Here is a 72,089-nt window from a genome sequence, read left to right on the forward strand (position 1 = left end):
GTAAGTAATACAGTTTTCGTGAAAAGAATATTTGTTCCTGTTACGAAGCTTGAAATTCTCGTATTGCATTTTATTAAACTAGTTCTTTCAAAGTGTTATCAAGCCGGTAGTGTGCAGTTTACTATTTGAACATCTTGCAGTAACATCGTCTAATTTATTATATTTTTAATTTTTTTTTTAATTTTTAAAATTTATCAGGTGAAGTGCTTGAACCTGAAGACTACTATGGGGAAGCCATATCGCATCTATTAAGAAGTCATTTACTAATTTTTGGATGTAGGGGCTGGTTATGGAAAGCCTGATACTTAATAGGAGTTGTGTTTTTATCTGAATGGTCAAGTTTTCGTGTTTGTTGGCTGTTTTACTTTGTTTGATGGTTATCGACATTGTTATGGTAGACATGATCATATCTTTTGCGTCAGCATGTCTTGAGTGGGAAATGAGTGCAAATGTACTTCTTTGCTGGTCGTAACATGTCTTGCTTCTGGTAGCCATGCATTGCATAATTGGTCCGGAAAAAGAGGGCTTTCGGTAGTAGTGTTTTAGAGCATAAAAAGTTGGGGGTTGGTAAAAGCTTCCGTTACGTATGCATAACTAAGTATTGAAGCCGCCTCCTGCATTAAACTAGCAGTAAAGACCACGAAAGGAAACACCAAAAAATAGCTGAGCTTGCATCTGTTCTGGCAGCGACCTGAATTTCTTAGCAACAGGGGAAAGAAAAACAAAGTCTCTAGAGAAGAGAATATAGCTATCCATCTGCAACTAGATTTTCAATGACAATCACTGCTTCATTCATTCAAATGGTCTAACTTGTTCCATGATGAAGAAATCAACCAGAGAAACCTGTCCAAATGTGGATAGCAAACTGTTGTCAAGTTCGATACTGAATGGTATTGGACTCTATTTATGAATTGATACAGACAAACAAATTTGGTAAGAGTGATCAGTACCAGGATTTGAATAACACATTTTGATGCTTGAAACCGATAGTTAAAAGAGATATTTAGTTATATACCAATTCTTAGCACTAGTGATATAAATAAACTATATACCATTTAATTTCTATAAACAAACAATGAAAAACCCAAAAAATGACAGCTAGTCATATTGAATTTAACTTTGATGATTAAATTACTTTGATGCTCTATTGAGTGTATTTGGTTTTTTTTAATGAGGTTTTGGAGTTGGGCTTGTTTTAAGAAATCAATGGCAGTTTTGTAATTTATGGAAGTTGGAAGTCTTTTTGTTATGTTATAAATGAGCTTTGGGTGTGTTTCTAAAATTCATTTTATATAGGGTTTTTTTTATAATAATTTAGTCCCATATGTTGGGTATAATAGTGAATCTCTCAAATTAAAAACCTCTAAATGCATGTAAGTCGACTAAAATGCAAGGATGTAAGAAATTAAACCTAAACAGAACACGTGGTCGAAAACAAAATCATCAAATTGGTAAAACACATTTCAAATCTTGACGTATGCCAAAATGTTCAACAAATATTCTTTTGCAAATGTGTTCAACAAATTAGTGTGAATTAACAAGTTCATTATGCTGTTGCATATGAATAAACAGATGCATTAAGAAGTTATCTATCACAATATTATGATGAGAACATGCGAGTCATTTAGGGTTGGTTTTTGGACGGATGAGATTGAAATCAAAGGATTCCAATTCCAATCTAAAAAATTTCAGAATTTCAACATCCATTCTAATTCGGAAAACTTGGAAATTTTGAAATTTTTTTTTTAAAGTTAAATATTTTGGATTTTTGTGTGAAAAATTTGGGGAAATAGTTGAAAATTTTGTGTACATCTATTTAAAATATTTAATTGGCTCAAAATTGAAAAATCATACGAAAAGCTCGAAAAACTATTATATGTTGTTATCCTTTTTGAAATTACTCGTCTATATCTATTTGGTCATTTAGTCAATTTTAAGCCAACATGAAATTAGTAATTTTGTGTAGTATAAGCTTCAGACCCCAATATATTTCAGAATTAGGAAGTTTTCATAATCTTGAGATACATTCTAATTTCATTTTTTTCTTCAAAATTTTTAGATTTCGAAACTTTCAGATATTGGAATTGATTTGGACTCACAAAAATCGGAATTTTTTTTCTTGCACCTTCAGTCATTTGCAACAAATATCATCATGGATAGTAAAATCCTTTTATGATAGTTTATGAAAGTCCCAATAAACATAAATCCATAAATAAACAAAGATACTAACAAGTGAAGTGGTAGACATTCTGAATGTTTGAAGCAGAAGTATAGTCTTCCTCACTATTCAATATGTATGACTACAATGGAGATGGCATAAAACAATGCTGCTGCTAGTGAGGGGACCTTACTTATATACTATGTCAATTAGGTTTCCCACCCATCATGAAAAAATCTAATCCCAACACAAGTAGGAATAGTCCAAGCCCAATAATAAGAACTCATCATGTATAATTGATATTGAGTCCACCTATTATATAATTACCAACCCAAATCATCTTTCCCATTAATAATCATGTACCAATGGGCAGCACACAACAATCCTAAATACTAATGATGTAGCCTAAAAGCTCTTACAATTTATAAAGATTTTACCTCTTTTGGAATAGCTCAAAGATACTAAACAATCACCATGAATCATATACTAAAGAAAAGGGAGGCATGAATCTATTGAGAGGAGATAATCTTTAGATTCATTGCTCTTTCTGGCACGATTCTACGAGCAAAGAAAAACTATTAATTGCTAAACTAGAGATAGAAACAAGGAGCCTTTCATTTGGCAATCAATAGAGCTCAGGGCATGCCTGAATCATTAAGTCCTTAAGAGAGGTAAGGTGTCTAAAGCACTTGTTATCCATGGTCTTAAGATTCAAAATATTGTGCATGTAGAGAGTAGTGTCCAACATCCCCTCCTCCGGAAAAGAATCTGTCTTCACATCATTTGAAGCTGACACTCAACTGTATTAGGGAGGTGAGTGCTCGTAGACCCTACTGCATAGGATATGCACCTAGTGTTTTTGCAGTTAAAGAACTCTAGTGATTGTAATTTTGACGAAAAAAATCTATACGAAACTACTGAGGGATATGAGCTTAAGGCATCCAGATTATTGTGAAAGAGTAAAGGATTCTAGATTAGTATCTCACAATTCAACCAGTTCAAGATTTAAAAAATAGTCTAATGGTAATGTTCCAGTTAACTTTGGGACACTACTCCAGACTAAGCCCACAAAGATCAAGAAAAGCTCTACCTTATTCTTAATCAGACCACTCTTGCCACTCCTTCATGTTGAAGAATTCCAAAACTTGTAGAGATCTAAATGGTTTCATTCATGTACCATAAAACTCATGACCAATCAACACCAATTGATTTAACCTTTTAATTTCAAGCTCTACAAGGTTAGCTGCCCTCGGTTGGCAAAGACAAATAATAATCGCAACACTCAAGTCAAAGAAAAATTTTCAGAACTAACATGGAAATGTTGTACCATAGTAAGATTTAAAAATGAGTTTCTATATGTTTATATGTTGGTGGAGGTTGTTAAGGACTTGGCTATCATTTTGTGAATCTTCAATATCACTTCCCCAATTCAAAGTAAGCTCCTTAAGATACATATTGTTCCTCATATTGGCATTGAAAGCATCATCTGGATAGAAAACAATATGTTCTATCTAGTGTGTTTGTCCCGTATTAGTTAACTTTGTGATTTAAGTGCAAGACATACCCATGTACTGCAAACTTAAAAGGACATTTTAAAATATTTCATCGACTATAGACATTCCATAGATCATAAAATAATGTCAATCATAATCGTTACTCCAAAAATCATCAAGGACAAAGAAATTTATTTCCTATTAAAGCTTTATTGAGTTCAACATGAAGATTTCTTAATTTTGAGTGGTTACAGATATCTTTCACCAACCACAATAAAACAAATTCTGATTTTATGAATTCTTATACTTTCTGAAATAGTGATCGGCAAAACAACACTTCACATTTAGAGGTAGGTAATAGTACATCGATTGTAGATCCGGCATAATGTGGCTGATCACGTTGTCTCACAAGTCTCATGTATTATTCCCAATATCTTTGTCCATCCATCAAAAGTTGATTTAGAACATAATGGAAAACATAGGGATTTTGCAACTAAATGGTGACCTTTAAACTTCCTAACAAGTGGTGTTTTGATTTCTTTAAGATCTCGATGTGCACTACAACTTATATTATTAAAGGCATGCTTTACAAATAAAAATCAACAATCTTCATAAGATATTTATGTTATACGATGAGTTTGAAGAGTAACCGTCATAAATACAACACTTTCATTATGTGTAGTGATAATGATCTTACTTCCATGTACTGCAAATTGAAAGGGACGTATTAAGACATTTCATCAATCATAGACATTCTTAGATCATAGAAATGCTGTAGATCATAATCGTTGCTCCAAAAATCATCAAGGTCAAAAAAGGAAATTATTTCCCATAAAAGCTTTATTGAGTTATACTTCAAGATTTCTTAATTTTGGATGGTAACAAATATCTTTCGCCAACCACAATAAAATAAATTTTAATTTTACGAATTCATAACCTTTTAGAAATAATAATAGGCAAAACAATGCTACATCTTTGGAGGTAGGTAATAGTGCATTGAATGTAGATCCGACATATTGTGGCTGATCACATTGTCTCACAAGTCCCATGTATTATTCTCCAATATCCTTGTGCATCCCTCCAGATTTTATTTAGAACGTAATAGACTGCATAGGGATTTTGTAGCTAAATAATGACCTTTAAAATTCCTAACAAGGTGTGCTTCGATTTCTTCAAGATCTACATGTGTACTACAACTTATATGATTGAAGGCATGCTTTACAAATAAAAGCCAAAAATCTTCATAAGACATTTATGTTATATGATGAGTTTGAAGAATATCGATCATAAATGCAACACTTTCATTATGTGTAGTGATGATGATCTTACTTCCATTTACTACAAGCTGAAAGGGAGGTATTAAGGCATTTCATTGATCATAAACATTACATAGATCATAGAAATCCCGCCAATCATAATCGTTGCTCCAAAAATCATCAAGGACAAAGAGAAATGTATTTCCTATCAAAGCTTTATTTAGTTCAACAAGAAGATTTCTTAATTTTGGGTGGTAACATATATCTTTCGCCAACCATAATAAAACAAATTCTGATTTTGCAAATTCATAACCTGTTGGAAATAGCGAGGAATAGGCAAAACAACACTTCAGGTTTGGAGGTAGGTAGTACCTCGACCATAGATCCGATATAATATGGCTAATCACATTGTATCCAACACCCCATGTATTATTCTTCAATATCTTTGGACATCCTTCTAGAGTTGATTTAGAATGTAATAGACTGTGTATGGATTTGTTAGCTAAAGGATTCATTTCTTCAAGATCTAGATATGCACTACGACTTCTATTATTAAAGATAAACTTTGCAAATAAAAAATCAACAATCTTCATCAGACATTTTTATTATATGATGAGTTTGAAGAGTACCCATCAGAAATGCAACACATTCATTATGTGTAGTGATGATGATCTTACTTCCATTTACTGCAAACTGAAAGGGATGTATTAAGACATTTATGTGATTATAGACATTACATAGATCATAGAAATCCTGCCAATCATAATCGCTGCTCCAAAAATCATCAAGGACAAAGAGAAATTTATTTCCCATCAAAACTTTATTTAGTTCAACATGAAGATTTCTTAATTTTGGGTGGTAACATATATATTTCGCTAACCACAATAGAACAAATTTTGATTTTACAAATTCATAACCTGTTAGAAATAGCGAGGAATGAGTAAAACAACACTTTAGGTTAGGAGGTAAGTAATAGTACCTCGACCATAGATCCGACATAATATGGCTAATCACATTGTATCCAACACCCTATTTATTATTCTTCAATATCCTTGGACATCCTTCTAGAGTTGATTTAGAACGTAATAGACCATGTAGGGATTTTTTAGCTAAAGGATTCGATTTCTTCAAGATCTAGATGTGCACTTCAACATGAAGATTTCTTATTTTTGGGTGGTAATAAATATCTTTCGCCAGTAAGAATAAAACAAAATTGATTTTATGAGTTCATTACCTTTTAGAAATTGCGAGAAAAAGGAAAAACAACGCTTTTGATTTGGTGATACGTAATAGTACCTCAACCATAGATCCGGCATAATGTGGTTGATTACATTGTCTCACGAGTCTTATGTATTATTCTCCAATATCCTTTTCGATCCCTCCAGAGTTGATTGAGAATGTAATAGACTGCTAAGTGATACTTTCACCTTTATAGATCATTGAAATCCCGTTGATCATAATCGTTGCTAAAAAAAATCATCAACTAACTTAGGATCATGTAGGAACTTGCAGATCGAGAATTGGAGGCCCGAATCCTTTGAATCAATGATTCTAAGGTTAGGTGAACTGATGGCCATCCGATCGTGCGATCGACTTTTGTTCGACTGCTTGATCGAGACCAAACCTTCGGGACTTGTTTAGTAGACTTTTTTTTAGACCTATAGGAACTTTGGATTGGGGTTGATGTGATACATGTTTTTTGTTGTGAGGCAGTTTTTTGACAGTATCGAGGTTGATAAAAGGAAATATGCAATGAATACATTAAAGGGTAATTGAGATTCTCTCTTTGCAAATGAAGCCAACTTTGAAGTGAAGTGGCATACTAAATTCACAACTTACAATCTTATTACTTGTAAAAAAGATAATCCGGTTAATAATAAAAAGTTATGCATGAGGTTAATTTCATTGTATTTAGGTGGATGGTTAATGATGAATGGATATCCCAACCACTATATCGTATGAGCAAGAAATTGTGCAGAGCACGGCACCAATTTGGTGGATAATGCATGGTTTGACTTAATATTGAGTGACATCTGGCCAAATCATTTATCAATGTTGAGCTACTTCATATCCATATTTTACCATCTCGCATCATTCAAATCATTCATAGCCTTTCCTTTGAAATAGAGTTCTTTTTTTCTTATGTCAATTATGTTATTCCCCGTACATCTAGGATTGTGTAGGAACATGCGGATTGAGAAGTGGAGAATCGAATCCTCCGAAATCAGAGATTATATGGTTAAGCGAACCGATCGCTGTCCGATCGTGCGATCGACTTTTGTTTGACCGCTTGATTGAGAACAGACCTTTGGGACTTGTTTAGTAGACTTTCTTGGACCTATAGGAACTTTCGGATCAGGGTTGATGAGATATAAGTTTTTTGGTTGTGAGACAGTTTTTTGACAGTATCGAGGTTGATGAAAGGAAAGATGCAATGAATATTTAAGGGTTATTGAGATTCTTTCTTCGCAAATGAAGTGGCATGCTAAATTGACAGCTTATAATCCTATTACTAGTTAAAAAGATAATCATGTTACTAATAAAAAGTTATGCATGAAGTTACTTTCATTGTATCTAGGTGGATGGTGGATGGATATCACATCGACTAACTCGTTTGTGCAAGGAATTGTGAGGCGTATGGCACCCATTTGGTGGATAAAGCATGATTTGACTTAATATTGAGTGACATCTGGCCTAATCATTTATCCATGTTGAGCTATTTCATATCGATATTTTACCATCTCACATCATTCAAATCATTCACAGCCTTTCATTTGAAAGGATTTTTTTTTTCTTCTTTCAATTATGTTATTCCCTGCACCTATAGGATCGTGTAGGAACTTGCAGATTGAGAATTGGAGGCCAGAATCCTCTGAATCAATGATTATATGGTTAGGTAAATTGATCGCCGTCCGATTGTGCGATCGAATTTGATTCGACTGCTCGATCAAGACTAAACCTTCGAGACTTGTTTAGTAGACTTTTTTAGACCTATAGGAACATTTGGATCGGGGTTGATGAGATATAGAGAAGATGAGATACAAGTTTTTAGTTGTGAGACAGTTTTTTGACAGTATCGAGGTTGATGAAAAGAAAGATGCAACGAATATATTGAAGTGTTATTGGGATTCTCTATTTGCAAATAAAGCCGACTTTGAAGTGAAGTGGGATGCTAAATTTACAGTTTATAATCCTATTACTAGTAAAAAAAATAATCATGTTACTAATAAAAAGTTACACATGAGGTTAATTTTATTGTGCCTGGGTAGATGGTGGATGGATATCACATCGACTAACTCGCCTGTGCAAGGAATTATGCTGAGCATGGCACCCATTTGGTGGATAAAGCATGGTTTAACTTAATATTGAGTGACATCTGGCCCAATGATTTATTATTGTTGAGCTACTTCATATCCATATTTTTCTCTCTCGCATCATTCAAATAATTTATAACCTTTACTTTGAAAGAGAGTTTTTTTTTTTTCTTTTTCTTATGTCAGTTATGTTATTCCTCGTACCTTTAGGATTGTGTAGGAACTTGCGGATCGAGAATTGGAGCCCCGAATCCTCCGAATCAATGATTCTATGGTTAGGTAAATTAATCGTCGTCCGATTGTGCGATCGACTTTGGTTCGACTACTCGATCAAGACTAAACCTTTGAGACTTGTTTAGTAGACTTCTTTGGACCTATAGGAATATTTGGATCAGGATTGATGAGATATAGAGAAGATGAGATACAAGTTTTTGGTTGTGGGACAGTTTTTTGACAATATCGAGGTTGATGAAAAGAAAGATGCAATGAATACATTTAAGGGTTATTAGGATTCTCTCTTTGCTAATGAAGCCGACTTTGAAGTGAAGTGGCATGCCAAATTCATAGCTTATAATCTTATTACTTGTAAAAAAGATAATCATGTTACTAATAAAAAGTTACGCATGAGGTTAATTTCATTGTATATAGGTGGGTGATGGATATCTCATCTGTGCAAGTAATTATGCGGATCATACCACCTATTTGGTGGATAAAGTATGGTTTGACTTAATATTGAGTGACATCTGGCCTAATCAATTATCCATGTTGAGCTAATACATATCCATATTTTACCCTATCGCATCATTCAAATAATTCATAGCCTTTACTTTGAGAGGAAATTTTTTTTCTTCTGTCAATTATGTTATTCTCCGTACCTTTAGCATCGTGTAGGAATTTGTGGATCAAGAATTGGAGGCCCGAATCCCCCAAATCAATGATTCTGTGGTTAGGTAAACTGGTCACCGTCCTATTGTGCGATCGACTTTGGTTCGACTGCTCGATCAAGACCAAATCTTTGAGACTTGTTTAGTACACTTTTTTGGACCTATATGAACATTTGGATCGGGGTTGATGAGATATAGAGAAGATGAGATACAAGTTTTTGGTTGTGAGACAGGTTTTTGACAGTATCGAGGGTGATGAAAAGAAAGATGCAATGAATACATTTAAGGGTTATTGAGATTCTCTCTTTGCTAATGAAGTCGACTTTGTAGTGAACTGATATGCTAAATTCACGGCTTAGAATCCTATTACTAGTGAAAAAGATAATCATGTTACTAATACAAAGTTACGCATGAGGTTAATTTCACTATATCTAGGTGGATGGTGGATGGATATCCCATCCACTATCTCATCTATGCAAGGAACTGTGCGGAGCATGGCACCCATTTGGTGGATAAAGAATGGTTTCTTTTCATATTGAGTGAAATCTGGCCTAATCATTTATCCATGTTGAGCTACTTCATATACATATTTTACCCTATCGCATCATTCAAATCATTCACAGCCTTTCCTTTAAAGGAATTTTTTTTCTTCTTCTGTCAATTATGATATTCCTCGTACCTCTAGTATCATGTTGGAACTTGCGGATCGAGAATTGAAGGCCCGAATCCTTCGAATCAATGATCGAGGGTTAGACGAACTGATGGCCATCCGATCGTGCGATTGACTTTTGTTCGACTGCTTGATCGAGAACAAACCTTCGGGACTTGTTTAGTAGACTTTCTTGGACCTATAAGAACTTTGGGATTAGGGTTGATGAGATATAGGTTTTTGGTTGTGAGACAGTTTTTTGACAGTATCGAGGTTGATGAATGGAAAGATGCAATGAATATATTTAAGGGTTATTGGGATTCTCTCTTTACAAATAAAGCCGACTTTGAAGTGAAGTGGCATGCTAAATTCACAGCTTACAATCTTATTACTTCTAAAAAAGATAATCATGTTTACTCATGAGGTTAATTTCATTGTATCTAGGTGGATGACGGATGGATATCCCATCCGCTATCTCGTTTGTGTAAGTAATCATGTGGAGCATGCCACCCATTTGGTGGATAAAGCATTGTTTGACTTAATATTGAGTGACATCTGGCCTAATCATTTATCCATGTTGAGCTACTGCATATCTATATGTTACCCTCTCGCATCATTCAAATAATTCAAAGCCTTCTCCTTTGAAATGAATTTCTTCTTCTTTTATCGGTTATGTTATTCCCCGTACCTCTAGGATTGTGTAAGAACTTGAGCATCAAGAATTGGGGCCCGAATCCTCCGAATCAATGACTTGAGGGTTATGCGAACCGATGGTCATCCGATTGTGCGATTGACTTGGGTTCGACTGCTTGATCGAGAACAAACCTTCGGGACTCATTCAGTAGACTTTCTTGGACTTATAGGAACTTTCGGATTAGGGTTGATGAGATATATAGAAGATAATATTTATGTTTTTGGTTGTGAGACATTTTTTTGACAGTATTGAGGTTGATGAAAGGAAAGATGCAATGAATATATTTAAGTGTTATTGGGATTCACTTTTTGTAAATGAAGCCGACTTTGAAGTGAAGTGGCATGCTAAATTCACATCTTATAACCCTATTACTCGTAAAAAAATATAATCATGTTACTAATAAAAAGTTACCCATAAGGTTAATTTCATTGTATCTGGGTGGATAGTGGATGGACATTCCATCGACTATCTCGTCTGTGCAAGGGGTTGTGTGGGGCATGACACCCATTTGGTGTATAAAACATGGTTTAACTTAATATTGAGTGACATCTAGCCTAATCATTTATCAATGTGGAGCTACTTCATATCCATATTTTACCATCTCGCAGCATTCAAATCATTGATAACCTTTCCTTTAAAAGGAAGTTAATTTTTTTTTCTTCTGTCAATTATGTTACTCCCCGTACCTTTAGGATCATTTAGGAACTTGTAGATCTAGAATTGGAGGCCCGAATCCTCCAAATTAGTGATTCTAAGGTTAGGCGAACCGATGACCGTCTGATCGACTTTGGTTCGACTGCTTGATTGAGAATAAACCTTCGAGGACTTGTTTAGTATACTTTCTTGGACCTATAAGAACTTTAGGTTTAGGGTTGATGAGATATAGAAAAGATGAGATATAGGTTTTTGGTTGTGAGACAGTTTTTTGACAGTATCGAGGTTGATAAAAAGAAAGATGCAATGAATATATATATAAGGGTTATTGAGATTCTCTCTTTGCAAATGAAGTCGACTTTGAAGTGTAGTGGCATGCTAAATTCATAGCTTATTGAAAACATTAAAGAGAATGAGAAGAATCTGAGAGAATTGAAGAAAAATATTTTGTTTTCTATTTCTGCTTCTTGCTGAAGTAATCAATTAACAACTTACACGATTATTATGTATGTACACCATTGATCATTTGGATCCCCAGCCCAGTCAGCATCAGTGAAAGCAGTCATGTCTAAAGAACCTTTCTTACACTGCAAACCATGAGACATAGTACCCTTTAGATAATGAAGAATACGTTTAACAGTTAAGGAATGAGTGTCCAAAGAAGTATGCATAAACTGACAAACTTGATGCACGGCATAGGCAGAGCAGAGATATCTGCAGTCATATGGTTGGTAGCCCCAGAATCTGCAATCCAAACTTCTTGAGAAGGAGATGCCTGAGCAGACATGGCACTCATCTGAGAGGAAGGAGAAGTATAACTATCTCGGAAGCGACAAGTGAGGGCAGTGTGATACCTTTTCCAACAAATTTGACAAGGTTCAATATCAGCAGATTGAGATGAGGTAGATCGATAATTGCAAGTTGCTGCAATATGTTCTCTTTTGTTGCAAATTTGACAAGTAGGCACATAATATGAACCAGAGAATGGAGGAACATGTTGAGGCCGAACAAGAATCCCACTTGAGTTATTGTAATTACCATTCCTTCCAGGAAATCTTTGAAAAGTATTATAGGATAAACAACCTTTACTACGATCTCGAAAAGATGAACCATGAAATCCAGAAGATGAATTGGGAGAATATGACACAGACTGAGTTGGCACAGAAGAGTAAGAGACAGATGGCATAACAGAAGAAGGCACAGAACTTGCAGCATTTGGCTTGACAGCCATTGTAGAGAGCAAAGGAATTTGTTGAGCAGTTTCTTCAAGAGTAAATTCCTCAGCCTTAAGTTAAGTTCTTTCATTGATAAAACACTCTCCCTACCACGAATCACGGCCTTAACATTATTGTACTCAGCAGGTAAACCTTTAAGAGTAAGAATCATGATATCTTCATCAGAGATCGACACCAACAACAGAAACCTTTGAGAGTAAGAATCCTTAATCTTCTGAAGATATTGGTCAATAGACTCATGACCCTTCTTAATATTCTGAAGATTGGTTTTCATCTGGAAAATACTTGTCCAAGATATGCTTGCAAATCATTCCTTGAGATTGAGCCACAGTTCACGAGCGCTCTGACTACCAATTACATAGGAAATTGCAGAGGAGGACAATGTAGCAGTTTTTAAGATCATCAAGGCATTACCATGGATTTTCCAAACCTGATAGGCATCAGAGACAGTGCGATTTTCAGCAGCACTAGTGAATTGAGCAGGACATGGCATAGAACCATCAACAAACCCTAGAACACCATGACTGCGAAGCAAAAGCTCCATTTGGAAATTCCAAGTAACATAGTTAGTATCATCGAGTTTTACAGTCATTGTATTACCAACAGTAGGAATTAAAGAAGAAATCGGAGATTGAGCAAGAACTAACTGAGAAGCAGTCAACATTGTAATCAAGAATTTATGAGAAATTAAAGAAATTGCAAGAAATTTGGGACAAAGCGAACAGGTGGAGAGAAGATAGAGCATGAATGGAGAGATAAGACGACAGCGGAATCAAGATAGAAGAAGAAGAAGCGTTAGCCTTGTGGCTCTTGATACCATGAAAACATTAAAGAGAATGAGAAGAATATGAGAGAATTGAAGAAAAAGATTTTGTTTTCTATTTCTGTTTCTTATTGAAGTAATCAATTACCAACTTACACGATTCTTATATATATATATATGTATACATTGTAATCTTCTTGACTAAGCAATCTAACTAACTTAATAAATCACGATATGACACTTGCCATCTTATAATAGGTACAAGTGCCTTTATATCCTATCACTTACAATCCTATTACTTGTTACAAAGATAATCTTGTTACTAATAAAAAGTTACACATGAGGTTAATTTCATTATATCTGGGTGGATGGTGGATGGATATCCCATCCGCTATCTCTTATGTGCAAGAAATTATGTAAAGCATGACACTCATTTAGTGAATTAAGTATGGTTTGACTTGATATTGAGTGACATCTGGCCTAATCATTTATCAACGTTGAGCTACCTCATATCCATATTTTCCTCTCTCGCATCATTCAAATCATTCTCAGCCTTTCCTTTGGATGAGAGTTTTTTTGGTCAATTATGTTATTCCCCGTACCTCTATGATTATGTAGGAACTTGCGGATCGAGAATTGAAAGTCTGAATCCTCCAAAGCAATGATTCTAGTGTTAGGTGAACCGATCGCCGTCCGATCGTGTGATTGACTTTGGTTCAATTGCTCGATCGAGACTAAACCTTAAGGACTTGTTTAGTAGACTTTGTTGGACCTATAGGAACTTTTGGATCGGAAATCGTAGGTCGTGGGCCCAATTGACCAATATGGGAAGTTTGACAGCTCGGTTAACCATGATTCTTCTGATGCCATCTCATGCTTTGAAAGTACTGGATTGGCCCTAGGAACTTCTTCAAGGTCATGCACACACTTTGAATCATGGGAACTAGAGTTCTGAGTTAAAGTTTGTTGTGTGGTACTTTTATTAATCAAATCCTTGTATTCTCTCAAAGAGGTTGAATATAACTTATGTTCAAAGCTTGATTTTTGTCCACTCACATTTTCTGTTTTGCGCCCCCTAGGCTCTTGTTACTCAAGGTCGAGACCACCAAGTCGAGGCATCGCCACAGTCTGCACCTTAGAGAATTTCTTTTAACATCATCTGCATTCTTTGTTCCCGGGTTGTGAGTTTAATCTTTCGTTGCTCTACATGCTTGTTTTTAAGTTTGGATAGAGGGCCTGAGGCCCATTTGAATAATCTTAACTTTCGTGTGTGTCTTACCTTGTGAATGCTAAAAGTTAGGATTATTTCTGTGCTTGTTTGCATGTATTGTTACATTGGGAAACTTCCAATTACATAGGAGACTCTGCCAAAATTTCGATAGCAGTCTCAGGCCTTATTCTTTTTAAGTAAGAAAAAAAGGTATTTTAGTAAAGTAGGTCCGACATCGGTAAGATGTCGGACGGGCACATGGTTCGTCAAGAATTCCGATAGGAATTCGGGGCAGGTCCTCTCAACTTTGTGGAGTGTGTGAAGACTGAATACCTATTTGAGAAATAGAAGGATTTATTTAATATAAGTACCCCACAACAAACTTTAACTCAAAACTCTAGTTCTCGAAATTCAAAGTGTGTGCACAACCTTAAGGGAAACATTCTGAGGTCGTGCCAAGTGTTCGAAGGCCAAGACGATTTCGGAAGACATCCGGTCAACCGAGTCAACGAGGCCCACTATCTAGGTTAACTGGAAATGCGGGACCCACGACACTTGATCTTTTATCCGGAAATTCCTATAGGTTCGCAATTCCACATAACAGGTCAACATGATATCAGCACGACATGATAACTCGGACTTGAATACTGAAATTTTCGTGCGAATTCGTATTGTGTTAACAAGTCGTGTACAATATTATCAAGTGTAATGATGACGTTGATATAAGGGTAAAGTTGGAATAGAACTTGTAAAATAATATGAAGCTTCTAAATAAGGATCGACCTATTATAACATGTAACCCGACTGGACAGGAACAAATTAATTCAATATGGTAGTACATTTTAGACATTTGAACTGCTGTTAGGGAGTTTTATATATATTTTTTTTTCAAAGAGAAGCTAATGATTAGACTATTGTTTGGGTTTAAAAAGTCGAAGCTTCAATAACAAAATTATTATTTTATTTATCAAAAGGATATTTTAAAATTTTATTATTAGAAAGGAAAAAATGGTTAAATTTTAAGATATATATAATAATAATATTATGCAATATTTTTTTCTCTACAAACAAATATAAAATAGTAAATGGGATAGAAATAGGTTAGCCCACTGGGTCTTGGTAAGCATGGGCTATGACGGTGGGCTCGAGATGACTGAATTACCTTGGCCCTATTCGCCCAAAAATAGAAGACGTGCCAGGTCCAACTTTAATTATGCTCTTTTTGTTCCGGGCCTGACTTAGTGAGCTAATGAGTCAGATCAAGCTCGGCCCACAGGATGCGCTTACTAGGAGATCACATAGGGCCCTTAAAAAAATTGGGTTTCCTAGACACCTCTAGTCCACTAAATATACTAGCAAAAAACATCTTTTATGTGTTGAAACTAATGTTTTTTGGGTTTTATTTTGAACTTTTTTGGGCCTTTTTCTTTATCTTTAATATAATGGGCCTTTGAAAAAAAAAAACAACTTAAACTAACCAACTTACCATCTAAGTTTGAAACCTTTTTTTATAATTTTTTTTTTCAAAATGAGGTAAGTGTTAAACAAAAAAGGTCTCATTTTTCATTTTTGCTAAGGGCCTCCAAAATTAATGGACCGACCCTCAGATTCTTACTTGTGAGCTGCATCACATTTATCCCTATTTAGTGCATTAGTCTTTATTACTTCACTCTTTGAATTTCATGTAACTTATGCACTAAATATTTGCAATTCTTGTAATTTATAAGTAGAGTAATGCTACACTTACTACATTTTTATCTCACATTTCTATACCACATGATGTGGCATGTCCATATTATATGACACATCAATTAAATCAATGACGTGTATTTTAATTAAGACAATTAGAAAAACAGATATTGGAATAAATTATAAAAGAAAAGAAAATATTAAATAATTTTAATTGATGTGGCTGTCCACCTCAACTGCCACATAAGATTGTATAAAGATGTGGTATACAAATGTGGTAAGAATAGCATTATTCTTATAAGTAGGGTTAATTACATTTTTTGTCACTCTGGGTTTTAGCTCGAAATCAAATTTGGTCACCGTGATTTCAATTTTTTCGATTTCATCACTGAATTTGCAGTGGTTAACAAATTCAGTCTAATGCCTCATTCTGTGAGTTTGCTTTGTTAAGAAATATTTAATGTTAAGTTAAAAATAATTAACTTCAATATAAATATTTAAAATAAATAAAAACAAAAAATTAAATGAAAATCAAACAACCCAGCAACCATCTACAACCCGACAACTAACCCACTCGACGGCAACCCCAACATATAATTTTTTTTTAATAGATAAATATTGAAATGTTATTATTGGGACAAAAGAGTGTGCGTGTTTCCATTTTCAGTCCCTATTGTCCACCACTGCATTAGAGAACACAAGACACATGCAAGACCCATGTTCACAACATCTTTCTTAACAACGAAAAAAGAAATAAATGTATAAATAAAGAAATAAATTCTTCTTGCAGAAAAATAAAAAACACATAATATTCTCTATTTTTAAAGTTGCCAAAATGTCCTTGTAGGTATTAAAAATAAAAAGGAAAAAGAATCAGCAATGTGGAGGGAGTGCAGCAACTCTTCCGTCCCACTCTTCCATTCCAAAACCAATTAGCAATGGGATGAGTAACCTAATTCCTTATAAATCCATACTAGGTCTCTTAACTTTTTAATGTGGGACAAACACTCTCGACACCTGTCATCAACCCTTCAATTGAACAATTCTTCAGAAGTGAGTCATCTAGCCTAAGGGTTAGTAAAATCCAATTTTTATTAGGAATAAGATTCGGGAGATTTATATCTAAAAGAAAGAGAAAAAGAAGTAGGTAATGCTCTCTCTTGGTCGTTCTCTCCCTAGTTGTATTGAATAGTCATTTTCAGTTTGCGTTACATAGAGAATTCTTGAAATAATATAATATAACAGAGAACATACCTCTCTAGGCATGATTTTTGAAGCAGAGGCTTGAAGTTGTCTATTGGCTGAGCTTATGAATTTTTCATGCACAATTCACTCTTCTCCTTAGTCCGTACAATAAATCGTATATATTTCTAAGTGAGGTGTATATATATGCGTCTAGCTTTTGATATTTTAAGTCTATTATTGGACTTCAAAATTCAGTGATCATTGGATTTGTTAAATTACTTTTCATGTCAGAATATTATTAAGGAAATTAGTTAATATAGCGCATTTTTTTTTTCGGGTCGCTAGAATGCTACAGTAAAATGTTTCTTTATTAGGGAAAAGAAGACAATAAGACACCTTCCTTAATATGTTTACCAAAACTTCAACATTTTTTAAAAAAAGTTACTGGAATGGAAGCTAAAACATATTGTAACAGTTTATAGAAAATTAGTAGAAAGTTAGATAACAATACTAACACTTAATATTGAAGAACCAAAGAGTAACAATTAACAAAGGATGATTGATAACTCATCCCTACCTAGCTCCCTTGATTATTTAATAGGAAGAAGAAAAAACAAAAAAAAGCCCCCACATAACTCTGGTAAGCAATATATAAAACCCTAATAATAATATATAATAATCAGCCCTAGCTAATTAACTGTAGATCTTTTATGCATGCATAACAAACCAAAGAAGGTCGTCAGGGTCTTTGAAGGACCATAGATACACAGTGTCTCCTTCCTCGAAATTCTCTATTTGCATCACTGATTTCCAATCTTTTAAAACATGTCCACCATCTGCACTCCTACTAAGAGTCATATCAAACACATTAAGCGAAGGTCCGATCATCCGTACGGTAAGCGACTGTCTTTTCTTCAGATTGATTGGCACGCCAGACAAAGACTCAGGTAGCACAAGCACCAAACGATTGCCAAAATCGTGCTCACAAAACGTCAAATTGCGAACGAGCGTCGGTTTCACATTGGAACCTACTAACTCTACTATTTTCATCTTCAGATCCTCAGGCAATGCAAAGTCCACCATCTTTGAAGATTTGAGGTTAAGCTAGCACACGTTAATTGTACGTAAGAGAACTGTTGTGATAAAGGGTTTGCACTATGCTCCTATATATATAGGACTTTAGAAAACTAGTTTCCCAATACTTTCGATATTTAATTAGTTTTGTAATTTGAAACTAGAAAGGTTGACTAACATACTTACTCGATTGCATGCATGAGATATGGAATAGGAGATCAACTTCAATTATCTGTTTACTTGTTTTCAGTTTCAAAAAAAAAAGGAAAAGAAGGAAGTTTCAATATGTATTTCCGTATTTATTTTATAACTTGATAAATACATTACGTATATATTTTTGTTTATTTTGGTGAAAGAGGAAACTTCCTATAACATCTTTCTTAACAAAGAAAAAGGACCCATAAATTTAAAATATTTGTGAATTAATACAAAAACTTTCCTGATTACTATTTGATCCAGCCAAACAAGAGCAATCCCTTTCCGGAGGACGGGCTGGGGAACGTGCGGCTGTGTTGGTCAAAGGAGAGGGGCTGGGTTGTTTTTTTTTTTTTTTTTCTTTCTTCAAATTTGTGATTTTCTTTTTCTTTTAACTCTTTTACAAAGAGTGGGTCCTAGTTGCCACATCAGCATTTAACGTCTCATTAGAGTCAATCTAACGGACAATGTAAATTGGTCAGATTTTGAAACATTGGGTATCAAATTGATGAAATTAAAACCTCATGGCTCATTTCGATATGGCACCTAAACCACGATGGTGTAAAATATTGTTAGTCCATTAAAATGTATATATATATATATGGTTTGGACCGTTAAAAAAAAATTTGTTAAATATATAACTTCAGTTGATGGATCCCTTAAATAACTTATTTGAGGGACACCTTTATAGGGCCCACTCCGTGTTGTATTTCACTAATACAAGCCATCTATTTTATAATTATTCATTCGAAAATCATCTCTGCAAAAAAAAAAATCACATGAATCCGATATCATTTGATCACTCAATTAGGGTCAAATGAGTCTTTACAATTGCATCCCCGTTGCAAAACTAGTCCATTCAAAGGCTCGTTCTTCATCTTATAAAGAATAGAAAATTTATTTCGAAATCCAAAATCTTTTCAGCATCAATGAAAGGAGCTTACAATTGCAGCTTTCCACAATAGATTCAGATAAGCCAAAAAGGCAACATTGACAATTTCGGATCAGGAACTTAAATTAGCTCATTAATCATTATGAGGTATTTAAACAGGTCTCATATTTTCATAAAGAAGAACAAACATCATTATGAGGATTTAAACGTTTAGAATTGAACGTTTTGAAGACACTGATAGTGAGACATCCAAAGTTTGGAGTCATTTGCAATTAGAATTTTTGAATTGCTGTTGTGATGATTAAATGCCCCCAACTTGGATAGCAATCTGTAAAAACTAAATGACTTATGACATACACATATGCTAGATTTAAAGTTTGGTAGATTTAAACTCTGTGACCAATATGCAGGGATGCATGTATTGAGCATTACCGTGCAAACCTTCATAAAACAGAAAATCAATGGCAGGAATATTATAAAAAGTAGATGGGAGAAAATTGGCTTAAGAAAATATAGAGTATCAATATGTTTCATAGTGACAAAGAAGTAAACACCACTATATTCACTACTGAAATTAAACTTAGAAGTACAGACTGCACAACTAGAAGAACCCCAGAGAGAATTGAATAATTACCATTAGGAGAACTAGAAGAACCCATGCATCAAGACATTGCAAAATCATATTTGTTTCCCGTCGATCTCTATGTTGTTGATGTGAGCAATCTTGGGCCAGTCTTCCCCTGTCTCTCGTTGGCACCGTTGCTTTAACAAAGGACATTCCGAGATTTGTAGATGAGAGAGAGAAGTCTGTAGCCCTTCATCTGGCAACCACTGCAGCTCAGGGCACATCTGAATTGTCAACTCTTGAAGAGAGGTCAGGTGTGTCAACTCGCCTCCTATGGTCCTAAGATTCAAAAGACTGGAGATCCATAGAGAAGTAAGACTGGAAGGCAGCAGCCCTTCTTCCGGAAATGAATCTACTGCTTCGCATTCTTCGAAGCTGACTGTCAAGTGTCTGAGAGAGGTGAGTCTTGGTAGACTCCACTGCACACGGTTTGCAATGAGCTTTTTGCAAGAACGGATGGAAACAGATTTTAACTTTGAAGGTAATCCACCTTCAAAAAATGAGTGCATTTCTGGGCAGTTTTCTATGGACATAGACTGGAGAGATGGGAGAAGGGCCTGCATCTGTTCTGGCAATGACCTCAATTTCTTACATTCATTGATATATATCTCTGTTAAGTCTGTCAAGATGAGCTCCTGTGAAATATTAGTGACGGATTCTAGACCGGCTCCACATAACTTGAGCATATTAAGCCTTGGGAAGTAGTCTAACGTTAATATACCGGTTAGCTTGGGACACTTCAGCAGACGAAGCTCACGAAGATTAGGAAAACCTCCACCTTCATAAGACCACTTTTCCCATTCCAACATATTTTTTATTTTCAACATTTGAAGACATTGAAATGATGGCCTAATTGCACAAGTATCATCAGCATAAAACTCATTGTCAATCGACACCACTCCATTTAACCCATCAATTTCTAGCTCTTTGAGTAAGGGTAGCTGTCCCAATGGTGGCAGGAGTAAAATATTTTCACATCGCTTGAGTCGAAGACAAACAAGATTAGAGGAACAATGTACTAGCCACCTCGAAAAGCTGGTGCTCCCATAAGAACAAATTGTGAGTTCTTTTAGGTTTGCATGGGGCTGGAGGTTGTTGAGCACCTGCCTATCTTTTTCTGAATCGTTACTATTGCATCCCCATTGCAAAATTAGTTCATTCAAATGCTCCTTCTCCCTCATATTGGACTTTAATGCATCCTCGGCATGAACAATATTCTGTAGGCCAGCAATACGAAGTGTTCCATGCAAATGGTGAAATTCCTTTAGCTCAGCGATGTCATCGCCATGATCTTTGTCCAAGACAAAGTCACTTAACGTTTGGAGATCTTTCAGTTCGCCCATCTTTGGTGGCATCTTTTCTAACTTTGTACCTCTTATGTCAAGATGACGAAGGTTTATTAGTTTTCCCAAGTCAGTTGGCAACTCAGCAAGAGCAAGACACCATGATAACAATAACGTCTGTAAATTATACAAAATGCACACAGAATCTGGTAACTTTTGAATCAAAGTATACGACATATCCAAATACCGTAGATGTATCAAGTTGCTAATGGAATCGGGTAGTTCCCTAATATCATACCTTGATAAGTTGAGAACTCTTACATATTGTAATTTATGCAATAGATGATATAGGTCCAGCATTCGAAATTTTCCTGCCCATATAGGTAGCAATGATAATGGTAGGAAGGTGTGCAAATACTTTAAATCGTCAAATTTCTCGTAGGCATGACAATCTGTTTTTTTTCATAAATGAAAGATGACGGGTTTTAATCGCGGTATTGAGTGAGTCACTGTCCTCCAACCTAACACAGAATTTTCCCGACACAAACTTTGCTAGATCATTGATAAGGTCATGCATGGTAAAAAACGATTGAACACTTGATGACTGTTGAAAAAATGACCGTGAGACGAGATCATCAAAGTACTCCTCTCCAACTTCTTCCGCCATTTTCTTTTTTCGAGGTTGTAAGAGATCTTCAGCCATCCACAACATAACCAATTTCGATTTTTTAAAGTTGTGATCTTTCGGAAATAAGGAACAATAAGCAAAGCAACGCTTAAGATGCGGAGGTAGATAATGATAGCTCAACCACAGAGCTGGAAGAATGTTAACGTTCTTGTCTAACAACTCCCATATGTCACTTTTCAATATATTTTTCCATTCATCCTCATTTGCCTTGGAGCGTAGGAGACCCCCAAGTGCTTTTGCAGCTAAAGGAAGGCCTTTACACTTCTTAACAATTTCTCTTCCAATCACTTCCAGTTTTGAATTTTCATTAAGACCTTCAATTTTGAAGGCATGTTTTGCAAATAATAACCAACAATTATCGTCAGATATTTCCATGAGATGGTGAGTTGGAAGAGTACCCATAATAGATGCAACACCTTCATTGCGCGTTGTGACGATGATCTTACTTCCATGTGCTCCAGACTCAAAGGGACGCCTTAACAAATCCCATTGGATATAATTCTCGTTCCAAACATCATCACAAACAAAGAGAAATTTCTTCCCTGTCAAAGCCTCTTGGAGTTTAACTTGAAGTAGGTTGAGGTCTGTCATGTCACAAGTTTGTGAACTAACTGCCCCATAAATTATCTGCGTTATTCGAACAACATCAAACTCTTCTGAAACACAAACCCATACTTGGAGGTCAAAATGTTGCTTCACTCTAAGATCTTTGTATACCAGTTGAGCAAGGGTGGTCTTTCCAATCCCACCCATGCCCACAATAGGAATGATACTTATCTTATTATTCTCTCCATCATTCGATAGCAATAATTCGATAATAGTATCTTTGTCCCCATCCCTTCCATACACACTGTTGTCTTCTACCAAAGATGTTGTCGGTAATGTGGCTTGTTGTCTACCTTTAACACTTGTTTTAATGCACAGATCAACTTTCTCTTTTAGAATAAGTTCTAATCTGTCAAGAATCTTCGCTATCCTGGGTTCGATAGCATTTTTTATCTCATCAAAGGAAGTGGAATTTAGGATTGTAATCTTACTTGTGCTGCTGCTTCCGGATTCAGCTTCCAGATTGCATTGCAGAGCTTTAATGTTGATCTCGTCCAGCAGGTCATCTGCCTCATAGACAGCATCTTTAAGCTCGTCAAGCCACTCTCTCACTGCTGTGTTTCTGATTTGCTTCTCCTCTGCATCATCTAGCAGTGCATCAACTGATCTCTGCTTTATTTTCAACATCCCAAGCAGCTTATTGGTTTTTTTCCGTCCCCTAATGAAGTCAATAACCTGACGGGAAGACATCCTATGAAACAGAACAGAGAGAAAAGAGGATAGAAACGCTCCAGCCACTACTTCTGGAACCATGATTTCTTAGTTAGACTGGAAGCTGAAAGATGAGCAGAAAGGTACTTAATCCCTGGCCCTTGAAAGCTTTTTTTCAGTTATGTTATGCTCTTAGAAAAGGTCCACTAATCAGCTCCGAAGCCAGTATTTCTTCTTTACAAATGGATTTGAGAGTTGGGGAGAATGTACTAAGAAATAGAAGAAAAAACAAATATGATGGCCTTGAATAATAGAACTGGCTGAGCATGAAAGACAAAATCCAACCTTCAATTTCAATAGAAGCTGCTAGGAAAATGAAAGAAGAGGAAACAATTGAGTGCACGTAACAACAACGCGGTTTTAGTACTTGTCATCTTACTGTAATAAAATGCAAGGTATATTATGGTTAGTCGCCGAATTGTTCAACTTCATATGCTTATGTCAGTAATATAATGAAGATAACTAGTTGTCATTCTCATGCAGGATTTTCATATTTTCCTTGCGTGGACTTTTGATGAAGCAGATGGGAAATTTTACACAGGGAATAGCTATCAAAGACCCTGACGGTGGGGAAAAAGAAAATGGAAAATCAAACATCTTGTGGTATGAACAAGTTTCCCCTGCATTAATTATTACCTTATCAGTCGGTGTCCATTGAATTAGAGGCACAACAACAAAAGAAAATGAACTAGTGGCACCAAAGTCATATGCCAATTAACAGAATATTGCAAGTAGTGCCTTTGATAGCTAAATAATATCAACTATCTACAAATCAAGTAAAACGTATATGTAGTTCACCAAAAACAGTAAATTTTCTTCTTCTGTATTTTATATACATTTGAAGGAAACTTCAAAGAATAAACGAAACTTATAGAACTACAAGAAATTGGGACAGAAGCCACTGATTTCCTGGCCACGGCGCATCCATGTAGAAACTATCACACCAAAACAATTCTTGATGACTAACATGTAACACCCAAATAAAAGTTTAGAGTTGATAAAATAATAATATTTGTATGAAAAGAGTCCTGCAGATGCTTTCTCAGTTCTGCATTACTTTTCAATAGCTTTCCAATCAACCACTCGTGGACAGAAGGTGGACGAGGAAGGCAAAGCTTATCCATCAATTTGATACGTCTAAGAAAAAAGCTCATCAAATGATTGAAACACAAGAAAAGAGCTAGCTGAAGGGCAATTTTGTGCTTTGACAAGCCCCATATCAGAAGGCCTTTGGGGCACACCCTGCTCATTGCAAAAAGTCCTAGTGGTGAAATGTGACTTATTTATTTCACTGAGGCTCTATCTTTAACCCCAAACTCCAACCATCAAACCTTGAACTTGAACAACACTTTAGACTTGACTCGACCGATCCTAATGATTACAAGGACTAGGTTTGGGTAAGAAAATTGCCAAGACGTATATTTTGCAGTTACTCTAGCCCCCTTGTAGAAATTCATGGCTTCACCATGCATCCATCACAAATTCATGGGTCCATACTGTTGGAAATTAGGAATGTTATTAAATTGTTATTTAGTTTCCTTTTATTAGTTGATTGTAATTGATTTGGAGTAGTCTCCAAGTAACCTAGTTTTCCTAGTTAAGCTTGTAATATCTCTATAAATACTTAGCCTTTTGGCTCTATCAATAACAACTGAGAATTATTCTTCTTAACAAAATCTCTAATTTCATATGGTATCAGAGCACTGATTCTAGGGCATCTCTTGAAACTTTTTTACAAACCTTATTTTCTTCACAACCCTAGTTGCTAATCTTTGAAATCCTTTGCCAAATTGAGAGTCGTTGGCGCTTTTCATCCTTCACCCATGATGGGTATTCATCTTGTATAGTCGTCTTATTCACCCTCTCCTCAATGATCAATATTTTATTCCCGCTACCAAAGCCATACCATCCCACAGTTCCTACATCTAACTAAACCAACAGTCGCACCCTTCTTTGGCGCTGCAATTTCCTTATGTTTTTCATACAAGTATTGCTCTCTATACAAATCATATTGAGCCATCTCTAGTCATGCTCTCTGTTGCAATCAGATATTGAGCCCATGTTTTGATGTCTACTACGCTTGCCACAACCACGGCATCTTCGGCCTTCATCGAGCCTACCCATCATTTTTTTAAGTCGTCTACGCTTGCGGCAGGCACGCCGTCTTCATTGCGATTCCTTCGTGAGCCTCGTCACTGCTCACTAAGCCGTTTATTTTCTCCGTGAGCCTTGTCACCGCTCACCGAGCCGTTATTTTCCTCCACGAGCCTCGTCAACGCTCGTCGAGCCTTTCATTTGACTGTTCTGCCGGTCTCTGGTTATTTTCCTCCGTGAGCCTTGTCACCGCTCACCGAGCCGTTATTTTCCTCCACGAGCCTCATCAACGCTCGTCTAGCCTTTCATTTGACTGTTCTGCCGGTCTCTGGTTATTTTCCTTCGTGAGCCTTGTCACCGCTCACCGAGCCGTTATTTTCCTCCACGAGCCTCGTCAACGCTCGTCGAGCCTTTCATTTGACTGTTCTGCCGGTCTCTGGTTATTTTCCTCCGTGAGCCTTGTCACCGCTCACCGAGCCGTTATTTTCCTCCACGAGCCTCGTCAACGCTCGTCGAGCCTTTCATTTGACTGTTCTGCCGGTCTCTGTCTTCTTCAGCTACTCTCTTGAGTTGCCTTTTCGCTTCTCAGTTTGAGCACCTTATCTTTGTCTTTGTCTCTGTTCATGATTTGCTGGGTTTCCTCCCTTACTATTCTCCTTTTTTGAAGTTTTTTCTTCATGAGACAGCCGTATGCTACCACATTCCCCTCTTGCATTTGTTACTGCCATGAGACTGGCATGTTTGAGTCTCTTTACTATTATTTCAATTTCTCTTCTTTCAAATCTTGACCATTTATCAGTGTCAAATTTGATGGGGAGATAGATGCAACTTTATTTGGGTGCTGCTTCCTTCAACTCACGACTCTCATACATCGTCGGATTTGAGAGGAGCAACAACCCCCTTTACAGCAGCACACCGCTGCTCCATTTGCCTCCAAATTTGCTTTCATTACAACAGTGACACAGCTGCGACACAGCTGCCCCCTCCACAGCAGTGACACCACTGCCTCTTTATCAGCAACCTTTGGGAGTAACACCTTTCACAATCTCTTGTGCAAGTTGGACGTTCTTGATATCCACTCTCCAACTTGAGGGGGAGTGTTGGAAATTAGGAATGTTATTAAATTGTTATTTAGTTTCCTTTTATTAGTTGATTGTAATTGATTTGGAGTAGTCTCCAAGTAACCTAGTTTTCCTAGTTAAGCTTGTAATATCTCTATAAATACTTAGCCTTTTGGCTCTATCAATAACAACTGAGAATTATTCTTCTTAACAAAATCTCTAATTTCACACATACTAAGCATGCAAAGATAACAGATGATAAACAAAACGCATTAAAAGGTGAAAGAAAATTTGTAACTAAATACAATGAAATTCTGGAATGTTACAATTTACAAACTAATTTCTTTTTCTTCAGAAGACTTCCAGATAAAACTGTCATATTCCGTCAATCTAAAGGAGGATGAGGAACAACCTACAGAGAAGTGGCTTCTGGCTTTACAATTTACAAACTAATTTCTTATTCTAGGTAGCTGAAAACGGGACGACTCTAATAAGAAATTTGAGTACCTCTTTATTTTGATTCACAGAAAAGAGTAAGTGAACGCAATGAATTTGTGTATCTTCTTTGCTTTAGAACATATAAGATCTTAAAGAGATTTCTGTGCTCGAGACAACACCGCTTTCCAGGTTGGTGTAACTTGTTTCATGTGCTTTCTTCTGATCATACAATACAATGATTAATTTGAACCCCAAACTATTGTTTCGTGACCTGTGACTGTGTGAACAGACATTAGACCTCTCTCACCTACAGGTACGAGTTTAATTTAGACTTGGTGGTTGCTGCAAGCTTCTGCAGTACGTTTTAGAACTACTTGGAATCTTTAAAAAACAATAATGTGTGTGTAACCAGAATAGTGTTATGGAAATTAGTTAATATAGCGCATTTTCTTCTTCTTCTTCTTTTTTTTTTTTTTTGGGGGTTCTTGGGTCGCTTGGATGCTATTTCATCCATACGTATTTTACAGTGAGATGCTTCTTTATTAGAGAAAAGAAGACAATAAGACACCTCCCCTTAATATGTTTCAACAAAACTTCATGCATGAAAGAGATCTATATCAATTTATTTATTTATTTATTTATTTTTATGGTGATCGAGGTGTGTATGCTGTGCTTTCAACACTGAAAAAAAAGGTTTTTGGAATGGAAGCTAAACTTTTTGTAACAGTTTATAGAAATTTATTAGAAAGTTAGATAACAGGACTATACTAACACTTAATATTGAAGAACCAAAGAGTAACCATTAACAAAAGATGATTATTTAATAGGAAGAAGAAAAAAAATGCCCCCACATAACTCTGGTAAGCAATATATAAAACCCTAATAATAATAAATAATAATCAGCCCTAGCTAATTAATTGTAGATCTTTTATGCATGCATAACAAACCAAAGAATGTCGCCAGGGTCTTTGAAGGACCATAGATACACAGTGTCTCCTTCCTCGAAATCCTCTATTTGCATCACTGAGTTCCAATCTTTTAAAACATGTCCACCATCTGCACTCCTACTAAGAGTCATATCAAACACATTAAGCGAGGGTCCGATCATCCGTACGGTAAGCGACTGCTTTTTCTTCAGATTGATTGGCACGCCAGACAAAGACTCAGGTAACACAAGCACCAAACGATTGCCAAAATCGTGCTCACAAAACGTCAAATCGCGAACGAGCGTCGGTTTCACATTGGAACCTACTAACTCTACTATTTTCATCTTCAGATCCTCAGGCAATGCAAAGTCCACCATCTTTGAAGATTTGAGGTTGAGCTAGCACACGTTAATTGTACGTAAAGAGAACTGTTGTGATAAAGGGTTTGCACTATGCTCCTATATATATAGGACTTTAGAAAACTAGTTTCCCAATACTTTCGATATTTAATTAGTTTCGTAATTTGAAACTAGAAAGGTTGACTAGCATACTTACTCGATTGCATGGAGATCAACTTCAAATATCTGCTTACTTGTTTTCAGTTTCAAAGACATATTCTTACCTGATTTTGTATGCATGACAGGTCGTATGAGATATATTGAACAACTTTCTATATTTTCGAATCAAATAAGGGAAAAAAAAAAAAAGAAGGAAGTTTCAATATTATTTTTTAACTTGATAAATACATTACGTATATATTTTTTTTGTTTATTTTGGTGAAAGAGGAAACTTCCTATAACATCTTTCTTAACAAAGAAAAAAGACCCATAAGTTTAAAATATTTGTGAAAGTCATAATAGGAAAAGATGATTTTAATAAAGCAACGTGCAAGTCATAATAGAAAAGATAATATTTTAACTTAAATCAAAATAGAGTCCAACTAGGAAAGTAATCTCAAGAGATAAAATCTAATCCGATTAAAAATAGGACTAACATAAAAGCGCTTGAGGGAAAATAACTCCAACTAGGAATCATATAATGAATGCATGTCATGATTTACCTGAAATCAAGTTCCTCATATCGATCAATTCATACTTCGAAAATCTGAGATTGAATGTGTTGCGCCAAAACTTTCCAATAAAAGATATTCACACACTAATTCCCAATTTATGCTAGAGTCTAGGAAATGTCTATACAATTTTCATACTAACAGTATCAGAAATGTGTGCACATAGGTCAAATTCCATGATATGATAATTAAACCGAAAAAACCAGGAGAAAAGAAAATGCATGTACATAGCTAACAAATACAGATATTCAGACTCTTCTAGGATTCTCTTCCTTTAGGCGAGTCTCTATTTTGCATGTCATTATCTATAACCCCTCCATTACCATTCTTTCTCTTTCCCTATCTCTTTCTCTTCCCTAAACCAAACAAAGGCCAAAGGTAGAAAAGGAAGAAAGGAGAAAGAAAAGGTTCCAAAAAAGACAAACCAAACCACATTTCATAAATCAACCCTGTAATGAAGCTTTCCCACAAAAGGTCTGGATAAATCCTCTGAGGAGAGAATTCATCAAGGACCCCTCTCTCTCTCTCTCTCTCTCTCTCTCTCTCTCTCTCTCTCTCTCTCTCTCTCTTTACTTTCTCTAGAGATGGGTTTATGGAACCATCATGTGGAAGGCCAAAGTGCTTTCAAGTACCTCCTTTCATTGAATGGCTGAAGCCACCTTCCTCATTTTCTTCATCATCATCTCCTTATTTTTGCTTATCTGAGAATAGCACTACTATGTGTTGGCGTGACTTGTGGATATTGACTTACTTTCCTTACACACCAAGAATTCCTATTATAATTGTAATTGATTTACTTTAATTTCTGATTTCCTACTGCAAATAGATTTAGGAATTTATTATTTACTTGCCTATTTAGGTTTCGTTGTATTATAAATATGACCTCCTACAAGGAGAAGAATACACAGAAAATTCCCACAAACAAATATTCTCTCATAGTTTTTATATTTTAGCATGGTATCAGAGCCAGGTTCGATCTAGGGACTTGTGCTTGTGTTCTTCTTGAAATTTAAGTGCTCTTCTCCCCCCTTGAGAGGGGGGGGAGGGGGAGTGAAAGGGATATGTTTATTGACCTATCCCAATTACCTTGACATATTTCCATGAAGATGTTGCTTATTTCTTGACTCCGACGACCCCTTCTCTTCAAGGGGAGAGGAAGATTGAAGAGAAGTTGTGTCTGAGTGAATTAACTAAAGTTTATATGGAAGAATTTATTGTTGCCACTGCCGTGCTCATGGGGTTTCTGTGTTCTGCCTTACCTATTGCCGTGCTCACAGGGTTTCTGTGTTCTGCCTTATCAATTGCTATGGTCACACAGTTTCTGTGTTCTGCCTTACCTACTGCCGTGCTCACAGGGTTTCTGTGTTCTGCCTTATCTACAGCCGTGCTCACAGGATTTCTGTGTTTTGCTATGTGCCCTATTTTTTAGGGTTTGCTCTTGTGTTTCCGCTGTGAACTTTGTTTTAGTTTGTCACTTGTTTCACTCGTGGTTGACTAAAAGATCTTCTCTACAATTGGTGTTTCTCAAGTATGGTGTCCTGTGACTCGCTTGTCAAGTTGGGCCTGCGAAATATCTTTGCCCAACTTGAGGGGGAGTGTTGGCGAGTCCTTATTTCATTAGAATTTTGGTTACTTACCAATTATATTTTATCCTATTGTAATAGAGATTATTTTATTTAGTGTTATGGGGGTTGATGATTTTTTCAACCCTCATAGAGGTAGCACCACCGACTCATTCTCTCATTCTCCACCAACCATCGTTGAGTTGAGTGCCCAGATGGCTCCGCTCCTACAGATGCAGACTTTGACCCTGAACCCGATCCAGAATCAGGATCCTCTTTTGACGACCCCGACCCCGACCCCGACTATGATGACGACCACCCAGACCCCGATCCCGACTATGACGACGACGACCTCGACCCCGACCCCGACCCCGACTCCGAAGACGACCCCGACCCCGACCCCGACTCTGAAGACGACCCCGACCCCCACTCCGATGATGACCCCAACCCCGAATTTGTCTCTGATTCAGACCCTGATCCCGATTTCGACTCCGACTCCGGCCTCGACTCAGGCTCAGATTCCGATCCTAATTCCTACTCAACCTGTATCCTATGCATCTTCCGCTGCACATATTATGACTTCTCAACTAACGACCCCGACATATGGACCAGATTGCGCATTTTGTGAAATCCGAGGATCAATTGGTGGATATTTTGACAAATGCGATTTCCAGTAAAGCATTCCACAATTCACTAGATCAGTTGGGCATTGGCGACATCTATGCACCAACTGAGGGGGAGTGTTGGCGTGACTTGTGGATATTGACTTACTTTCCTTACACACCAAGAATTCCTATTATAATTGTAATTGATTTACTTTAATTTCTGATTTCCTACTGCAAATAGATTTAGGAATTTATTATTTACTTGCCTATTTAGGTTTCGTTGTATTATAAATATGACCTCCTACAAGGAGAAGAATACACAGAAAATTCCCACAAACAAATATTCTCTCATAGTTTTCATATTTTAGCACTATGCAATGCTTGACTCTTTTAAGCCGGTTTACGGACACCAAGCCGGTGAAAATAGAAGATGTTGGGGTGCAGAAAGAGGGTTTTGGAGTCAAAGAAGAGAAAATGGGGCAGTGGCCTTGCGCATTGGACTGCCTAATAGTACTAGTGAAGCTGATCTGATCAATCAGACACTCATCATGAGAATAAGAAGGTTTTGGATCTCAAGGAAGAAGGAGTAGCCATGAGGAAAAAGCTTTCATGGGTGCTCTTTTAATGCAGAGAGTAGGTTTTGGATACCAACACCTGCTCAGATTCTTGTTGGGCCGATGCAGTTTGCTTGCTCCATTTGCAGCAAGACCTTGAATAGGTACAATAACATGCAGGTTAGTTAATATTAATTATTACCCATCATATATCTTTTGAACAAATTTTTGTGGGGTTTTTAATTTCAGAACCTTAAACACTAATTTTCACCAACAAATTAAACTACAACCTAATTGAAAAAAAAAAAAATTCAAACCAGAAAAGGGAAGTAAAAAAAAAAAAAGGATAGACTTTGTTGTGAAGTTTTTTAGAATCGTAATTTGTATAGTGGTGGAAGTAATTGAATTGTTGAATTGCCACTTATACAAATGGCTTGGTAAGTCAAACTAGAGAAGACGACTTTGTATTGAAAAAGAGATGACTACTTCGTTATAAACCCATGTCTAATGATGGGTTCTCGAGCCGCTCTTATTCTGGATTGGTGTCCAATACCTATATCCAGTCCATGATATATTTTAAGCCCACCAAATAATGGTTAGGATCCATATTCTTTAATTGAATCTATCCAATCCAATCCGACCCACCAAACAGGACCTAAGTGTTCTATATATAGAAGCTGCTAGGTTTTAGGTTAGGATATTGCCAAGACAAATTTTTCACTTACAACTAGAGAGCTTAGTACAAGTAAAAAAACAAAGGTTGCATTATGTAGCTCCCACGGCCCCTTGTAGCAGCAATTCATGGCTCCACCATTGTGCACTGTGTTGTCTGCATCCATCACAATTCATGTCTCCATACATATATATGTCATTTCATATCATTTTTCTTTTTTATTTGTGTTTTGTACAAATTTAGAGCTACCCACAACTACTTTCTCACCGTCATATATATTGCTACTATAAGCTTTCATAAAGTGATATGCCTAATGTGCATTACTTCATAACCTTTTTAGTCTTATAACTTCCCCAGAAGTCGAATGTCTTTGTTTAGATCCAAGAGAAATTGACATGCTGAGCTCATTTTAACAGCTTGAATATGACTGGGAAGATGAATTGTTAGTACAAATAATATTTCCTGCAACTATTACTCAAAATTGGAATTATGTACCGCACAATTATTGCTTCACTTACCATACCACAGTTCAAAAGACTAATTCAAACTGAAGTGAACCACCAAAATTTAGAGTAACGAGAGCTTAAATCAGGCAGGACCAGAATTTACATGTACCAACTAAGCATGCACAGATGACAGATTATTAGGGTTCATAGTTTTAGTGTTCTAGTTTTCTGGAGATTTGAGAGTTTTGGAAAGAAAGGAGAGATTATTGAGCTGCAATATTGCTGAAGGAGCTGTTTTGCTTCCATTTCCACTATACCAATATATCCGTTAGAGGAGAGAGGAGAGATTCTTCTCTAACTGATTTACACAGGGATTTAATCCTAACCATTGATCCTATCATCGTATGAGATGATTACACTTGTCACAATCTAACAGATTATATCCTAGGCTAGATAAGAGACCACTTGGACTATGATCCAATGGCTCATATTACAAACAGAGTTTAAACATATAAAAAAGAAATAAAATGCAAACAAAAACAACTTCGGCGCCAAGGATTTCAGCTCAAGGGTTACACATCAACACAGATGATAAACAAAATGCATTAAAAGGTGAATGAAAATTTGTAACTAAATACAATGAAAAACTGAAATATTACAATTTACAAACTAATTTCTTCAGAAGACGTCCGGATAGAACTGCCATATTCCGTCAGCAATCTAAAGGAGGATGAGGAACAACCTACAGAGAAGCGGCTTCTGGCTTGGCCAAAATTGCAAATATCCCAAAAACCCTGTTATTTTGAATTATATTGATCAAGCTGGTATAATATGTACAAAATCATTTTTACAAAGGTGTGAGATGTGGATTTCTTTACCTGAATGTACTACGAAACTCGATTTTTGGTTCTACATTATATCAGAATGAATCGATTATGCAGGGGATATAATCGCTGCACTGGTTTAGATATAGCCATACATGAGTTTTGCAGTTCTTCAGCTAAATAAGTATCTGCAGAATTTTAACCCAATTTAAAAGTTTGTTAGCATTAGCCACTGAATATTTGATTAAACCTATTAACGTGAAAATTGTCAGAATTGAGCAATGTGACATGAGAGATTGACTTTCATTACCTGCAGTTTGGCTTCCTGCAACACTGAAGTCATATAGTTATTATTCTAGATAGCTGAAAACGAGACGATAACTTTTCCAATAAATCTTCAAGGGTTTATTTGTATGTTACATGTTGTGGTCTCTAATAGGAAATTTGAGTCCCTCTTTATTTTAATTCACAGAAAAGAGTAAGTGAACACAATGAATTTGTGTATATTCTTTGCTTTAGAACATATAAGATCATAAAGAGATTTATGTGTTTGAGACAACACCACTTTCCAGGTTGGTGTAACTTGTTTCATGTGTTTTCTTTTGATCATATTCGACAGAAGTATTCACCAGATTCGACAGAAGTATCTCAAAAGAAATAAAATTTCCTGTCAAATCAGGGTACTAAAATGTTTAAACTGATAGTAGGTCTAACACGGCTGGAACTTTTTCCTTGCTTAAAGATATGTGAATCTAAATATTAACAAGGTTGGATTGATAATTGAATAGTAGCTACTACTTGATTGACACACACTCTTATGAATTAATAACAGCAAATTAGAAGTTATAAATAATAAGAAAAGTTTGTTCATATATCTCAAAGTAGGCATGCAATTTGGTAAGCATAGCAATGTAGTATCCAGTTGTTTCATTTTTTTTGGGGGGTCAGGGGCAAGTAAAAAGCACAAGAGAACAGAGAACTAGCCATTTAAACTTATGAGCAGAGACTGCAGAACAAGCACCTGATAACGCCACTGGGATCGATCAAGACATGGCACATCATATCTGTTCTCCATCGATCATTATGTGACGGATGTGAGCAATCTTGGGCCAATCTTCGCCTTTTTCTCTCTGACATCGTTGTTTTAGCAAAGGACAATAAAAGATTTCTAGAAGTGAAAGAGAAGTGGGCAGCCCTTCCTCTGGCAAGCTCTGGAGCTCAGGGCATCTCCGAATTGCCAAATATTCAAGACAGATGAGGTTTGTCAACCCATTTCCATCCATGGTCTTAAGACTCAAAAGAGTGGAGATGGAGAGAGAGCTGAGAGTAGTTGGCAGAAGCCCCTCCTCTGGAAATGAATCTACTTCTCCACATTCATTGAAGTCAACTCTCAAGTCTCGGAGAGAGGTGAGTCTTCCAAGAGCCCACTGCATACGATTTGCAATCAGTTTTCTGCAAGACTCAATCCGCAGTGATTTTAACTTTGACGGCAATCCCCCGTCTGGAAATGATTCCAGTTCTGGACATTCTGTTATGTCCATGGACTGAAGAGATGGGAGAAGGGTGTGCATAAGTTCTGGCAGTGACCTCAATTTCTTGCAGCGACAGATATTTATATTCGTCAAGTTTGGTGCATGTAGCCCTCCATGGGGAAAACAAACAAAACTTGGGCAATATATATACAGGTACTCGAGGCATAGGAGTTTGCGGCGTTCAGATTCTTGTGAAAGAGTGAGACATTCTATATTAGTTCGACACAACACGAGCCTTTTAAGCTTTGGAAAGTAGTCCAAAGGTAATCTCCCTCTTAGCTTAGGACAATTCCGCAGACGAAGCTCACAAAGATCAGGAAAAGCTCCACCTTCTTCATTACCTCCAACATAAGACCACTCTTGCCAATCTCGCATGTTTTCGAAGATCAGAACTTGTAGAGATCGAAATTGCTGGATTTCACTGCCATCATCACCGAAGAACTCAGCACCTATGGACACGACTCCATTTAACCCAATAATTTCAAGCTCTCTGAGAGAGGGCAGCATTCCAAGAGGTGGCAAGAAGTAACAATTTTTACAGTTCAAAAGTCGAAGACAAACTAGATTTGAGTAAGAACGATCGACTAACCAACCTGGAAATCTCGTGCCCTCATAAGAAACAATGGTCAGTTCTTTTAGGTTCGTATGAGGTTGGAGGTTGTCGAGGACTTCTCTATCTTTTTTCGAATCCTCAGTATCGCCACCCCATTTCAAAACAAGTTGATTTAGATACTTCTTCTCCTTCATATTGGCCTCCAAAGCATCCCTGACATGGACAATGTTATGAAGCCCTGAAATACAAAGAGTTCCACGCAGACACTGAAGCTCCTTCAACTCTACAATGTCATCATACCCTGCAGTATTTTGGTCCAATACAAAGTCACTCAATGTTTGGAGATCCTGCAATTTGCCCATCTTTGGTGGCATCTTTTCTAATTTTGTTCCTCTGATATCAAGATGCCGCAAGTTGATTAGTCTTTCCAAGTTGGTTGGCAACTCAACAAGGCCTCGACAGTACGACAACAACAAAGTTTGCAAATTATACAAAGTACATGTTGTATCAGGTAACTTGCCTATCAAAGTGTAAGACAAGTCCAAGTGCCTAAGATGTTTCAGGTTACTAATTGAATTAGGCAAATTCCTAATGTTGTAGCCTGATAAATTTAGCACTCTTAAACATTGTAGTGTTGGAATTAAATCATGCAGTATCTTGTCCGACATATAAAACTGTGCGACAATTGGACACCTTAGTGATAATGGTAGGAAGGTGCGCAAATTCTTCGCCTCATATAAAGCCTCAAATTTCTCAAAACCATCACCATATGTTTTCATATACGAAAAATGACGAGTCTTACACTGAATGTCCAATGAGTCATTGTCCTCCAACCTCACACAAAAATCTCCACATACGAACTTCGCTAAGTCATTGATAAGGTCATGCATAGTGAAAACTGGTTGGTGATCAAATTCGCCTTGTGAATGTTGAAAAAATGACCTTGAGAGTAAATCATCGAAGTAGTCCTCTCCAACTTCTTCCATTGTTTTCTTGTTTTTGGATTGTAAGAGACCTTCAGCCATCCAAAGAAAAACCAGATTCGATTTTGTGAAAACATAATCTTTGGGAAATATTGAACAATAGGCAAAACAACGCTTAAGATGCCGAGGCAGATAATGGTAGCTCAACCATAAAGCAGGCAGAATGTTGCTATCCTTATCTGACAACTGCCAAATATCGTTCTTCAGTATATTTTCCCATTCCTCTATGTTTGATTCAGAGCTTAAGAGACCTCCAAGTGATTTTGCAGCTAAAGGAAGGCCTTTACACTTTCTAATAATCTGTCTTCCAATCACTTCAAGATTTGGATTTCCACCAACTCTTCTACTTTTGAAGGCATGTCTTGCAAATAACAACCAACAATCTTCTTCGGATATTTGCCTCAGATGGTGAGTTGGAAGAGTACCCATTACAGACGCAACGCTTGCATTGCGCGTCGTTACAATGATTTTACTTCCATGATCTCCAGACTCAAATGGACGCCTCAAGACATCCCAATTGAAATATTTATCATTCCAGACATCATCGAGAACAAGGAGAAACTTCTTCCCTGTCAAAGCTTCCTTGAGCTTAACCTGAAGCATATTTAGGTCCATGAGATCACAAGCTCCTGACGTGATTGAGCCATAAATTGTTTGTGTCACTCTAACAACATCAAACTCTTCTGAAACACAAACCCACGCTTGGAGTTCAAAATGCTGCTTTACTCTAACGTTGTTGTATACGAGCTGAGCAAGAGTGGTCTTGCCGATCCCTCCCATGCCCACAATGGGAACCACACTTATTTTATTTTCAGTCATATCATCTAATAATAATTTGATGATAGTTTCTATGTCCTCATTCCTTCCATATGGAGTAAAGTCCTCAACCAAAGAAGTTGAAGGTATTGTTTGTGATGCTCTTCGTCTTGCTCCTGCTTTCAAATTAAGAACATCTTTTTTCTTTTCAATGAAGTCCAGTCTCTCAATGATTTCTTCTATCTTGGAGTCAATTGCTTTGTCAATGGCATAAAACCATGTTGAGAAGAGCTTTTTGTTGAGTTTTCGGAACATCTGTTTTTTTTTAATTTTATCAAATAGAAACTTCATTAGATAAACTTCAGCAGTACAATCAAAGACATCAACATGACATCTAAAATATCAATCCCAAAATGGCAACAAACTAACATGCTAAAAGCAAAATTAACGAGGACAAAAGCCGCTTTAGTTCACCAACAACAAATTAATAATTTTAAAGCTAATTAAATATTTAATTGAAGTTAATTTCTTTTCATTTTGGAATACAGATACACATAAATGTCCTAGGAACATATTCATTCCCTAGTATACAGAAATCTTTATATATAAAACAAAAGGCCCTTATTTAAGAAAAAAATTTCAAAACACAACTACTTAATGGATTAAAAAAAAGTATATTCAAATGCAAATAATTGAAAATAAAAGAAATAAAAGCTCATGCAAATAAATAAATAAATAAAAAAGTATATGTATATAGTGGTATATAGTCAATAAAAACTTTAAATAACATTTTTTTTAAAAATCCCCACAATCTGTACCTTACTAGTGCTGCTTCCAGATTCAGCCTCCACCTTGCACCTCAAGGCTTCTGTCTTAATCTCGTTCAACAGATCCTCAGCATCATAGACTGCCTCCTTAAGCTCTTCGAGCCATTGCTTCACATCTTGGTTACTTATTTGCTTCTCCTCAGCATCATCAAGAACAGCATTCACAGACAACAAAGTGATCTTCAACTTCTTCAGCAAACCCTCAGTGAGTTTCCTTCCCTGGATGAAATCAAGCACCTCCTTCGAAAGCATCTTCTCGAACACTTCCTCTAGCAAAGCCTCTGCAAAGGCTCCCGCCACAATCTCCATGGTGTTGACTTCTTCTTTTCAATATGGAATTCAGAGTTGAGAGAGAGAAGGTATTATTCTGTGAACAGGAGTTAGTAGAATAACTAAAGCTTAGAATAACAAGTTGATATGAGCATATATTTTGATGAAGCTGAGATAAATAACAATGGACGACTCATAAATCGTTGAAAGTGAAAGTCAAGTTAAGCTTTATACAGGAATCTGGACTATATATGTAATGTCATTATTTTTTTCACTCTCCTTTTGCTTTTGATAAAAGCAGATGCTTTCAAAAATATATTGGAGAAAGAAAGCAAAAGGGCCATTTGGTTTCTCATTTTCTCCCCCTGTCAATTATTAATTTATTATGAAGATGGGAAACCATATAACAACAATGTTAGTGGGACCGCAAATTCCTTCTTCCTATTTTTTCTCTGCTTCACTTTTTGACAAAGCTGACGCAGGAAACTTATAAACAATGTAGCACTGAAAGAACCCTTTCAGATTAAAAATCAGATATTTTCAAAAAGATTCCACTTTCACTATTTTTACACTCTCGCCTCAATCATGTAATTCATGCTTCATTTCATACATCTCTATCACTCTCATGTAACGAAGATAATACTTTTTATTGTTCTCAATTAATAATGCAATGATATGTAGAATAATTTTTTCATGTATCATTGTGTTATTGATCTGAAATAACAAAATAATATTATCCCCATTGCATATAACAAAATAATTATATACTGTTATGACAGTCCTGATCTCTTGGACTACATGGATCCAAGAGATTTGTGGTCACTCACCGTTGGATGTAAATTCAACGGTTCACTCACTCTTGCACTTATTTTAAAAAACTTTTTTGAACCATTGGATTAATATCTAACGGTGGGTGACCACAATCTCTTAGACTCCTGTGGTCCAAGAGATCGAGACTGATTGTTATGATATCCAATATATGGCAAATCTGCTTCGTTGTTAACATCCCTTCCTAGTGTCATGAAAGGGTCAAGTTTATCCATTATGTATAAACTTTTCTAACACTAAAAGTAAAAATAGGGACTTTATAAGAAGGATTTTATCTAGTACGTGTGATTACTTTACCATAAAAAGTAAATGTAACTATATAAGCCCATATTTTCCTATGTGTGATCATCTCCTGTCCAAAATCTGCCAAAGCATACAAACTTTTGCTCCTTCAACAATCCAAATTACAAAATAAAAAGAAAACAGCACTACAAGTTACAACCGTAATTCAAACCAAGAAATTTTGAGAACCTAGAAAGTGAAAGATAAGTTGAAGGCCACAAGAATATGTAGTGGTTGTGTTATTATATTATTCATAATCAACGTGAGTTACATTAGATCACAAGTGCAGAGAAAACGATTAGAGATATAACGTTGTCAGATTATGAGAGGTGATTTACAAAGAATTAAGCAAGTGTTGCAAAGAATTAAGCAAATGATAAATAGAGGATAATAACACATGATAAGCTTTAACGCCTATATGTAGGAGTGGACAGGATTCGGTTCAGTCTTGTTTTTACCTAAAATCGAAATCAGTACTATTCATCCAATTCGGTTTTTAGTCAAAATTGGAGAAAAATTGAACCAAACCAAACTGCCAAGGAACAATTTGGTTTTCCAATTTTTTGGGTTTACTTCATTTTTTTTTATTGGGCTTCAATATCTATAACATTTAAGGCAAATTGGGCCTAAAGTCTTTCTTTTACGTTTATATTGGGCCTAAAGTTAGTAGCATCCAAAAGGGAGGCATGATTAGCATAACGAAGATTGGGCTTAACAACCAGTTTTAGCCCGTGTTACCATAGAATGAGCAGGAAGAGGTTGAACCTAGGGAATGAGTTGCACTTGATGGATGTCTTGAGGAACTTGGTGAAACTAGCGCAACAACAAGGGGAATGGGTGAGGGAAATGTGAGGATGTGGTGATGGGGTCACTCAAGGGAAGTAAATTAAATGCAAAGATAAGTAGTATTAGACCAAGATCTAGTTGGTAATATTGTCAGGTTTGTTAATTGGTTGGTCCTCAAAGTAGCATATGCTTAACTTTCAAAATTCAGGATTTAGGTTGAAAATGAGCTAAAACCTCAAACATGATGTCTGACATCTTTATACATTTCTTTTAACGTCACTTCAGTCAAAACTTCTACAATGTAACTAATGGCATGTTTACTTATTTAGAATTGAGGCAATGATGAATCAGAAAAGTTATGAATATGGAAGAGAATGAATTTGAATTTGATCAGCTACTACTCTCAATCAATTGTGTCGGATGGGCTGCCGTACCCTCCTAGTTAATCTTTGTGAGGTTTCAGTCTGAGTGGGGATAAGCTTCATGCTGGTCTCTCTTGAGTCTTGTCTTTGTTTTTCCTTTCTCAGTATGTGTGGGGTTGGGCTTTTGCCTTCTTTTGCATGATGGTCTGTATTTGGATTCTGATTCAATGATCATTTCACCTTTTCGACCAAAAAAAAAAACAAAAAAATAATTCATAAATCAGAAAAGTCATGATTTTTCATAATCAACTACTACTCTCATGTTCTCCACATATCGTGACGTGGAGCGCATGAGAAATTAGGTATCGGAATAATTCTAATACGCATGTGTTAGAATGTCATGTGCACTTAACGAAAATTGCGAAAGTGGGGAATTGACAAACTTAGGAATAGGGAAAGTAAGGAATTAGGAATAGGAAAAATAAGGAATTGTTTACTCACCGCATGGAATCTATTGAGGCCCGAAAAATTCACGGTTCAGCCCAAATAAATTCTCGGCCCAATGCGATACCTTACGGAGAATAAACCAGATTTGGGCACGCGAAAGTTCGTCATATGAGCTTGCACACATGCCACGCCACGTTACAAGCTTAAGTGGGCCCATGCTATGCAAGATGCCCGGGGCTTACTTGAGTGGGTTGTGGTATGGATGGTAATAAGTTGACATGAGGCTCATTGATGGGCCGAGAAATGGAAGTCCCGAGGTTGCTTGGGAGCCTCAGAACTCAAGCCCATTTCTTATGCCCAAATATGTGGGTGAGCACAAAGAGAGAAAAATAGCCTATTACTTCAACCAAAATAGCCCATTACTTCAACCAAAATAGTCCATTAACTCAACCAAAATAGCCCAACAATTGATGAAGTTAGCCCATTCACTTGATAAACCAACTTATTGTCCTAGAAGGCCCAAAAAACTCAAGAAAATATTTGCAAAATCTCCAGCACCTAGTTGAAAACAAAAACCACGATGAAAGCCAAAATATCCATATGTATAAGCTGCTGGGAAGCTCCAACACATGGGAGGGAACAAGTTTCAAGCAAAAACATTCAAAAAACCAAGGGATACTTGAGCAAAACACCCTTCAAACCAGTGTACATACTCATTTCTTTCCCGCATCAGACCTAGCCTTGGAAGAGGGGAGAAAAGAAGGAAGAAAGATGGCTGAAAATGGGGATTCTCCACTAAGGCAGCTACGGGAAAGGGGCCTTGAGCTCCAAAAAATCCCTGATTTTGTGCAAATGGGCAGAGGAAATTTCACCAAAATAGGATGATTGAAGGGATGATAGGAGAAATGAAGGGAAAGACTTGGCCAAATTAGATAGAAACCATTAGGGTTTCTTGGAAAATGATAGTTTCCAGCGCCTATAAAAAGAGGCATTTCCTACCCATCATCACAACACACATCTGGAGAGCAAGCTTTATCTCTCACCTCTTAAACATCTGCAATTTCGAGCTCATCCTTCCATCTCTTCCAATTTTCCCTTTTTGTAAACTTTTCCAAAGCTTGACAGAGTTTTCGTCGAGTTACCGGAAACTACCAACACCCCACTACTTCATCATTAGCTAAAACAACCACATCAGAGAGCAAGCTTCCTCTCTTACTCCCCAAGCCCAGCAATTTCGTGCTCAGCCCATCCTTTTCCCTTAGTTTTCCCTCTTGGCAAGCTGTTCTAACACTTGACAGAGTCTCTGTCAAGTTGCCGGAAAAACACTTACGCCACCATTTTCTCTCTTTTTCCTCATGCCCAACCAAACCTCTCTGCAAAATCCTCTCTCTCCTACCTTAATACCCCATCTTTCCCCTAGGAACACTTAATTTTCTCTTCAGTGCTAAAATCATGTCAATTTTGCTTCCATGCCAGAAGCCTCTCATGCCAAGCTAGAAAATTTATCTGTAAGCTGTTGTAATTTTCATTGGTGAAGATAACCAAGATGTTTTCTAAGGCTTCTCTGTCCTTTCGAAGCATTCTTGGGGCTTGATTTCTGAACTCAGGCACAGGGGACAATTTCTTCAGTTCGCTCCTTATGGTAGCCTAGCCCATTTGTAACTGCCGGAAAAAAAAAAAAAAAAGCCCTTACAGAATCATAATAAGGATGGTTGATTCCCATTATTTGTACTTATTAACTCTCATGAATTGGAAGCTAAACCAAGTTTTGGAAGGCAATATAGGAGAGAAAAATGTAGTTGATTTAGTTCCTTGTTTTGAGGGTATTGGATTATGGAATTAAGGTGGGACTAACTTTTTTATTTTTGGATTCATTATGTATTTGTAAACATGTGAGAAATTCATGAACTGAAATAATTCTTTTTCTTTTCATACACATTCCGAATAAGTAAAAATGACATAAATAGTTAGAAATATGAATAATTCCAATAATCATCCCAACATAATCCCTATAAATAAACATGCCATAAGTGCGAGTGAACGTAAGGAAATGACATTGGAATTAGTTAGGTTTAAAAAATTTATCCCTATATAAATGAAGATATTCATGCAATCGTCCTCCAATATCACTTGTATATAAATAAAAAAATAATAACAATAAAAAAAAAATTAGTGTGCGTTGAATGTAGCATGAAACCCAAAAAGGAAAAAGGAGTTGGTTTTGGGCCTTTTGGCTGGTGGCAACGGGGATCTTTCAAGCGTCCTCGGCTTGTAATGGCTTTCAGAATATGCCAAGGGCCATCCTTTTCCTATTTCTTAATGAAAGAGAGTCCTACAATACACTCTCTCTGTCCTATATATAGGGCTTAGTTACTGTGACCCCTCCTCGCTTTCTCCGCTCTCAGCCGAAATAAAAACATCCCCACCTGAGTCTTCATCAACTCTCTTATCCTTCCTCACCAACCCATCTCACTCCGTAAGCTATCTCTCTCTCTGTCTTTCTCTTTCCATGTTTAATATGTGCGCATGTCATGTTTTTTTTTTTGGTCAGTATATGTATGTCATATTGGATCTGTGGTTTTTGAGATGAAATCAGGTTGTTTATTTGTTTAACAGCTGATCAGTCTTCTCCCTTTGGTTGTTGGGTTTTGTTGTGAGGGTTTGTGTTGTGGGTTTTGTGTTTTGTGTTTTTGCTTTTGGGTTTTATGTTTTTGCGTGTGACATATATAGAAAAACGAAGATCAGGACTGAATTGATCCTTGATTTTCAGAATTTGTTTTTCTGAAATCTGAAGCAGAAATGAAAAGTTGAAAACAGCATAGGTTCTATATTTGATTGTGTCTTTGAAAGCACCTTCTGTTATGAACCAAAGCTCGTTTTGCTTTTTCTTTTCCCTTTCTTGCTTGTTTTGCAAACAATATTTTTTGGAATTTTAGTTTTTATTGTCCGGATGTATGCCTTGAACTTAGAATTAGATTCTGAATACCCCCAAATGGTAAAATGGGACCTATTTGGCTGAAGTTGCTGGGTTTTGACGCACTTTGTAATTTGGTGAAGCTAAATGGTTCTCATGTTATTGGCTTTGGTATAATCTGGTTGATTATTGTTTGGTATGACTCATATATTAGTTAACTGATCTGACTTTGGTTTTAGAGCTATTTGCGTTTTCACCCGTAATCTTCCAAAATTTATTGATCTGATTTTTGTTCTGGTTTGAACTTCTTGAAAGTTTTAAATTTAAGAATGTTTATGTTATGCATGTTTTCCAATGGTCAATTACAGCATCTGGTTTAAACGTTAAAACATGTATGCCACGTCATATTTAATTATTGTTAACTTTCTGTAGTGTTGGCTTTATTGTGAACTTTACTTTTGTATGTGTCTCCTTTCCTACATTTGAAATGATTTTGGTCACTACCAGAATAACCACAGACAATAAATTAAAATTTGCTTGATGAATTCAGTAGTGTGGTCATACAAGGTCAAATAGATTACGAAGAAGTTGATTGACCCGTTTATATCATATGAGTACTTGTGAGAGGCGTGTCACAATTTTCAGTTGTGGGCTTGGATGCTAGATGCACACTTTTTCTTGGGATTGTTAATTGTTTATCTTTTTGTGAAACTTTCATAGGTCATGTTGGATGGTGTATATTGTTTTGTTTTGGATCATTTAGTGTTATAACTTGTTTTTTTGGTTACACTTCTAGTTTTAGACCAATAATTTAGTTATTCTTCATGGTTTAAAGTAACCATCTGTATATGCTATCTAACCAAAACGGAGCCTCGAGTGAAGAGCATAGAGCCATGAGCTTGCTTCTTCTCATAGTGCTCCGGACATTGAGTGCCTTTGTGTTTCAGAGGGGATGGTTTTGTTCCATCTTTTTATGAATTTTTCAGAAGCGTACAAGTGATGTCCCTATCTTATTCAGCTGTGTTGTTAGAGACCTGAAATGAAATTCAAGTTAATCTATATGGAGAATAATGAAATAGCTGGTTGTGGAAAGTTCTGCTGCATAATGTTGATCGCTAACATATAACAAATGCAAGTTTTGGGTCACGGTATAGTTTTTTAGGGCTAGGCTGGGGCCAGTTTGGTTTGCTTATGTCTGTGGTAAGATAAAACTGGATCATGGTTTTGAATTGTTTTCCACCCTTTAATGAAAATTCTATTGTGTAATGTTCCTTGCTGTCATCATTTGGTGTTAAATTGCCTTGCTGTTCTCCATTATTTGTATTGTTGCTAACACAACTTTGTTTCTTTCAAAAGTGTAGTCTTGAAATGTTCTTTTTGGTAGTGTTCTTTTTGCCGTTCTCTCTTTTGTTAGTGTTCTTTGTGGTAGTTATTAAAAGTCTTGAAATGTTGTTGTATGATTTCAGGGCAAAACATGTCAACCATGACAACTGTGCAAATTCCATCCCAATGCATGTTCAGACATGCACCCCAGAATCGTTTCACCAGTTCTATCGTTAAGTTATCATCTCCTCTTGGATCTGTGAAGAATATCTCCAAGGCCTTTGGCTTGAAAGCATCCTCCAACTTCCGAGCATCAATGGCAGTATACAAGGTCAAGCTGGTTGGACCAGACGGTGCGGAGTGCGAGTTTGATGCTCCAGATGATGCGTACATCTTAGATTCAGCTGAGAATGCAGGAGTTGAGTTGCCATATTCTTGCAGGGCTGGGGCCTGCTCTACCTGTGCAGGGAAGCTGGTGGCAGGTTCAGTGGACCAGTCCGATGGCTCGTTCCTCGATGACAATCAAATGAAGGAGGGTTATGTGCTGACCTGTGTCGCATACCCGACTTCAGATGCTGTGATTCACACTCACAAGGAAAGTGAGCTATATTAGGTGCTTTGCTGTTGGAATTGAGTAGAAAGTATGGAAGTGTTGGTGTTTAGAATTATTATGCATCTCATGTTGTCAAGGTTCTCGTAGACCTTCTCTTTGTTCTGTTTTGGTGGGGGTTTGTTGTGGAATGGCAGTGCATCTAAATGTTAATGGTTGCCGTATTGGTTTCCGTAGGTGGCGCTTTAGTTTAGTTCTTATTCAAGGGGTAGATTCAATACCTGTCCCAAAGCGTTTGTAGAAAAATTCACAAATTAAATTCGCTTTTCAAGTGGTTCCTTAAATTGGCTTCTAATAATACTCTCAGTACGAACTTTTTATTTCTGATATTCTGCTTGGATTTTCTCTTCACACGAATTGAGTAAGTTATGTAATCATTGGATTTTCTCTTCACGCGAATTGAATACGTTATGTAATCATTGGATTTTCTCCTCACACCAATTAAATGAGTTATGTTATCACCAGATTAATTGGAGAAAGAATTCCAAGGCCGGACTATTTTTCCACACACCCAACATGGGTGTTTTGTCCCTGAGCTTTGTCTCAGATCAGGAGCTTTTGTCTCCTTTTTGTTTTCTCTACTTTTTTCTCTTCACCCTCACTTTAAATTTCTCTAAATTATGCCTAAATTTGAAAAATTCATATCTGCACTTTCAATTGCATCTCTCTCCCACCCATAAATATTGTTTTTCAACCTACAATTCTCACCTCTACATCCCTGCTTCTTCTCTGTTATGATGTCCTCCACACATTCCTTCCAGCTATGTCCCGACCCAAGGTCTCAACCACTAGTCACTGCTCCTCGGCTCCATGGACGAGGATGTTTCAAAAGTGCTCTTTGCATGTGCGTCTTGGACTATGGTAGTGCCTTTTGTGTGGGTGGTTTGTCCACCACCATTCTCCGTTCCAAGCATTTGTATGTCGGGTTACTGGTTACCCATCTCTGGCAGTTGTGGATCTGCAACGGCGGAGCGGCAAGTGGGAAGTGGCAGCTGTAGCTTCTTAGATTTAGGGTTTTTCCTTTGTGTTTGTATTGGCTGGATGTCTGTTTTTGAGCCTCAACTATGCTAATTTTCTTTTTTCACTTCTGTTGGGCTGAGGTCTTGTACCTATTAGTGATGGGCTGTTTTTTATTTTTGCATTTTCTGACAGTGTAATCCCTTTCATTTTTAATGAAATGAATTACCTTGATCAAAAAAAAAAAAAAAAAGCAGCCAATAACGCTATAATACGTGTGATAACACATTCATATGGCATGACATAATTGGTCTGGGATAACAAAACAATGCTATCTCCATTGCAACTAAGTTTTTCTCAATTAATTGTTCACACAAAACACAATTCTCTATTAAATTATTCGACCCGACCTTCTAAACAATTTAAAACAAATCACTCATCTCATGGGTTGATCGATCTATGTTTTCTTAAAAAGTTGTTCAACCAAAGCAACTTTAGTGGGAGTAGGCCATTGTTTGCTATCTCCGATCAATCATGGCATGTCATGTGTGATATTTTTTTTACCAGGCAGCCTGTGATTGGCTAGGGATAGCAAAACAATGGTATCCCTATTTTCACACAAGTTTTTCTGCATGGAAATGTTGAAAATGTACAAATAGTATATAATCAAGAACTACGAAATGAACCATATAGGGGCTTTTTTCTTCCGGAGGCTTAAACGGGCTGGGCTGCCCTAAAGGGCAAATTGATGAAATTGTCCCCTTTGTCTGAGTTTGAAAATCAAGCCCCAAAAGCACTTCGAAAGGGCAGTAAAGTCTTAGGAAGCGTTCTGGTTACCTTCACCAACTAAAACAACAGCAACTTATAGATAATTTCTTGAGGCTTACAGATAAAATTTCTAACTTGGCATGAGAGGCTTGTGGCATGGAAGCAAAATCAGCATGAGTTTAGCACCAAAGAGGAAAGTATGGCTTCCTAGGGAGAAATGGGAGTGTTTAAGGTGAGGAAGAAGAGGTTTGTAGGCTAATTTGGCTGAGAAGAGAGAAAGAAAGAACAATGTTCTTCCGGCAGCTTGACAGAAATTCTGTCAGATGTGAAAATGGTCTGCCACAAGAAGAAAATGGAGAAGAAGGGTAAATAGTGCACGAAATTGCTGGGTTTTTGCATGTAAGAGAGAAAGCTTGCTATCTGAATCTGAGTTGTCTTTGGTTGGGTAGAAGAGGCCCCTTTTATAGCCGCTGGAAGCCATCTTTTTCCAAGAAACCCTAATAGTTTCTATCTAATTTGGCCAAGCTTTTTCCTTCATTTCTCCTCCCCTTCTTTGACTTATCTTATTCTAGCAAAATCTTCGCTGTTCCAGTGGGAGACTTCCATTCCCATCCATCTCCTTCCTTTCTTTCTTTCTTTTTCCATGGCCAGGTCTGATGGGGGAAAGGAATTGGGGTATGTATGCTAGTTCAAAGGGTGCTTCTAGCAGCTCACAGGCTAATATTCATTGGTTCCTTGAATGTTTCTTGCTTGGAACTTGCTCCCCCCATGTGCTGGAGCTTCCCAGCAGCTTACACACATGGATATTTTGGCTTTCATTGTGGCTTTTGTTTTCAGCTAGGTGCTGGAGCTTTTATAGATATTTTCTTGAGTTGCTTGGGCCTTCTAGGACAATAGGTTGGTTTATCAAGTGAATGGGCTAACTTCATCAATTGTTGGGCTATTTTGGTTGAGTTAATGGACTATTTTGGTTGAAGTAATGGGCTATTTTTCTCTCTTTGTGTTCACTCACATATTTGGGCCTAAGAAATGGGCTTGAGTTCTGGAGCTCCCAAGCAACCCCGGGACTTCCATTTCTCAAGCCATCAATGGGCCTCATGTCAACTTATTACCATCCATACCACAACCCACTCAAGCAAGCCCGGGCGTCTTGCGTGGCTTGGGCCCACTTAAGCCTGTAGCATGGCGTGTTGCTTATTTGCTTGGCGTGGCATGTGTGCAAGCGCATATGACAAACTTTCGCGTGCCCAAATCGGGTTTCTTCTCGGTAAGGTATTTCAATGGGCCGAGAATTTAATTAGACCGAACCGTGGATTTTTTTGGGCCTCAACAAACCATAAATTTGGTATGAACTAGATGGAATAATATAATAGAATTGCATTTACTTTCATATGCTACAATTGATAGAATCAATTATGGTTTTTGTCCCCCCGGAATTTTTCAAGTGTTTTTAATAATGGTGTCTTTACTAATCAGGAATTGGGATTAGAATATGGATTTGAATTCCAATTATGGAGGATTTCTGCGTTTACTTCACATCAAGGAATTAAAAAATAAGTGGGGCTCAATTCCTGATTTTGGGAGAATTCAATTCTTGGGTGAGAGGTGGGATTCTAATTGCTGGATAACTAACCCATTATGAATTCATCTTTTTTACCCATTATATGCTCCACAATTTTAAAATTTTCATATTTTCCATCTACTTTAACCCAACAGTGAGGACATTTAGCACCACTCCTACCCAAATTCCATATCATTTAGTAAACAACTTCAATAGGAATTCGAAATCTAATTCTGCTCAATCCAACTCTACTTAATCCAACTCTTCCTCAATTCAATTCCTCATAATCCGTATCGGATTAGTAAATATGTCATAAAATTATTCACGAAATCAGCTCTATCTGATAGGTCTTCAAATGCTCAAAGATTGCATCTTTTTCGGGCGTAAGACATCAACGTCTTTCTTTTTATGAGTAATGGCCCCAACTACTTGAGATTGAATTGACCATCTCACTCCATTTTATCTTTGTTGTACATAACCTTATCTATGGGTCAAATATGCAATGACAATAAATTTTGCCTCATCATTTTTTAACCGCGTGGCTATATTCGGTTTTTTCTAATTTTTTAAAAGAAATAGTACTCGGGTTTTTCTAAATTTTTTTAAGAAGGCTATACTCGGTTTTTCCTAATTTTTGAAATAGTATAGCCGCACAGCTATACTTAGTTTATTTAATTATTTTTAAAGAAATAGTATAGTCGCGAGGATATACTTGGGTTTTTCCCCAATTTCGTTTATCAATAAGAGTAGTTTAAAAGCATTATCCATTACTATTACGCCATTACCCGAGTCTCTATTGTCTCCTTTTAATTTTTCACTTTTCCAGAGCTATTACCCGTATAAAGAATTTAGCACTTTCACGTTTAATACAATATTATACATGTACGTACCTATTTTTCAATAATACATTCGTGTTTTGTGTACGTCCTAAAGTCTCGGTAAAATTCACATTTAAAAAAAAGCAAGTGTACAATTCTCGTATTGAATATGTACGTACGTATTTTTTAAATTTAATACACGTCTTTTTAACAAAATTTTCAATAATACACATAATTCTCACATAGTATATAGTTGTCGAACTTTGAAGTTGTAATTTGCCAAAATTTTGCCGAATAAAACACGTACATATTTTATTCGTATAGCCGCACAGCTATACCAAATTAATATATATATATATATATAGTATAAACTAATGCAACTAGGAGGGTCCTTTTTTCTTAATTTTTTTAATTAAATCGTTTAGCCACACGGCTATACTTGGTTTTCTTCCTTTAAAAAAATAAATAAATAAATAAATAGTATCGCCGCGCGGCTATAATCCCCATTTTTTTAAAAAAAGAAATAGTATAGCCGTCCGGCTATACTCGGGTTTTACTAAATTTTCAACTGAAATAGCATAGCCCCGAGGTGATACTCGGTTCTTTTACTAATTTATTAACAAGAAATAGTATAGCCGATCGGCTATAATTGGTTTTTCCCTAATTTTTTAGAAAGAAATACTGCTATGAGGCTATACTTGGTTTTTTAAATTTTTTTTAAGGAAATAGTATAGTAGCGCGGCTATACTCGGTTTTTTCCCCAATTTCAGATATCGATAAGAGTAGTTTAGAGCATTATCTATTACTATTAGGTCATTACCTGAGTCTCTATTATCCCCTTTTGATTTTTCAATTTTTCAAAGTTATTAACCGTATAAAAAATTTAGAACTTCTATGTTTAATACAATATTATACACGTACGTACCTATTTTTCAATAATACATTCGTGTTTTGTATACATCTTAACGACTTGGTAAAATTCACGTTTTTCAAAAAAGCAAACGTACAGTACTCGTATTGACCATGTACGTACATATTTTTCATATTTAATACACGTATATTTTTTTACAAAATTTTCAATAATACACACAAAATTCACGTATTATTGTACACATAATTCTCACATATTGTATAGTTGATGAACTTTGAAGTTGTAATTTGCTAAAATCTTGCCAAATAAAACACGTACGTATTTTATTCGTATAGCGGCGCGGCTATACTAGGTATTTTCCTAATATTTTTAAAAAGAAAGAGTATAACCGCGCGGTTATACTCAGTTTTTTCTAAAGTTTTTTTAAAAAAGAAATAGTATAGCCATGCTTTTTTAAAAGAAAAAGTATAGCCGCCTGGCTATACTAGGCTTTTCCTAATTTTTTAAAAAGAAATAGGACAGCCGCCCGGCTATACTCGAGTTTTTTAATGTTTATGTTAAAGAAATAGTACTTTTAACCACAAGATTAATATAAATTGTAATACTCGGCTATACTCGGCTATACCTGGCTCTACATTCATATGACAACAAGATACACATTATTTTTAACCACCAAAAATACTCGGCTATACTCGGCTATACCTGGCTCTACATTCATATAAATTGTACTTTTAACCACCAAAAATACACATTATAGTAGGAGGGATGAAAACTAAAATTTCATTAATCATGTGAAATGATAATCGTCATTTTTTATTATTCTCTCTCTATGATTTTACAATTATTATATTTGTGTTGATATCTGGAGAATTGATTAGTTAGATTAGACCCCATTCCATATATATTTATATAAGAATTGACCCCAATATGGGAAAATTAGAAGGGGCAAAATGTACCATCTAGCCAATTCTTTCCCAGGTCTAGCTCTTACCTCTACCACCTTTTTGGATTCTTCGGGACTAGGTTCATTTTATTTTCCTAGAAGTAGAAACTTATATTTTCTTGTTAATCACAATTTGACGTGTGTGTAGAGAATTTTTTTTATTAATAAATTATTTTTATATATGTGTCAAACAATAATTTGCAAGAAGTAAATCTCTTTCCAATCTTATTTCCGTGACCAAAAAACAAACACATATAGAACTGAACTTTGGAACACCACCATGTCAGAACAATGGTACTTTTACATCCAAATGAATAACAATCACAAAGCAACAGCCCATGGGGGTTGAGCCCTAAACTTTGAAACAAAATTTGGTGGGGTGCCCCAGGCCCATGCAGTAGAGAACCCTTCGAATAGGTCTTAAAAATTCTACTGGTTCTTCAACAATTTTTTCCTGTAAACTTGAAACAATACCAAAGGTGGAGGCAGTAGATCCAAGGCTCCTGTACCCTCAATTTATTTATTATTTTAGTTATTGTCATTAAATATTTTTTTTTATACAAACGATAATCAACACTAAATTACGGAAAAGTGAACTCAAATTTAAGTGCAATGAGATAGCTTAACTTACCTAACTCACGTTTGCCTGCCATTAAAGAGGAAAAGAAATTGGGAAGCCTACTTTTTTATGTTTTGAATTATTTTTTCTCTCGTTGACTAAATTAGTTCCCATGATCTGAAGAACACCTGGATAATGTCTCACTCCTTCGGTTGAGAGTTAGGCAGGCCCAAATCTTTGGTCTGCAGAGAATCATACCTGTTTATTTTATCAAATACAAATTTGGCATCACGTAGGCAAAATAAAAAGTAGCTTGGAGAACTACAAATAAAATCTTGGATGAAATTGAAGATTTTTTTATTTTTAATCTCTCTTTTGAAATGATGAAGAAAAAATAATTGAAAGTTGGACTTGGTGAAAATTTGGTGTCTTTTTGCCTTTTGATAGAAAGGTAAAATTTGGTGTCTTTTTGCCTTTTGATAGAAAGGTAAAATTTGGTGTCTTTTTGCAACAGGATGGATCATCATGCTAACTTTTTTCCTTTTATTTAAATTTTGTCTCACGTGGTTATACACTTTCACCCAAAAAGAAAAATTGTTTCTTTTATTTTTGATAGATTTACTATTATATTTAATACAGGGTCTAAATTATAATATATAAAAAAACCTATATGAAATGGGTTTTAGAAACACACACAAAGTCTATTTACAATATAACAAAGATACCTATAAATTACAAAACTGCCATTAATTTCTTAAAATAAGCCCAATCCCAAAACCTCATTTTAAATATAAAAAAACCAGAACACTCAATAAGACATCAAAGTAATTTAATAATCAAAATTAAATTCAATAGGCCCAACTGTCATTCTTTGAATTTTTTTGAATTTGTTTATAGAAATTAAATGATGTATAATTTATCTATATCACTTATGCTAAGAATAAATATATATAACTAAATATCTCTTTATTTTTTCCTTTTTATTTGAATATTTCAGTCAACAGATATTGGAGGCAATGCCAAACTGGAGAAGTAGATAAATAAATATATAAAAAAGAAGATATTTTTTACCAAATAGATAAATAAAAGAAATTATATTTCAAAGTCACTCTCAAGCAAAAACAAAATAAAACAAAACCGAAAAAGCACCTTAACACGTGCCAATGATGAGCTGTCAACCGACCTATCTTGTGCACGCGAGGAAGCTGCTGAAAAGCGGTGGTAAAAACGTGCGCTCTAGTAAGATTCTCGTCAGCAAATCTAATTTATTAAAACTAAATAATCAATTAAAAAAATATGTAGTAAATAATATTTATTTATTTTTTGTCAGTATTTAAATTTATAATTTGCATCGGCCTGGTGTTGGCTGATATCAGTATCACTTTTTGGACAACGGGAATAAAAAGCCACATTTTAAGCCCACACCTTTTTTTCTTTTCATACCCCAATTAAAGATTCCCCTGCCGACACCTGTCTCTACCTGTTATATATTCTTTTTGGTGCATATATTTTATTAAAAGGATTAATTAAATTAGAAAATAAAAAAAATAAAAAGAAATCTGAGATTCATCAAGCACCATGTGTTTTCCTTTTCAAAAATATATAGATATTGTTTTGGATATTACTTACATACTTGTTCTTTCTTTTATTTTCTATTCATCAAATTTTTTCTATCAACGATAAGATGTTTATAAGATATTTCTATAACGATCGACATACTCACAATAAAGTTACATTATTAGGTCTCGATATCAAATTTGTACCGCTACACCAAAAACTAGTTAGGCAATAAATCTTTTTTTTTGTTTTTTTAATGAGATTAGAGGATCGTTTTCATAAATGACGGTTTTTGTTTTGCATATATTTTTCTACTTGCTTGTCATATTGGCTTTCTCTGTTTTGTATATAAGTTCGATGAATAAGAGCAAGCAAGCACGCTGATGTTGAAAGCACATGTTGCCAAACCTGCTTGCATCATTGAATCGTTTTCCCATGGAATTCAGTTAATTCTCTACCTTATTATTGAATTCAACATTCAACCGGTGCATATACCAAGGAGTTTTGACCAGAAACATAAATGCAGAGGAGTTGTTTTGCACTTTCCCCATGTTTTCTTTTTTAGTTTTAATTAAATTTTGCCCCTCAGCTTTTTGGATTGTCCACTTTAGTTCTGAATTCCTTTTTTGTCTTAAGTTAGTCCAACTCTTTCATGTTTCATGTATATGCAATGAAGTTAATAAAGATTTTTCTGAGATGCATCATGCATGGAATCTTACAAGCAAGTTACACATTGACAGGCAAAAACAATCTGACTCAAAAGGCAACGAAAACAAGGTTCCTCTTTCTATTTTCGCAGCTGCTACTTCAATGAGTATTCTAAAAGCTCAAACCGAACAACCGAGGACGGAAAAAAAATAACAAGAAAATGAGTAGAAGAAACAAGGAAAACGGTATGGGCGATGAGGCCACTTCCCTAATTCCTGTTGCAGCTTGACTTTCCATAAGTGGAAACAAAATTAACAGCCCTACACTTTCTCGCCCAGGTTTCTCCAAAATAGGAAAGTAACTTTACCAAAGCAAACGTAAGTTACATGTGGGTTAATTAAGCAAACAAATGCCTATATAAAAAAATAATAAAAATAAAAAACCCACATAAAACAAGAATAAAAATACAATAAATATTGAGAAAACAACTAAGGAAACCTCAGAGGTCGGCGGCCTTCCTTCCTCCCCCTCCTCTCTCCTCTCGTTACCTCCCTTTCTCCATTATTTTGCTTTATTATTTTATTTTACGATGTGAAAGCAGCCACTGTGAAACGTTGTCGTTATCGTGATAATCGTTATCTTTTGGACCACGTACACAAGGATTTAACTCCAGTTGTTAGCCTTCAACATGAGTTTGGAGCTACAATGCAAGAAATATGTCGAGTTGCATCGAGTTCAGGTTTAGCCGATACTGCACTATGGGTTTAGCTAGTATGCCACTATGGGTGGAGCGGTGTTCCTACTCCTTAGTTTTTTTTCCCCCCCTAATTTGAAGAACTCTTTAGAACTTTGTTGTGTTTTATTTTCTCTTTAGGAGACTTTTTTCTTTTAAACTTTCGACCTTCGATACGGATCTGCTGTTGCGCATCAGAGTTATATTGTAGGTTTGAGTAGGTGTACTTTTAGTTGCTGAATCAGCGATTTTTATCACTTTGTGGATTGTGCGTGATATCAATTCAACTTGTTGTTGCGTTTGATCACTGAAGAAGATTTATCTATATTTGGCACTATAGTGAAATTCTACTGTTTTATTCATTCTATCAATAAAATACTATTGCTCTTTATAAAATTATTTATTTATATATATACACTCAATAAATATCAGTGGAAAGTGAAAAAAACCCACCATAATCTAAACAAAGCATGAGTACACGAAATCAAACCCTTTTTCTTTGACCAAAAAAAGGCCTTTTTTTGGGGTACGCAGAAATAAATGCAAAGTGCACATTCCTATATATATAAATGAAATCTTGGGCATTGTTAGGTGGCAAAAGTAGAGTACGTAGTTCTGGGGATACAGGGGTAGTGGGGTGTTGGTGAAGGTGAAGGTGAAGGTGAAGGTGAAGGCCAAGATCGGATCAGTAATGGCAAGCTACACTGTCCTATTTAAAATTATTCTGGTCCTTCTTAGTCTCTCAGGTTTGTTCTTTTTCAAACTACTTTCTTGCTTACCAGTTTGGTTCCGAAGAAAGTGCAGGAAAAGAAAAAGATGGTAATTTCATCTAAAAGCCTCAGATTTTCCTTCTGGGTCCTCTTAAACAAAATCTTCTCATCCGGGTCTTATATATCTCCTTTTTCGCTTTCTACCCACAAAAAGAAAAAAAATATATATATCGAACACTTGAAATTTGAAACTCTGTTTTCTCTCCATCCAATTGAATTCAATCTGCTTTGCTATTTTCTGTTTTGAGATCAGTTTAGATTCATCAATCACTAATCTATATTGGGTTTTCATAAACTTAACAAGTATCTTCAATTTTACGTTAATTGCATTGGATTTAGGATCTGATTTTGCTCAAGATTTGGTGCTGCAAACTTTACCAACTCTGTTCTCAACTCTGTTTCAGATTCAGCTGTTCATGTCCTCAGCCTGAGCTTCGGGATCAACTATGGACAAATAGCCAACAACCTACCATCTCCCTCAAGAGTCTCCGTCCTTCTCCAAACTCTAAACGTCAGCAGAGTGAAACTCTACGACGCCGACCCGAACGTCCTCCAAGCATTCTCAAACTCACAAGTTGATTTCATCATAGGACTCGGCAACGAAAATTTGCAGAACATGAAGGATCCTCTCAAGGCCCAAGCTTGGATCCAGCAGCACGTCCAGCCTCACCTTCCCCAGACAAAAATCACCTGCATCACCGTGGGAAACGAAATCCTCGGCGGAAACGACACTCAGCTCATGTCGTATCTCCTCCCTGCAATGCAATCTGTCTATAGAGCTCTTGTTGATCTTGGGCTCTCCAAGCAAGTTACTGTAACAACAGCACATTCTCTTACTATTTTGGGAAACTCCTACCCTCCTTCATCTGGGAGTTTTAAGCAAGATCTTGCTCAGTATATCCAGCCAATTCTCAGTTTCCATGCACAAGTTAATTCACCTTTTCTCATAAATGCATATCCATATTTTGCTTACAAGGACAACCCTGGAGAAGTTCCATTAGAGTATGTGCTTTTTCAGCCTAATTCTGGCATGGTTGATTCAGTTACCAATCTGCACTATGACAACATGTTGGATGCTCAGATTGATGCTGTTTATGCTGCCATCAAGGCAATGGGGCATACCGATGTCGAAGTGCGAATCTCCGAGACGGGTTGGCCTTCGAAGGGGGATCCGAATGAGGCCGGAGCCACGCCGGAGAATGCAGGGTTGTACAATGGGAATTTGATGAGGAAACTTGAAGAGAGGAAAGGAACTCCGGCTAAGCCTTCTGTTCCAATAGACATTTATGTTTTTGCACTTTTTAATGAGGATTTGAAGCCTGGCCCTGCATCAGAAAGGAATTATGGGCTCTATTATCCTGATGGCACACCAGTTTATGATATTGGCTTCAAGGGTTATCTCCCTGAGCTAACCTTTACTGCCGACTCAAATAAAAATAATGTAAGTAAAAATAAAATATACCTTTTTGTTCATTTGTCTGTTTTATGATCTTGGGTTAGAGTTAATTTTGTGGTTTAATATCTAATGCTGTTCTGTTTTCTTGCATGTTTTGCAGGTCTTGTCCATCTTCAACTTTCTGATCTTTCTTACTGTGTACTTGTTATTATCTGATTAATGCTCCTAAATTTTGGGCTCGATCCTAAATCAATTGGTCAAAGAAGTGGTTCGCATTAAGTTCGTTCAAATGTTTAGGGACTTGGGAGCCAACATATGCATGAAGAATTCCTCAAGATTTTTCCAGGGCAAAAGGAGTTCTACAGTCTGATAGGTTATAGCTTTAATGAATTCTTATACTGTATATCTATATTTGCTAAGTAAACCAGGCCAATATTTATTTACCACGTCATTTACATTTTACACCTTGCTGAATAATGGAAGAGGATCACTATTATTTTCATTTTCAATGTAGTTTTCTCCTCAGATATTCTATTTCAATTCAGAAAAAAGTAGAACAATTCAGAATGATCTGTAAATCAATACATGGTGGCAAATCAAATGGGTATCTCTGACGTAGAAGCCTGTCAAGTTCTGTCCACTTCATACGTGCACCAAGTGGACTCTTTGACATAAAATAATTAGAGAATTAAAAAAAACAGAACCAATTTGATGAAATATAATGTCACAGAAATTGTTTGTATGCTGGGAGTGGTAAGGGGTCTCTGTCCTCCTTATCTTTCCACTTGTATTCATGCATGTGAATCTTTCCGTGAATGAAATTCTGTGTGGCTTGAGCTTCACAAAAGTCCAACTTGGCTTTCCGACAAGGAAAGGAAATCCATTTCAGTCATCTTCCTTTTGGGGTTGCCTTTTCTTCTTATATTCTTCCATCTTTTCCCTGGTCACTAAAATTTAAAATTCAGAAAAAAAACCTTATCAGCTTTGTCTCTGGGTGTGAACTCTATCTGAGAAATGGCTATCTCTTTGTCTGCCATACGGCTCTGCATTTATATTTAATCTGTTTGCGGCCTTTGGGAGAATCACATGTCAGTTTTGAGTTTACATAGAAGAGGCTGCATCTGGTGGGACTTTGCAGTCATATAAGTGTGTAAGTAAGTCGAGTCAAGCCAAATATCAAGTTGTTTATAAGGTATGGATATTTTTTTTCAAGTTTGAACTTAAAATTAAAGAAAGTTGAGGTTCCACCTAAAATCAATTGATAATGGGGGAAGTAGCTCAACTTCTTATAAGCCATTGTTAGGTTTATCAACTTTTCAATGACAAGTCTGGTCGCATCTCTGGGTCAGATCGATCTGACATGGCAAACTGGTCTCATCTCTGGGTCCGACAGTGTTTATACCCATTGCAATCAAACTGGTCATCTAAAACATCAATGCTTCGAACTTGTGGGATATCCAGATTAGTGGGATCTCAACCGCGATCCAAGGAAGAAAAGTTCAAAAAGAATGGCCCTGGTGGGCTTTGCATTTATGAGTTTTATGTGAGACTTCTTTTACCTTTACATTCTCACACGCCCCCGCACGTGTGGCAAATTTTCAAGCCTAACATGTGGACAACACATATTGGGTGACGTGGAGCACGTGTGGCCAGTGGGCTCTCACACGTGGGCTAACGTGCTCTGATACCATGAAGGAAGTTAAGGTTCCACCCCAAAACCAATTGGCAATAAGGGGAGTAGCCCAACTCCTTATAAGCCCTTGCTAGGTTTATCAACTTTCCAATGTGGGAATTTTTACCTTCACATTCTCACAAAAAATTTCACATTCTAACGAAACTTGAACTTGGATTTTTATTTCTAACAAGCGTAATTAAAATGTGGTTTTAGTATGAATTGTTTCTATTAGGAATCAAAAGTTTAAACGAGCCAAACATGACACGAATCAATCGAGCTAATGAAGTGGATTTACAATCCGAGATTAGTGTCAATCGACCGGTTAATCTCTTCGTATCAAACAGTGTATTCTCTGTCGCTATGGCTGCTATGGCTGCTGTGGCTGCCATGCCCAATTCTTAATATATGATAATGATGGTCAAAACAAACGTGCATAATACTTGAATGGAGATAATCTTTTGAATACATTCTGTGTTTAGGTTCGTCAAAAAAGCAGGCGCAGTGAATAATCTTCCAAATGAATTCAACCCTAAGAATCATGTTTTCTTGTTGAATTGGTGGTTGAAAAAAATAATTAAGGTTGAGAATTTTGTTCAACAAAGGTAACATGAAGCAATGCTTGAGCTACAAAGTGCGGGTCGCTTTCAAGCTTGAAGGACGATTCTTTTGCCTTATAGGATTCTCATCAGCATGGCCCCAAATGGGATAAGCTTGACAGAGATGAACCCACTTGATCAAAAAAAAAATATTAGTTAATATATTCAACATAAAATTGTGACTAATATCTGATGACCTTTTGACATACAAGTACGTATAACCACCGCAATTTATTTAATTACTACTAAGATATTAATGTAGGTGATGTTGGGTTGCCAATTGAATTGACAACCCAACTGGATTTTAGACAGCTTCTTCCAACCATATGAGGTTTATTTTAATGATAAATGAGAGAGGTATTGATGTCATGGTGTCAAGGAAACAGGAAACCAAATGAGATTATTGAAGGTTGAATTACTTGTTTGGTTCCTATTACCTTAAGTTTGATAATTTTAGTCTCTTATTACTGTAGACATGGAAATTTTGGTGAATTAAATTCCACTAAGTAAGAAAATAATTAGAGTTTGGTTGATTAAATTATGGGGCCCATAATTTGCTCATGTGGCGTACGACTCATCAAATTCGGATTAGTTGTCAAAAGTGACACGTGTTGACATCCAACAGAGTGCATCAAACGGTTCAAAGTGAAGACAAAATTAAAGGAAAGAATCTTCTGTGATTGACTTTGATTGAAATCAAATATTAATCAAGTCAATCAATCAAAGATAATTTGGTTAAATTGCTAAATTATTGGAATTGATTTTAAATCAAATCAGAATTCCACAAAACAAAATCCTAAAGAAGGAAAGCTATTTAGGTCAAGCATCCTGTAGGGGCCTATAAATAGGAGGCCTCAAGACGAAGGAAATAGGCTCAGAAAAAACTAGCATTCAGAAGAAACAGAAAACTCTCTGCATTCTTCACCCTACTTTGGAAGAGCCACCAAGCACAACAAATATGTGCCGGTTCCTCCACTCTAGAAAAATCTCAAACACCAAACAAGCTTCATGCTACCCGTTTGATCAAGATCAAGTCTCTACGACTCTTGTATCAAACACAAATTTTCTTTAAACACTTTGGAGATAGAATCAGAGGATTCAATACAGATATTGTAACCCTAAATTTCATTAATACAATATTATTTTGTACATGTGTTCTTGTCTCATTTGTCGCAGGATATTCGTGTTTACAATTACTCTTTAGGAGTTTGCTTAATTTTATTTTAATTTTCAAGAACTCTTTAGGAGTTTGCTGTGTCTTGTATTTTAATTTTCGGCTGTGATACGGATATGCCGTTTCTGCCATTGCACGGTAGATCTGTATTGTTAATATGAGTATAGACGCGTAGAGCTGCTGAATCTGGGGTTTGAGTATTTGTTGGATTAAGCGTAATTCTCTCAAAATCAAATCAACATGTTGTTGTGTTTGGTCACTAGAGATATCGTACCCATTTGGGCACTTTTATGGTTTTGTACTTGTTATGTTTCATCAATAAATACTATCGCTTTTTCTATTAAAAAAAAAAAAGTTCGATAATTTTAGTATTGTAGTTTAATTTTGTTTGCAGTCAAATCGTATGTTCCACTATATTAATAGATGAATTTGACGTGACAATATGCAATTACTAATGTAGAACGAGATAAGAGTCCAAATGCCAAATTGTTAGAAAAATCTCCAAATCAAATTTGGTGAGAAAGTAGTTGTGAGTGGAAATACACACTCAAGTCATGTGTTTGGCGTTGAAAAATGGAACAAATTAAGGATTTGACAGATATTGCATATTTGAGCTAGGATGAGGGAAAATTAGTAGGTGTATCCCTAACTTGCCCTGAGCCCATCATTCTACGATGGTTTTGATGAATTACAGGTGTTCTCTTTGAATCGAATCAGATAGCCTTTTATTATGGAGAATTAACAACAACAAAAATGGGTAAATTGGATCATCGTGACAAGGCAGTTATGACATGTGCCCGTGATATTTAGATTTACAGAAAGTCAATTCAGCGACAAAAGGTGCACATCTTTCTCACTGGTCTTGATGTGGAATTTGAGCAAATTCGTGGGGAAATTCTACGCAAAGATCCTATACCTGAATTGGAGGCCACATATGCCCTTGTTAGACGTGATTCAGTACGTCGGCCTACTATGAATTCTGAAGGGGACAAGTCTGACACAACAACCATGATTGCTCGAAATCGAGCACCTAACCGGTCGTCTAAGAGCACTTCCACCAGTTGACTCTTGCCATGGCAAGATTAGCCCTAGGGCAGGCACTATTCACGTGAATAGTGGCTGCCCTAGCCCCCTCCAGCAAAATGTGTTTCCAGTAGTTGGGGCTTGCCATGGCAATTACTATTCATTTTTTTGTTTTTTTCACAATTTTGTTTACTTAAACAATTAATTTGGATAATATTTTCGGATAAGATTTTTGGGTTCCTACGTGTCAATACTATTCATATCGGATGAGATTTTCGGTTTCAAATTTCAGATAAATTTCAGATAAATTTCAAATTTCAGATACATTTTAAAATTCAAATTTCAGATAAATTCAAAATGTCAAATTTCAGATACATTTCGGAATTCAAATTTCAGATAAATTTGAAATTTGAAATTTCATTTGAATTTCAAATTTCAGATAAGATTTTCACCCTCTAAGATTTCGCCGCGTGTCATATCTATCTGTGTACATTTTTCTATAAAATCAGAGGTTCAGCTCATACCTCCCACACCAGTTCTTCTCTACATTTCCATTTCTCAAATTTTAGATTTCATTCTCCATTCTCAATGGCAGACATGGAAGAGGTTTTGGAGAGGCAAGAGCGAGAAACTAGAGAAAGAATGTGTAGACGAGCTGCAAGCAAAAGGGCGCAGAGAGAACTAGATGAGCAACTTGGCATAGCAGTTGCTTTGCTGGAGGAAGAAAAGCAGGCTCGCCGTGGTTCACGAGAAGGCCGTCGCCCAAATGTGGACAGACATAGACATTCCTGGTGTAAGAATCTTATGGAAGATTATTTTATCCCACAATCTCTGTACTCTGATGTTCATTTTCGAGGGAGATATAGAATGCAACCCCATTTGTTCAATAAAATCATGCATGATATTTGCAATTATGATGAATATTTTGTTCAAAAGAGAAATTGTGCTGGAAATTTGGGACTTCTTCCAGAGCAGAAGTTCACAGCTGTGATACGAATATTGGCGTATGGGTCATCTGCTGATCAGGTGGATGAGATTGCTCGGATGGGGAAGTCCACTATTTTGGAGAGCTTGGTGCAATTTTGTGATGCAGTGGAAACTCTGTACACCAGAGACTACCTCCGCAGACCTACGCCCAGGGACCTGCAAAGGCTTCTCCAAAAAGCTGAGTCTCGAGGATTCCCTGGCATGATTGGTAGCATTGACTGCATGCACTGGCAGTGGAAAAATTGTCCAACTGCTTGGCAAGGGGACTACGAAAATAGAAAAGGGCAGAAAAGTATCATCCTGGAAGCAGTTGCAGGTTTTGATACATGGGTTTGGCACGCCTTCTTCGGAGTTGCCGGATCTCAAAACGATTTGAATGTCCTAGGTCAATCCCTGGTGTTCAATGATGTTTTGAGAGGTGAAGCCCCAAATATCATATATGAAATTAACAATACCATCTACCAGACCGGGTATTATCTAGCTGATGGCATATACCCGAGGTGGACAACATTTGTGAAAACAATTCCACATCCCCGATCCCATAAGGAAAAATTTTTTGCTCGCTATCAAGAGGGGTACAGAAAAGATGTTGAGAGGTGCTTTGGTATCCTTCAAGCTCGGTGGGCTATTATCAGGGGCGCGGCACGTCTATTTGACGAGGAGGTGCTTAGGAGTATAATGATGACTTGTATCATCCTCCATAACATGATTGTGGAAGATGAATATGATTACGATGCTGATGACGTGTATGAACCAAATCCCATGGACACGGCCCTAACACGAATTTATGAAAAACCAGTGGGGCCAAATGGAGAAGCAGTGCAGCATGAACCGTTGGTTAGAGACGGTAGTTTCATGCCTCGTATGATTGATCGCTACACGGAGATGCAATCGTCGTATATTCATGAACACCGTCAATTGACTTGATGGAGCATTTATGGGCGGTGAAAGGCAATGAAGGAAATGAAGGTGAATAAAGTGAAGTGAAGAAGTTGTTTTTATTTTATTATGTTTATGTTGTATGTTGTTTATTTTTTGTTGTGAGTGGGTTGTTTATGTTTTATGCTTTCGTTGTGGGTTGTTTATTTTTTATGCTTTGGTTGTGGGTTGTTTATGTTTTATGCTTTGGTTGTGGGTTGTTTATTTTTTATGCTTTGGTTGTGGTTTGTTTTTTATGTATGGAATGTTTTGAATAAAAAGGATTTTTGTTGAATATTTTCTTTATTGACTAAAAGAAAAGCAATACAACTAATAATAAAATAAAATACATGAATTAAACAAAACAAAAAATACAATGAAATGAAAGGTACATGAATGAAAGAAAACAAAAAATACAATGAAATCAAAGGTACATGAATTAAAGAAAACAAAAAATACAATGAAATCAAAGGCAAGTAAACTAAGACATGAAAGGCAAACAAACTATTTTAATGGTTTCCATCATTTAACCAATCCGTGTTGCTAGGTCCATCGTCACAAAAAAGTCTTCGTCTCATAACATCCCTTCGTTCTAGCTTCCAATATTGTTTTGTTTCAGGGGACATATGGCTTGTATCCATGGCCATGGTTTCCCGATCTTTTTTTTCAATGTTTTGTTCGCGTACATACTCCCTTTCTTTGCGTACATACTCCCTTGCTTTTGCATATTCTACTTGAATAACCATATCGTGCTCTTGTTGTTTCAAGTCCATTTCAATTCTCATGGCTTGGTGCTTTGAAAGTTCCTCCAAAAATTGAGATGCATTCTTGCTAGAATTACTCCCTCTCTTCGCCTTCGCCGCCTTCCTCCCAATAGGCCTTGGCTCATTTTCAATGGGTGAGTCTAGATTCATCGGGGAATCCATAGGTGAATCCGATGCCGGCGTCTCACGAAGTGGAGTCTCGTTCAAGACTACCGTCGGACCGGTTGGAATAATTTGGAATCTCTTACAAGTCTTCACCACCTCCCAACAATGGGTATGGTTGAAACTTGTTTTCCCTTGGCCAGTAGCACCAAACCACATTTGTGCTTGTATAATCTATAAAAAAAAATGAAATGGAAATGCAAGAGAATTTTTAAAATATTGGCAATGCAACATGTAAAAAAAAACTAATGGAAATTAAAGAAAAAAAAAATGCAACATGTATTAAAAAAAACTAGAGACATATTAACAAAATATATAAATTGCAAGAAACATTTAAATAAAAATTAATATGACATAGAAATTAATAGAAGAAAAATGACAAATAATTTACCTCATTGCTAAGATTTTCTCCGCTTCGATGGTTGTCAATCGCTTTTGCTAAGGCATTTCTCCATTTCCCCAACTCTTTATTAAGAACTTTCCACCTACTGGATAATGCCATTTCTGTACGTGTAGAACCAATTGCCCTTTCACAAAATGCTTGATGAATTTTTTTCCACATATGAGAAAATTTAATCTCATTGCCCGTTACGGGACAATGACTAACTTGGACCCAAGCCTCACACAAGCTAACATCTTCCATCATGCTCCATGCCTCTCTATTTTCATTAGAAGAACCCATAATATGCTAGAAAAAAAATTACAACTTCAAAGTGAAAAAATATTGAATAGAAAGTGAATAAAATTTGAGGAGAAAGTGAACAATAGTAGAAGGAGAAGAAAATATATGAGGAGTTGGTGTTAAAAGTGAAGAGTATTGGTTGGTATTTATACACAAAAAATTCTGTAATTTTTGTGTATTTTTTAAAAAAAAATTCAATTTTTTTTGGCAGAAAAATTGGCTGCCGTTGGATTGAAGAAAAAATTCCAATCGGAGCGACCATTTCAATAAAAACCGCCGTTTTTACTCATAAAATAACACGACGAGGTTTTCGTACAAGACGCCGTATAATTACAAACAAATCCACGGCTTTAAAATACAAAATATCGCCGTATTAAATTAATGTACAACGACGGAAAATATAAATATATCGACGTCATTCTCGTATAGTTCTACGACGTTATCTTTAAATCATACAATAAAATTTAACGTCGTATTTATTTATTTTATACGTCGTACCTTTAATTTAAACCGTCGTCTTAATAAGAATTTTTGTTAACAATTTTTTTCTTTGATTTTCTTATCCTACGTCAGTAGATCTACTTAATGACAAGAATTGAAATAACCACGACGGTTTATATAGAAGACCGCCGACATAATCAGATTTGTCTGAGATCCCAAGGGTTACGAAATCTTACCAGATGGAACTCTGTTCCACATCATAATCTTAACAGATGACACAGATTTGCAATCAGAGAGACAATTTTTTGGAAGTTGATGATGTGTGTGCGTTTGTGTATCTACAAATATTATACCTAACGTCGTTGCAAATTTGCAATCAGAGAGACAATTTTCAACGACGGTTATATTATACCTAACGACGTTTAAAAAACAAATCAACGTCGCTCAACAAATATATTACGTCGTCTTAGTCTTACTTAAGACGACGAAAAACGACGACAGTAATACAAAAACAGTCGTTGTTTTTATATTCTTTCTTTATTTAAATCTGTCATCCAAAAAAGAAACTTTACATATTCCAGAACATTAATTTCCTTCATTTTAAATTTCCTCCGGAAAAAAAAAACTCTATTTATAACGCACTGTAATTGAAAAATAAACTGAAAGGTCACGGGAAAAAAAATTCTATTCATAATTTAAAAATTCAAATCCACGTCGGTTATATTAAACCTAACGACGTTAAATGAAAAGATTCCACGTCGCAAAACAAATATTGCGTCGTGTTAGTTAAAAACGACGGCATAACAAAAAACCGTCGTTGTTTCAAACTGAATTAATTTAAAATTTCTTCGGGAAAGCAAAATCTATTTATAATTTCCTCGGGTTAGTAATATTGCGTCGTGTTAGTTTACAAATTCTAGAACATTAATTTCCCTCATTTTAAATTTCCTCGAGAAAGAAAAATCTATTTATCACGCTTTGTAATTGAAAACTAAAACTGAAAGAATTCGGGAAAAAAAACTCTATTTATAATTTAAAAATAAAATCCACGTCGGTTGTAGTACACTTAACGACGTTTAACAAAATAATCTACGTCGGTAATTATAAATCTACCGCCATCTTACCTTAATATAGACGACGAGAAAAGACGACGGTAGAACAGAAAACCACCGTTGTTTCAGTTTTTTAACAGTTTGGTCCTTTATCTTTCTGCAGGACTTGTATAGTTCAAAGCATTGACAATGTCTTCATCATATCTCCCAGCAACTACTGATTCGATTGCTCATGCTTTAGAGGCCATCTGAAGCCATTTCTATTCTTTATCGCATTCTTGAAACCCATCTTCTTCTTCTGAAGCTCTACGGATAAAGGAAGAGGCTATCACAAATCTGACGGATCTTCTTAGTCAAAAAAATCAAGCAGAGGATCAGGCACATCTGATCTTCAGATTTCCCTGAGAAGCGAACTTTCCTTCGACAGCGAGTGGAGGCCAGGCTTGCATCTCTTTTGATGGAAAGCAAGGAGTATTCAGAAGCACTAAGTGTCCTATCAGGCTTGATCAAGGAAGTGAGAAGGCTAGTTGACAAGCTTCTTCTTGTCAACTAGCCTAAATGTAAGCTCAATTTCTCTTTGAGAAAGACATCCAAATTATTGTCTTTGAGATGTGAGAGACAGTGTCTCTGAGAGAGGAAAAACTTGGAACCCTAAATGTAAACCGCGAAAATGAATGAAAGCGATAAATTTATAGAATAAATTTTTAAAACCAACGGCGGTCCTTACCAAAAAACCGCCGTTTAAATTGTAAAATCAACGTCGGTATTACTGACGTATATTACAGAACTCCACGTCGGTACATTAATAATCACGACGTCTTAAATAATCTACCATGACGCGAGTTATTACTTATGTACTTTAATTTTTGAGTTTACTACGACGGTACCTACAACACTACTGTCGTATTTATTTACCACGTCCGAAGTTAAATTTACCGTCGTATTTTGTACTTTATACGTCGTAGTTATATGTAACCGCAGTATTATTTTTTTGAAATGGTTTTATATGTAAGCAACTTTTCGTCTACTTGACTTACACATTCGTTGTTTTTATATTCTTATTTTATTTAAATCTGTCATCCAAAAAAGAAACTTTACATATTGCAGAATATTAATTTCCTTCGTTTTAAATTTCCTCCAGAAAAAAAACTCTATTTATAACGCACTGTAATTGAAAAATAAACTGAAAGGTCACGGGAAAAAAAATTCTATTCATAATTTAAAAATTAAAATCCACGTCGGTTATATTAAACCTAACGACGTTAAATGAAATGATTCCACGTCGAACGAAAAATATTGCGTCGTGTTAGTTAAAAACGACGTAGTTAAATGTAACCGCCGTATTATTTTTTTGAAATGGTTTTATATGTAAGCAACTTTTCGACTTACACATGCACTGTTTCCAAACCCGATTAAAAATTTCAATCTCCCAGAGAAACCTTTTCGTCTTTTTTCCTTGTCAGAGCATTGTCAGAGTTTCTCATCGTCTTCCTCTCGTCTTCTTCGTCGTCTCTGAACTTAAACATCGATCATCTTCCTCTTGCTTTCATTGCACGCAAAAGGTAAGCTTTCATTTTCACTATTTTGGTTACTGTTTTGCATGCTCATACGTTTTTTGTTTGAAAAATCTTTTTACCTTTTTTCTGGCCAAAATCATTTTACTTCTTTCCAAGTTTGATAAAATATACAGACAAAGAGGGAAAGTTTCCAACTTTGAAGACAACTACCTCAACTAAATAAGACGACGGTAGACCACGACGGTTCGTCAGTTGTTCTAGCGTCGTCTGAAAATTGACAAAGTTGTTTTTAAAATAATAGTCTTTTTTTATATGCTTGTTTAATTGCAGGTTTGATTTCTCTGAACAATGGTTTTTGTTTTTCCCTTATTTGATAAAATATAAAGAAAAAGAAACTAGGGTTGGTATCTAATATAGACGACAAAATATCTTATTGTTTTACGTCGTGTGAATGTTAATACCACGACGGTGTATTACTATTGACGTCGTATGAACATAAATACCACGACGTTATATAAATAATAGTTTTACCACGACGGTGTATTACTATTGACGTCGTGTGAACATATATACCACGACGTTATATAAATAATGGTTTTAAACATTTATTACGTCTGAGATTATTTCATTGCGTCGTCTAAAATCATATCATACGTCGTATTTTTTTAATACCGTCGTTTGTGTTCTTAATGTTTTCCTGAAATATTTTCACTTGCAGTTTTGTCTGTTAAAATGGTTTCTCAACAACAAACTAAGGATTCTGGCTCCAAGAAGCTTGGAATGGTAGCTCCTCAAGACAAGTCTTCGAAGGAGATGAAGTCTTCGAAGAAGATGAAGTTTGCTTCATCATCTGCTGAGACAGAACCAACCAGCCAGACAACAATCTCTGATGATTCAAAGACTGGTCGAGGTATGAGCACAATGCCTCGTGTTGTGAAGAGAAAGCTTCAGAAACTGAGGCCAATTGTTGAGTACAATAAAAGGGGGAAAGGTGTTGGCCAAGCACATATTGAGATGCAGTCGTATATTGGTGTGTTGGCACGCTCCAGGATCCCACTTGTGGACAAGAAATGGTCCCAAATCCCCAAGGATATAAAGGAGCAGATTTGGGAAGCAGTTGACATGGCTTTTGTCGTAGGCCAAGGGGGCAAGACCTCTGTTTTAGCTTCTGCTGCCAAGAAATGGAAGGATTTCAAGTCTACACTAACGAGGCATTATATCCTTCCATACACCAATGACAGGGAGAAATTAAGCCAACCCCCTGAAACATAAAAATTCATAGAGAAAGCACAATGGGATGCCTTTGTAGCTTCAAGGCTATCCAAAGATTTTGAGTCTGTGCATTCTCAACATGCACAGATTAGGGAGAAACTCGAGTACAATCATCGATTGTCTCGAAAAGGATATGCTGGATTGGAGGATCAATTGGAGGAAACCATGCCTGGGGTAGAAATTGATCGATCTACCTTATGGAAGAGAGCTAGACAGGACAAACATGGTAACATCCCTGATCCAAAGGTGGCAGAGAAAGCAAAATTAATTGTAAGCCTACTATCACTCTGTTTTAAATTTTTATTAAACTGTGAATTATTCTTATTACGTCGTATGTTATATTTTTCGTCGTGTGAATGATATTACCACGTCGAAAAGTTTTTAAAAACGTCATTAAAGGTCTAAATAGGAATCACTACTATGTTTTCTGTAATTTTAGCATAAGACGTCGGTGGTTCATTTTCGCGTCGTGTGAATGATATTACCACGTCGAAACTTTTTTAAAAATGTCGTTAACGGTCTAAATAGGAATCACTACTCTGTTTTCTTTAATTATAGCATAAGACGTCGGTTTATACGTTATTGCGTCGTGTGAAATTATATAATACGTCGTTTGTACATAAATAACCGTCGTGTGTTTTTTTGTTTATCTTTGTTTTAGGATGAATTGCAGAAACAAGTCTCGGAAGGCAAAGTCAGAGTAGATGGCAGCAATGATGTGCTGACCATGGCTTTGGGCCCCGAGCATCCAGGCAGAGTAAGGGGAGTTGGTGCTGGTGTTTCCCCAAGGCAATATTTCAATTTGCCCAAACCACAGAGGGTGAGCTTTGACGACCGTTTGAAGGACAGTTTAAGAGTTCTCCTTCAAGAAGAGACTAAAAAGATGGAGGCTAAGGCAAGGGAAGAGGCCTTAAGGATGGAGGCTAGGACAAAACAATTGGTAGAGGCTGAGAGGGAGCATTTCCTGAGTCAGCTTTCCCAATTAATTCCCAATTTTGATCCAAGCATGCTTAAACCAAGAATTAGCCAAAGCCCCAAAAATCCAATGTCTGACAAAGCTAGCTGCTCTGGAGGTGATGTGAGATCCCTACATTTGGAGGATGATACTGCCAAAATGGGGAAACATCAGCCAGATGAAGAGAAGGAAGAAGAAAAAAGAGATGAAGAGAAGGAAGAAGAAAAGGAGAAAGAAGATGAAGAAAAGCATGACGACAAGGTATGTTCACATAACTTTGCCTTTTTTATTTGTTTTTCAAAATTTCAGACGTCGATATTTTTATTTAATCCTTCGTTTGTTTACAACTTAGACGGCGGAATTTTTTTAAGACGTAATAAAATATTTAAACGACGGTTTTTGCACCGTCGTTTAAATGGTTTCAGACGACGCTTTATTCATAAAACTGTCGTCTTTATTGAATTACCACGACAGTTTTTTCACCATCGTTTAAATACTTTTAAGATGACGTTTTATTCCTTAAACCGTCGTCTTTATTGAATTACCACGTCATTTTTTTTATTTCTTTAAACAGGTTATTGAAGTTGGTGATTATTCAAATATGGAGGCGCCATCTTCTTTAAAACCCCTTTGTCGTTTTGTGGAAACGACACTCCTGCCTGAGGATAAGACACTCCAATTTACAATTGATAAGGAGGTGTTTGGTGGTGAGCGCGATACCTTCCTCCTGCCTGAAGATATTACACAATTTGCAGGCATGGAAGAAATTGGAGCTACTGTATTGGCTGTATATATGAGGTTTGTACTTCTAAAATAATACCTCGTTGGTTTATATATTGAGTCGTCTTAACTAACTAACCACGTCGTCTTAACTAACTACCGTCGTGATAAATATATTATAACGTCCTCATCTATTTCAGTACGTCGTGTGAAATATTATAATACGTCGTTTTTTTTACATAACCGTCGTGTTTTTTTGTGCTGACTTGTTTATATTATTTTATGTATTTAGGTACTTACACGATGTTTTGAAACAAGCCAATATGTGCAGCATGGTTGGCTTTATCGACCCTGCTACAGTTAGTGCCAACTCTGGCACAATAACTGAAAGATCACGACTGGTAGCAGCTCGACTTCAGAAGACAGAAGGTGAACAGATTTTCATGATGCCTTACAATCCAGGGTTAGTCTCCTTAGGATTTTGTTTTTATGATTTTCAATAAATGACAGCTTATAAACTAACCATGTCGGTGTTTTATTTTATTTAGTCATTTGAAACTACTAACCACGTCGGTATTTATTTATCG

General features: G+C 36.3%; 6 protein-coding genes across 8 annotated transcripts in view; 3 read left to right on the plus strand and 3 right to left on the minus strand.

Moving 5' to 3' along the window:
- Positions 1 to 474, plus strand: part of LOC18773751 (60S ribosomal protein L10a) — a 2,476-nt gene extending 2,002 nt beyond the window's left edge. Inside the window, exon 6 of the mRNA XM_007205819.2 lies at positions 199 to 474. Coding sequence (XP_007205881.1) covers positions 199 to 252 — 54 coding nt within the window. The 3' untranslated portion in view covers positions 253 to 474. The remainder of the gene's footprint in view (positions 1 to 198) is intronic.
- On the minus strand, positions 19,794 to 23,504 carry LOC109949500 (putative disease resistance RPP13-like protein 1). The gene has a single exon (XM_020565239.1). The coding sequence runs from the start codon at positions 23,298 to 23,300 to the stop codon at positions 21,681 to 21,683; it is 1,620 nt and encodes a 539-aa protein (XP_020420828.1). The 5' UTR covers positions 23,301 to 23,504; the 3' UTR covers positions 19,794 to 21,680.
- On the minus strand, positions 20,024 to 21,490 carry LOC18772823 (putative disease resistance protein At3g14460). The gene has a single exon (XM_020565675.1). It carries the CDS (start codon positions 21,488 to 21,490, stop codon positions 20,024 to 20,026), a length of 1,467 nt encoding a protein of 488 aa, XP_020421264.1.
- LOC18773320 (putative disease resistance protein At3g14460) lies at positions 33,214 to 38,605 on the minus strand. 3 transcript variants are annotated; one of them, XM_020565470.1, is made up of 4 exons: positions 38,153 to 38,605; positions 34,532 to 37,649; positions 33,565 to 33,698; positions 33,214 to 33,445 (listed from the first exon to the last, which is right to left on the minus strand). In XM_020565470.1, exons 1-2 carry the CDS (start codon positions 38,468 to 38,470, stop codon positions 34,569 to 34,571), a joined length of 3,399 nt encoding a protein of 1,132 aa, XP_020421059.1. In that variant the 5' UTR covers positions 38,471 to 38,605; the 3' UTR covers positions 33,214 to 33,445; positions 33,565 to 33,698; positions 34,532 to 34,568. The 3 variants fall into 3 exon arrangements, with proteins under 3 accessions (XP_020421059.1, XP_020421057.1, XP_020421058.1); XM_020565468.1 differs by having other exon boundaries at positions 33,214 to 33,480; XM_020565469.1 differs by having other exon boundaries at positions 33,214 to 33,480; positions 33,821 to 37,649.
- On the plus strand, positions 43,474 to 46,310 carry LOC18773648 (ferredoxin, root R-B1). The gene is made up of 2 exons (XM_007207422.2): positions 43,474 to 43,612; positions 45,517 to 46,310. The coding sequence occupies exon 2, from the start codon at positions 45,525 to 45,527 to the stop codon at positions 45,984 to 45,986; it is 462 nt and encodes a 153-aa protein (XP_007207484.1). The 5' UTR covers positions 43,474 to 43,612; positions 45,517 to 45,524; the 3' UTR covers positions 45,987 to 46,310.
- On the plus strand, positions 55,841 to 58,128 carry LOC18774612 (glucan endo-1,3-beta-glucosidase 14). The gene is made up of 3 exons (XM_007205282.2): positions 55,841 to 56,144; positions 56,573 to 57,609; positions 57,725 to 58,128. Exons 1-3 carry the CDS (start codon positions 56,090 to 56,092, stop codon positions 57,782 to 57,784), a joined length of 1,152 nt encoding a protein of 383 aa, XP_007205344.1. The 5' UTR covers positions 55,841 to 56,089; the 3' UTR covers positions 57,785 to 58,128.

Source organism: Prunus persica, chromosome G6 (genome assembly GCF_000346465.2).
Source record: "Prunus persica cultivar Lovell chromosome G6, Prunus_persica_NCBIv2, whole genome shotgun sequence".
NCBI lineage: Eukaryota > Viridiplantae > Streptophyta > Magnoliopsida > Rosales > Rosaceae > Prunus > Prunus persica.

What these genes read in the sequence shown, in the direction of transcription:
- LOC18774612 (XM_007205282.2), top strand. Translation starts at nt 56,090, where the DNA reads ATGGCAAGCTACACTGTCCTATTTAAAATTATTCTGGTCCTTCTTAGT. An exon ending in GGTCCTTCTTAGTCTCTCAG is followed by an intron (nt 56,145 to 56,572) that starts GTTTGTTCTTTT and finishes ACTCTGTTTCAG; the next exon opens with ATTCAGCTGTTCATGTCCTC. An exon ending in CCGACTCAAATAAAAATAAT is followed by an intron (nt 57,610 to 57,724) that starts GTAAGTAAAAAT and finishes CATGTTTTGCAG; the next exon opens with GTCTTGTCCATCTTCAACTT.
- LOC18773648 (XM_007207422.2), top strand. Translation starts at nt 45,525, where the DNA reads ATGTCAACCATGACAACTGTGCAAATTCCATCCCAATGCATGTTCAGA.
- LOC18773320 (XM_020565470.1), bottom strand. Translation starts at nt 38,470, where the DNA reads ATGGAGATTGTGGCGGGAGCCTTTGCAGAGGCTTTGCTAGAGGAAGTG. An exon ending in CTGGAAGCAGCACTAGTAAG is followed by an intron (nt 37,650 to 38,152) that starts GTACAGATTGTG and finishes AAAAAAAAACAG; the next exon opens with ATGTTCCGAAAACTCAACAA.
- LOC18772823 (XM_020565675.1), bottom strand. Translation starts at nt 21,490, where the DNA reads ATGTCGTATACTTTGATTCAAAAGTTACCAGATTCTGTGTGCATTTTG.
- LOC109949500 (XM_020565239.1), bottom strand. Translation starts at nt 23,300, where the DNA reads ATGGTTCCAGAAGTAGTGGCTGGAGCGTTTCTATCCTCTTTTCTCTCT.